General features: G+C 43.7%; 4 protein-coding genes across 7 annotated transcripts in view; 1 reads left to right on the top strand and 3 right to left on the bottom strand.

The window, feature by feature from the left end:
* Positions 1 to 20,809: 20,809 nt before the first annotated feature.
* Positions 20,810 to 47,612, bottom strand: RTF2 (replication termination factor 2). Of its 2 annotated transcripts, XM_051803347.1 has the most exons (9): positions 47,470 to 47,611; positions 45,939 to 46,033; positions 45,691 to 45,784; positions 45,371 to 45,510; positions 44,088 to 44,166; positions 27,740 to 27,853; positions 24,578 to 24,632; positions 24,389 to 24,481; positions 20,810 to 22,563 (listed from the first exon to the last, which is right to left on the bottom strand). In XM_051803347.1, exons 1-9 carry the CDS (start codon positions 47,536 to 47,538, stop codon positions 22,379 to 22,381), a joined length of 924 nt encoding a protein of 307 aa, XP_051659307.1. In that variant the 5' UTR covers positions 47,539 to 47,611; the 3' UTR covers positions 20,810 to 22,378. The 2 variants fall into 2 exon arrangements, with proteins under 2 accessions (XP_051659307.1, XP_051659308.1); XM_051803348.1 differs by lacking the exon at positions 24,578 to 24,632 and having other exon boundaries at positions 47,470 to 47,612.
* LOC127478110 (beta-1,3-galactosyl-O-glycosyl-glycoprotein beta-1,6-N-acetylglucosaminyltransferase 7-like) lies at positions 31,084 to 38,279 on the top strand. 2 transcript variants are annotated; one of them, XM_051803341.1, is made up of 5 exons: positions 31,084 to 31,562; positions 33,885 to 34,010; positions 35,337 to 36,368; positions 36,811 to 36,906; positions 37,695 to 38,279. In XM_051803341.1, the coding sequence occupies exons 3-5, from the start codon at positions 35,393 to 35,395 to the stop codon at positions 37,919 to 37,921; spliced, it is 1,299 nt and encodes a 432-aa protein (XP_051659301.1). In that variant the 5' UTR covers positions 31,084 to 31,562; positions 33,885 to 34,010; positions 35,337 to 35,392; the 3' UTR covers positions 37,922 to 38,279. The 2 variants fall into 2 exon arrangements, with proteins under 2 accessions (XP_051659301.1, XP_051659302.1); XM_051803342.1 differs by lacking the exons at positions 31,084 to 31,562; positions 33,885 to 34,010 and adding an exon at positions 34,516 to 34,620.
* Positions 47,613 to 48,229: 617 nt separating the features above from the next.
* Positions 48,230 to 68,602, bottom strand: CASS4 (Cas scaffold protein family member 4). The gene is made up of 7 exons (XM_051803353.1): positions 67,949 to 68,602; positions 57,897 to 58,319; positions 54,939 to 55,043; positions 53,794 to 53,943; positions 51,160 to 52,497; positions 50,301 to 50,360; positions 48,230 to 49,663 (listed from the first exon to the last, which is right to left on the bottom strand). The coding sequence occupies exons 1-7, from the start codon at positions 67,991 to 67,993 to the stop codon at positions 49,250 to 49,252; spliced, it is 2,535 nt and encodes an 844-aa protein (XP_051659313.1). The 5' UTR covers positions 67,994 to 68,602; the 3' UTR covers positions 48,230 to 49,249.
* A 1,594-nt stretch (positions 68,603 to 70,196) lies between these two features.
* The window catches only part of CSTF1 (cleavage stimulation factor subunit 1), a 9,332-nt gene continuing 9,026 nt past the window's right edge, over positions 70,197 to 70,502 (bottom strand). For both annotated transcript variants that reach the window (XM_051803334.1, XM_051803333.1), the window contains one exon: positions 70,197 to 70,502. This exon is cut by the window's right edge and continues 1,210 nt beyond it. The gene's annotated coding sequence lies outside the window, so the exon portion shown is untranslated.

The raw sequence follows: 70,502 nt of genomic DNA, 5'->3' as shown, positions 1-70,502 counted from the left end.
CCGCCTCCGCGCCGGGGCCGCGCACACCTGGGCGCGGTGCGCAGCGCCTGCGCTCCGCATCCCCCCGCCTGCCCTCCCCCTGCCCAAACCTGCCCACCCCGCGCCCCGGGAGGGCACCGAGAGGCGGCCCCGCCGCCGGGGGGGCGCGGGGGTCCCGCTGCCGCGCACGGCCGTGCCCCGCTGCTGGGCCGATCCCGCCGGCCGCGGCAGAGCCGGGACATTTTAAAGAGTTTTTTTCCCGCTGATCCGTCGTTTCTCCTCCCTTTAAGGAGCCCCGGGGGACGGGGGTGTGTGCCTATGCGTGTGTTTCCCCGTGGCTGCTGGCACCGGGAGCATCCCTGAAATCTCTAACTGGCGGCAGCCCTCAGTTGTGCCCCTCCGGGAGGGCAGCGGCCGCTTGGGAGCCGCTGGTTCATCCGCACAGCCCCGGGCTGCCCCCACTCCCCCGAGGCTCCCGCAGCCCGGGGCTGGCAGCGCCCAGCGGGGCTCGGGGCACCCGCACCGCTGTTACGGTGTTCAGGGCCACGCTGGGGCTTGGAGCGACCTGGTCTAGTGGGAGGTGTCCCTAAGCATGGCAGGGGCGTTGGAACGAGACGATCTTTAAGGTCCGTTCCAACACAAACCATTCTATGGTTCTACAGCGGTATTAGGGACCGGCCTCCGTCGGGGCTGTGACACTGACTGCCTTCCCAGCTCCCTGCCTCAGCTTCCAGCCCCTGCTTCTGCAGGAAGCGAGAAGAAAGCATGTCCACACTAAGGCTAGTTTTTTCCCAACCTATTAATTTGCTTAATAAACAAGATTCCAGCTATGTTTTCTGCTGCTCCTTCCCGCTGGAGCTGGAGGAGCTGAGTCCCCTGGCCATAGCGTGCCGTGAGCCCGCAGCAGAGAGGATGTTTAGCAATTCCCGGGCAGAAGTGACAGGCTTTGGCACCAGGAGCTCACAGGCCCTGGGTCAGATGCTCCATGGCATGTGGCAGAGGTTCAGCAGGGATGTGCAGCTGCCTCGGGCTCCAGCAAAGGAGTTTCCCTGGCTTTCGTACACAAGAAGTTTTGCCGAGCTGGATGGTTTGCGGCAGGAGACAGATACCTGGGAGAGAGAGTTCACACGAGCCTGCCTGCAGCCACAGCATGGGACAGGGGAGAGGCAGATCCAGATTCCCAGCCTGTCCCTGTCCTTGAGGCAGGGGATGACCACAAATATGACAGCAGCTGCATTTACCTCAGTCTCCTCATTCATAAAACAAGAATTATAGATCCAATGCTGTTGAGGGCTGGATTCTAATCTGCTGGAACCAAGAGAGAGGTGGGAGCCACGATCCCCAAGCTCCTTCCATCCTTGCCCAGTGATCCTGAGGTACCTTCTCAGGGCTCTGACATTTTGCCTGCAGTGGTGTGATCATTCCATTCTAGAGAGATGCCCCGATTTTTTTTGTTCCCTCCTTTTTAAATCCAACTGGAACAGCAGTGCCATAACCTTCATTGCTGTTAGTCAGAGTGTTGCTCCAAAGGCTGCCATTGCTGGACTGTGTGTAACCAAGCTCAGTTCTCTATTGCAGGAAACAGGCTTCACTTAAAAAAAACCCAAACCAAACAAAAACAAGATCAAAAAAAACCAAAACCAGTCAAAACACCACAATGCTAAACGTAAAATCAGTGTTCATAGATTTACTTAGGCTTTTTCTGAAAGCAAAAAGATAAACAGGTTCTTGGCACAATAGGCATAATTCATACTTTAAAAAATAAAGGTTGGTGGATCATACATTCCTACAGCTAATTGCTAATACTACAATAAGAAAAAAACCCCAACAGTACAAAAAAAAAAAAAAGAATCTCATAGCTTTAACCAGCTAAAAAGCATTTCAAACACACAGAAATGAGCTGAAAAAACATTGCTCAGCACAATTCAGGCTGTAGTTAACACAGGTCCTTCAATATGAGTTTCCCATTCCTTCTCCCCTTCTAGAAAAAGGAGTGAATGCTGTCACTGAGCTACACTTGCACTGTAAAAACATCTGCCATGAGAGGCTTCTTCATCCTTCCCTCTGCTCCCAGGGTACATGAAGCCTACACAATACCTTAAATGATGCACCATCTTTTAGGAAAAAAAGTGCTGAGGCACAATGGTGATGGCTTGGGGAAGGATCCTCCATGGACAGAGATGGGCATCAGGTACAAAGGGTCTTTTCCACCCCCAGCTTTGAGGGATCCTGCAGCCTTTGCACCTTCAGGGAATCAATCAAGTGTGTTAAGTGTGTTTTTTAAAATATCCACTTCTCCACGTACATACATAGACATACACAGACGTGCCAAGTTTAAAATCCTAATAGATAAATAATCTAAATGCTTTCCAAGAGTATTTTGAGCACAATACAAAGCAGAGATGCAGACAATACCTGTGCAGTAGGGAAAGAATTTACAGAGAATTCAGTTGCCTTATTTCTAGTTACCTTTCACTCTTCAGTCATCTTAAAGGAGTGATGAAATCAGTAAGCTGACCTTGATGTCAGGGAAATGGGTCATGTCAGTTGAAGCTCAGGATTTTCCCTGTAGGCAATTTAAATAAGTAAAGAAAACAAATTCAGTTACTCTTATACTTCCACAGTCCAGTTCCTTGAAAACTCCTAATCCCTCTAAACAGCAACGTGGCACCACGTTCCCTCCTTTGTGGTGTTCTCCATTGCTGGTACCCTGGTGAGCTGCCAACTCCATTGCATGGCAAGATGGAGCAGAGCTGTGTGGGGAAAACAAAATGAACTGCTGGTAAAAATTACATCAGTCAGAACTCTGCACCTAATGCACTCTGCCCATGACAATCACGTTAATAAGGTACCATGGCAGGGCTGTCAGCATTATAAAATGCTGTCAGGTGCCAGCAAACACCTCCAAATTCTTCCAAACCTGCTCCAAGCTGCGTTCTCAAGGACTTGATTTTGGTTTCTATAGTAAACATATGCAGGTGCTAGGTGTTTTCTTAATAGATCTGGTTTTTTTCCAGGCAAAATTACTTGCAAAACTTCATGCAGCACTACTGCTGCAAAGGCACAAAGTAGATATTCTGTGGTGAAAGAATTCACACTACTTAGAAACCTCTTATTCATGTTTGCCTAATTATGTGCAGGTGTGAGTGCAAAAGGACACAGACTTGGGATGTCCAGCTGATTTTTCTTGTGTTAAACCCCTTCAGTTCAAACCTGAATTCAGGCAGCACTTCAGCCATCTTCATTCCTGGGCTTCCAACCTTTTCTCTGTCATCCCTTTCCCCCTCTGCCTGCACACAGGCACCCATGCTCCAAGATCTCCCATCACTGCTGCTGTTTACAGAGTTTTGTGCAGGAGCACCACTGTGACTGGGCAGCTCTGGCTCTCCACACCTGCTCCCCAGGTCTTTCTTTCCCCATGCTACATTTCTAGTAGACTAGTGAGAAGTGCCCGGTCCAGTCCAGAGAAATTTAAGTGCTGTAACAAAGGTATTTGCTGGACTTCCAACCTCTGACATAGTTGTTTCACAAAAGAGCCAAGAGTTCCCATGGAATGGGATTTAGGAGCCACAGTCCAGACACTACCAGATAACACAGTGCAAGCTACTTTAAATCTCCTCCTCCTCCTCTAAAAATCCACCACTGGAAAGCACTAAGTCAATATAAATTCACTCTATCAATGCAAATGTATTAAAAATAAAGCTGACTTCAACTTGCAGCAGTTTTACACTGCATAAGGTGTCTTCTGCCCACACCATTGCAGCCTGACCTGGTCCATTATCCTGTCACCAATACCATTTCACAAAAACTCCAAAGCTGACTCTAACCATGTGTTTTGACTGACTCAACAGAAAGGCAGCCCCAGGTTCACAGCTGATCCAGATTGAATTTGTACTGTTAGATGACTTGGGTGTCCACAGAGCTGGGATTGATGATGAGCCAGCAGCTGAGGAAAGCCTTGGAGGGGATGTGAGAGGAGCTGCTCTCTCCCTCTGGGGCACAGGGAAGCTTTGCTTTGGGGACCCATGGGACAAGGGTCTGTCAAGGAACAAGAGGGAACTCGAAAGGCAGGCAGGGCAGATTTTACAAGTGAGAGTTGAATCAGTGCAAGACGGATGGTGCCTTTGAAAGCCAGCCCTGATGCTGAGAGGAGAGGAACGAGGTCACCACTTCCTTGTGCCGGGCTGCATTAGAATTGAAAACAATCACAAGAGCGAAACAAAACCAGCTCAGCTGAACAGATGCAAATCCAGCGGCAGACACGGGCTCAAACCAGGTCAAGCTGCACCCATGCAAATGATGGGTTAGCCCAGAGCACGGCGAGGTGTCCACGCCGAGGGTGTGTGTGCTGGTGAGCTGCCAGAGTGACCTGAACCCAGCCCGGGTCCCGGCTGTCGGGCACTGCTTGCCCGGGGACAGCCTGGCAAAGTGCCCGGTGCAGGCTCCAAGTCCCCTCGCCGGATGCATCTCTCCTCTCCTCGGATTCTCTGCCCATACAGCTCCACAGCAAGGCTGCAGAGACTCAGTAGCCCGAGGGGAGATTTGCCAGCAGAGCCAGCCCGATAAAGCACTCCCCTTGTGTAAACAGAGAATACACCAGCTAAAGTGCTCTTCTGTCAGCATAGCTTATCCCGGCAGAGTTTTGCCAAAGGAACCCTTGCTCGCGTTTCAGTGAGGCTGTAAATCTGCTGTAGCTGTGGTTGGGAGCTGCTCAGAGCAACATCACTGCAAACAGCACAAAGCCCTTCAGCAGTTCAAGTCTATTCCCAGTTTCCAAGTCATGGTGTTGTTCCCTGGTGGGGCAGTGTCACCTGCTCTTTCCCAGCCAGCACAAAAAGCCACCACGGTGGCCAGCAAACTAAGGCCTTTAAGTTAGGGTGCTCCAGAACCCCCAGTGCCCCAGGAACGCCCAGGCTCCTTGTCCATGCCCAAGGCACCAGTTGCCACTTGCACCTGTGGCTTGTTCCAGCAAAGCAAGCCAAACCTCATGAAGCCCACAGTGCCTTCTGGAACCCAAACCTGGCCCTGCTTAATAACAGAGGTGTGTGGATAGTCAGAGAGAGGCTTCCCAATGAATGGGAGGGAGGGATGAGTTCACACTTCTGCTGCCACAGCTGTTGCCCAGTGGTGGTTTCCTGGGACAGTGGGTGGAAGAGTCCCACTTTGTCCACATAAAACTCTGCACTAACTGCGGAGGGGAAGGCTCTGAGCACTCACTTTTTTAAATCCTGAGCTCTCCCTCCCTAAAAGTCATTCCTCAGCTTCTCAGGAGAACGTGCTGTGCCCATGAGTCTGGTCAGCAGTGAGGATTGTGTCTGCACACAAGCACGGGGGAATTTACATCTCCAGCAGTCCCAGACTGAACATCTGCCACGCTCTGCTTGCCTTCACACTACCTACACATGTAGGCAACACGCCATCTTCCTGTCCCAAAAGTTTGGGGATGCGGCATTTCCTTGTTTATAGTGGGGAAGCAGGAAACACGGAAATGTAAAGCATATCTACAAGCTACAAACACCTCCAGCTCGCCCTGCCCCTGCCCCGAGCTGGCCAGATGTGATCTGGGAGCTGCAGGAGCCCTTGCAGTGCCCGAGACACCGATTCCCTCCTGGAGCAGGAAGAGCCATGGCTGGCAGCCTCCCAGCCCTGCTGACACATGGAGCCGGTTCAGAGCAGGCACAGGGAAAGCTCTGGAATCTGCAGACATGCCCAAAGGGTCCTGCTCAGCGCAGGAAGGCTGTGATGGCAAAGAGGTGATGCTGACTCTGCCGAGACTTGGGCTGCAACCACGGACTCATCTCGTTCCCTATGGAAAATCCCTGGGTGGAGGCTGAGGGCTGTGTCGCCCTGCTGGAGCTCTGCAAGTGGGTTATGGCACAGGGCTCCCCACGCACACACCTCGCTGGCTCCAGTCTCAGGACAGTCTCCCCGAACCATGCAATTGATGCTCCTTGTAATTTTACCCGAGCTGGTGCCATTGCAAATGCCATTCTTATCTCCCTAAGTACAGATCCTCTCTTGAGTTGTTAACAATGTCATACAGCAATTTGTTACATAAGCTCATTAAGTTTTTTAATGTACCTATGTTAATAGGCACATAAATATGGAAATCTTAATTTCAAACCTGTTTCTGAAAGCATTAGCTGGGAAGCTAGTCTGATAAAAAGCAACCATGGCCCAGAAATACCCAGGTTTTAGGTATCACTGCTGAATAGAGCAGGAGTGGGGCTGTCAGGAGTTATGCTCCTCACTGATCATCATCTTCGACCCTTTAAAAGCACAGTCTCAACAGAGAACCTTCAGTTAATTTATTCTGCTCTTCCTACCCTCAGCTAGGCTACAGTGATAGGCTACTGATTGTTTCTATTATTTTTTTTCTCTAACTGCAGGTGGATGGTTTCCACAAATAAAAGGATTGGTTCTCCAAAGGAACTATCAGCACTGACTGCATCCCAAACATCTCCAGTGAACAACTGTAAATAGCGAAGTGCATTTTAAAAGGATTCAGCTGTGTTTCATCTTATTCATTTGCAGCATCATTTGTAATAGTAAATACTTTTCCTATTGAATTTTCTATATTTTTTTTAATATATATTTTTCTAGACTTTTTCAGGTGTTTGGCTTGACCCCTTCAATTTGCTGGTGTAACATGGGAGAACACTTACACACTTCGTCATCATTCCCTGAAGTGATCCTGAAAAGAAAGGAGCTCTCAATCCAGATTCCTCTGTTCTGGTCCCTCCACTGTGGCTTCACCAGGAGCATCTGTACATGCTGCATTCATTCTCCAGGCACGTGAGGTACATTTGTACTGCTGTCGATAAACCACCACAACACCCGGTGCCTGCAGATAGAAGGTCACATGAAATTACAGTGCTGTGAAGTTTGCGGCTCCATATTAATCCTCTCTGCAAGGCTGGGCTGCCAGAAGATGCCAGATCCAGTGTGAAGGCATCTGGGTGCCAGATGAGCAATTGCATGCCTGCATTGAAGCAAATTGGTTCAGTTTTATGATATTTTTCCAGGGGTGAATTGGCTGGGGTAGTGGCGAAGGGCAGGCTGGAGGACAGAGCATGGTGCTGGTGGACATGTCTCACCGTGTGCCCCATCTCAGCAGGATATGGATGTGTCCTTGTGCTCCTGATGCTCACCAGCTGCTGCATGCTGCAGCAGTGTCCAGATCCACTTGCAGAGCACGTGGCCTCAGGCTGCTCTTTTGTGGGTGTCTGCACCAACACAGCTCACCTGTGCCAGAAAGTGTGTGTTGGGGGGGGGAGGCAGTTTTTCTCTTCCTTCTTGTTTTGAGAGCCCAGCAGCAGGATCCAGCTCCTGGCACTTACTGGATACCTCCATGCATTGCTTCTGTTGTGTGAATTTTCTGCTGGATTAGTGGGTTAAAGTGGCCCCCAGAGGACTCCCATGGACTCCATGCCAGCAGGGATCTCCAACCTTTGAGCCTCCTTACTCCACAGCGGTTTCTGAGCTGCTTTTCCATGTAAGCCAGCCAGGACATTGAAATGCACTTCCTTCTCCCATCACCTTCCTTGTCAGGTAGAGGGAGAGACCATTCCTAGGAAATGTACTTGTGAAAAACCTTCCTCTTGGCATAACTGGGACTGGAGGCAGCACTCCTGAGCCTGGAGCCCAGCAGCCTGGGCATGTCCTCAGCCTCTGCACCTCTGCATCCCACTGCCCAGCCTTCCCAGGAAAGATGCTAAGTGCTCTGCAGCCCCCACCCCTGCAAATGGCATCTTGTGTCATTGACACTGATTGTGAAATATTGCAAGTCGTTAATTAGACAATAATGACCGATGGGAAGGGCATTTCCTGGCTGTTAACTGGAGACTCCTGACCTTGAGGTCACTGTCAGTCACCCAGGAATTATTAAAGCGTGGAAGAGGAAGAGAGAAACAGACCAAGAAGAGCAAAACCCTCACCTTTTTAAGGTGATGGGTGCTCCTCCATTGCCCTGCCCAGCAGGGATGGCAGGTATCTGTGCCTCAACCCTGGCTAAGGGCTGCCCAGTGGTGCTCTGGTCTCTGCCCCTCTCTTCCAGTTATTCCTATTTCCCAATTAACCTCTGTGGTCATGATGAAATAGGACATTAAATATTCAAGGATTATCTTTTTTTTATATATAGCTAAAAGGTGAAGCTGCAATTAGCAATGAGCTGGGCTCCCGGTGGGCCTGTGAGTACTGATCCCTCCCCACTTCTAAAGAGAAGGTTTACACCTACTCCTCTGCTTTAAAATGGGGACCTTTCTCCCATTTAACCCCGGTGCTGGCTCTGCTCTCCCTTACAGGTGGCTGCATTTCAGTACAGTGGCTTTTCAGGGTTAATTAAACTGCTGTGAATTACTGCATTTCCTAAGGGGTGGCCATGTGAAACACCGTGTTTGTGTTTCCACAGAGAAGCACCTCTGGTTAGAGAGGACCAGCAGCACAGGAACCTCTGCAGCCTGGCCCTGGGCCAGGACTCGTGGGCCATGTCTGAAGGACAAGTAGCAACAAAAATTATCATCCCCATGCCCTACTTCTCCACAGAGAATTTGGCAAAACGAACACCGCTCTGAGTATAAGCGAAGAGGAGCCAGAAGGGAGCAAAGAACCAGTCAAACAGACGTGGGGTGGGACCCCCTCCTTTCCTTGTGGTGCTGCCTGGGTGGTGGCCCAGGCATTTGGATTTATACCTGAGTCACCAGCTCATACAACAGCAAAGGGCCAGAAGCCTGACACTGCAGCTGACTCTCCCTCCCTCCTCTAAAGCAAGGATTTATAGGATGGTTTGGGTTGGAAGGGACCTTAAAATTCATCTTGTTCCACCCCTTGCTATGTGAAGGGACACCTTCCACTAGACCAGGTTGCTCAGTGCCCCAGCCAACCTGGCCTTGAACACTTCCAGGGGTATATATGTATATAAATCCTGCATATTTCTTTTCTAGAAAAACTCTTTATATTTGTACCTTGGTAAATGCCAAGAGTAAAAATGAAAGAAATAAGGAAATTTGCTAAGAAGTTGTGTCATTGTTAAAGGCAGAGCTGCTGCAGCTTTTGCTCACCTATTTGTCCAGAAACATTCACCAGTTCCTGAGGACCTGCAAGGGTGATGGCTCTGAGATATCTTCAGACTAGTAGGAGTAAGTGGTCACACACAGGCTATTAAGTACTAGATAGGATGCTTTAAATTCACATTCTTAACCCAAAATACCTTTCATGGTCAAGATTAGCTTTTGGCTAAAGAAACAGTAGCAAAATTATAATACAGAGGAAATTGTCAGGTGCAGAGCTTTGAACATTCAGACTTTTTGGGAAAAAAAATTTAGCTAAAAGCTCAGCCCAAAGTTTGTAGCCTGTTTTTGTTGCCTTATCCTTGGCATATCTGCAGATAGATAAGGATTGCTCTACCTTGCTGGAAGCTACAGGTAGAGCTGGGCAGCATAGAAACTCCATCCTCAGCAGCTTTGGTGAGAGGATGACAGTAGCCAAAAATAATACTGAAAAATTAACCCATTCAAGCAAACAGATTTTTTTTAAATGGTATTTCCTATTCCTTTCGGCCTGAGGGATGCTCTGAACATCCCTGTTTAATACTCTTCATATCCAAATGATCTGTCAGCTCATCTCACCTGGATGCAGGTGTGAGTCAGGGTGTTCCTCTCCTTTCCTGTCCACCTTTGTCTCCCATTCCCAGAAAAAGCAGGTAAGTCCTGTTATCCTGTCTGCTGAACCCTGATTATTTCCTGTGAATGTTCAAGCTAATCATGATATGTTGGCCCCAGAAGTACTAGAATATGAGTGGCTTTTCTGGAACACTTCTTGGGGATCAAAATTCACTCAACTTATTTTTTTTCCCCAGGTGATATCATTCCCTTGGGTGGGTGTGCTAAACCAGCAGCACCAGAGGGAGAATGAAAGGACCTGTTATACTCCAGTGCAAGGAGGTTTTCCCACTCTTCATGAGGAGCATAATGCCCTTGAAACTTATTAGGAATCATACAAAACAGGATTTATATGCAGCCTAGATTGATGAGCTGTGTTATGCTACCTTTTAAAAATATCACAAAGCGATCCACACCCAGCACAAATCAGGGGAATAAAGGCTTTTAACAGACAGTTGCTGCCCGTGAATTCTTTAAAAAATATTCCATCCTGTCTCTACAAAAGGTTGGTGAGGAATTTACAAACGTCCTAATCCCCCTCTAATCCTTTAAAATGCCGAGTTGTGATCACACATGCTGTTTGGTGATTTTGTTTCTTCAAGGGCTTGTTTAGATACTTATTTAAGAGATACCAACTCACTTTTGTCATAGAAAGCCCAAACAGCTTGATATGTTTTCATTGCACATTCTTCTGAAAAGAAACACCAGTCCTGATGGGAAAGGCAAGCCATCCCCATCCTGTGCCACTGCCAGAGCTTTTGGAGACAACCAGGAGCTCTTCCCCATGGAGGAGGTCATGTAGTTCAAGTTTGTAGAATGCTCCTCTCCTTCCTCTCTGCCTCAGCTTCTTCTCCTTTGCGTGTGGGGAGAGCAAGGGCTCATTTCATTTTTTAAAACATTTTAGGACCTACATAGTAAAAGCTCTAGAAAAGGCTTGTTATTATATTGGTGGTGCCTTTAGCAAGCACTTAATGGAGACTATGGCAGTTTTAAGTTGTGTGTGATATTTCTATGTGCACAGATAACCAGGGCAGAGCCACCTTTGCTCATATGTGTTTAATTAGAGCTGCATTTTTAATCCTTTTAATTTGTATCTCTTTCTTAATAACCTCAGCTTGGCAAAGGTTGAAAAGGAGTAAGATTCATTTGAATATTGGGTAAAACTTGGTAACAGCTGAGCAGATTGTTTAGCAAAAAGGTTACAGCATGTTCTTTAAAGACCATGGGTAACAGTTGTCTAACAGCTAAGCCTAGGTTTGCATCCTTTGAAAATTATTTCAGAGAAGCTTAATAAAAATATTCTGGAGCTCAGTAGGTCATCCAAGGTATGGGAAGTTTAACTATATCAAATGGGGTGTTACTTGCTTGTAATCTCAAGGCAAGGAAGAGCACAGCAACATCGATTAGTTTCTGCAGCACAGTTCTGAAATCTTAATGCAATTGTGTTATAAATTCATACTTAACTTCTGCCCAAAAGGAGAAAAAGTCATTGCAGACTATTGCAATACCTGCTGATGAAAGGAAACATGCTCAGAGGTTAAAGATCCTACAGGAATGCTCCAAGCTGAATTAGAGAAAACAGTTTCAATAATCTCTAAATCTTGAACCCAGATCTAGTAGGGAGGAATGAACCCATTTCACAAGTACTGGCTGCTTTGTTTCAGATAAATCTGAAATTTCATTTCAGAGAAAAAGAGCTGTCATTAAACACAGGACAACTTGAAAAGAAGAACAGATAAAATCAGCAACTTTCACTTGTAAATACTATCATGGATTTTACCCAACACAGACCAGATTCCTCAGCCAGGTGACTTCTGGTTTAGAAGAAACAAAGCAAAGAAATAATGTAAAAACACAGGGACTTTCAAAGTGACATTTCAGATGTATTGTGTGACAATCTCCTTCTTGACAGCTTTTCTGTGCCATCAAAATCCAACATTTTGGCATGAAAATGACCACACTGGGAAAATGCCTGTACCCTTCAGACAAATACACACATAGGGATCTGCTGGGTTTGGTGTATCTGACTAATTACTAATAGGGGCCAGCTCTCAGCATGTTCAATTTTGGTGATCCCCAGACACTTTCAAGTGGAGGTTAGAGACCGCCACATAGTGAATGAAAGTTTGTTTTTCTTTGTTATCATGCACAGGTCGTTTGGAAATGGCCCGTGAACCCCTGAGCTGCTGTAGCTGGCTGGGGAGCAGCAGAGTAGATTAAAAAAAGGCCAAGTGTAAAAGCAAGGGCTTAATTTGTGCCCTGGCAAAACACAGCATCCTTATCCTCAGGACAACTATCACACAGGCAGCAGCAACACAAGCTCACAAACAACCTAATTTTTCATTTCTGAGGAGGTAAGGAAATAGCCCAGGTCACAAACAATCCTCAGCCCAAGTGGCGGCACCAAAACTGCTCACCTCTCCTTCACTTTTGATCTGACTCAACAGGAATTCTCCTTGCAGATGCAGAGGGCTCACTGCTCCTTTCAGACAGCATTCCTTCCCCTATGAGAGCCCATGCCTACATTTTAATTCAATATAAAGACATGTCTCCGCATGAAACTTGTTGCAGCTGTTGCATATCTGCATGAAGTGATCTTCAACAGTCGTGTGAGCAGCATGTCTGCACTGCTTTGATTCTCTCTGACTACTCCAATTTTGCCTCGGATTGTTGTGGCCACACAGCACTAGAATGTTTTGAAATCAATAATCGTTGCTCTGGTCAAACTTCTTGCTCAACATTGCTCCACGTCTGTGCTGTCCGTGTTTGATGGGATGTTTCATGCTGGGTATTATATGATACTTCCCAGAAGGCATCAGAGTTCTCAGACAAAATTATATAGTTTTCATAATTCCTTTTGTTCATCCCATCACTCAGTTGTTTTCATATGGACCATTTTCTGACATTGCTGGAAAACAACAATAATCCCTGTGATCTTGACACGCCACCATCTCAGCTAAGCACGCAGAGCTCCCCACAGCAGTGAGGGCTGCAAGGTCTGAGGGCAGAGGGATTTAGGGCTGTTGGTACTTGCAAACACTCTGCTTCCACTCTGCCAGGAAAAAGCTCATTAATGTGGTCCTGGGAGTTCAGCTGTCCAGGAGAACCTTCTGTCAAAGAGGTTGATTTTCACGTAAGACATTTTGCTACAACACAGGTAGGGACTGGGCTAAGGAATATACTTCCTCAGGAGGCAGCAGGTAGTATGATGTCCTGTGTTGGGATACAAAGTAATGTCTGACAGACACAACACCTTCAAAATGACACTACTGCCATGTGCAGGGGGCTCAGAGGTGTATCCTTCCTTTCTAAGTACAGGTGGTAAGAGTGTGTTTGATCCTTCTGGAGTGAAACAGCAAATGATTTCATTACTCTGGTTGGTTGGCAGGGGAGCAGTTGTCCTCTCCAGCACAGCTGTGCTGAAAAGTCTATTCCAAGGAGAAGTATCCAGAGCAGAGGAGAACTGACAGCAGCACAGGCTGCCCCCCATTACCCCAGCATTTGCTACTCAGGACCTGCCTATGTCCCTTCTGCTCTTCACCTTTGCCACTGCACATCCAAAATGTCACAACTATCCACTCTTGTAAGGGACACAAATTCTTTGAACACCTCCCTGCCTTGGATTACTTTTCTAGCAATACTATTTAGACTGGCAGTCAAGCCAACATCATCAACTACACCTCAGTCAGGGCGTGATGGCAGTTGTGGGGAAAGAAGCAGGAGAGGATGACATCTATTAACTCATCCAGCCTGCAGTGCTAAAACACTGCCTTTTCTTGTTGTTTTTTTTTTTTTCATTAATTTTTTAAAAGTAAGTCAATGCTGAGTGCTGAAATCTCTCACAAACACAGCAGAACTTCTCCAGGTAACAGCAAATTCTGTGCAGCACCCCTGCCAGAGCGGAGCCACTGGCACTGCAGAGCAGGGGCTGGCACTCGGCTCCAGTGAGCAAAGCAGGGAAGGGATCTGTGAGTGCTCCTCATCTCCAAAAGTTACACACACTCCTGCTGTACTAATAAATCCTCAAAAGAAGACTGAGAACACTGAAATACTTGGGCTCACATCAAGCATAGCTTCCAGAGGCAACATCTTTAGTCTGAGTGAACAGTAAACAACCCATGAGGATGGGAATGGAAGCAAATCACCACTGACTGGGAGAGCTATGGGCAGTCCCAGCAAACCCACAACCTGCTCACAGAGGGGCATGACTTCCCCCAGGACGGTGCCACCTCTCAGCAAAGGGCTGTTTGCTCACACCTCGAACACCAAGAGAAGATTGAAGCAAAATTTACCAGCCTGTTGTACCACACGTGGGCAACACGGAGCAACAGGACAGAAGCAGAGCAAGTGCCTCCCTCATTCCCCACTGCCTGAAATGGTCTGAAACCCTGCTCTGATGCCAAGAGCTTTAGTAGGATGCCAACCCAACAAGCACGTCAGATCATTGTGCCATCTCCTCCAAAAATCCTCCTCTGCCTTTGATATGTTAATCCTGTGTAAGGCAAATTCTCCCATTAGAATATAGTCCATTCTGGTCTCCGTGCAATCTGCATTATCCAGTTCAAAGTTAAATTAAAAATCCCAACCTGTGTGAATGTTGCAATCGCATTATGAAATCTGTAAATCTATTTTTAATGTCTTAATGCTGCTCTAGTTGAACAAGGCAAAGAGGCTGCATGGCATTTGCTTTACACTTTTTGAGATTCTCATGCACTAGTTAAATATTCACTCTGCAGCGTTTGCATTTCCAGTACTGCAGGACCCTAAAATAGAAGACAAGTTTTTCTTTCCCTCTTTTGTTTTTAAAATTCCAACTACAGGTAACTTGACTCAGGGATCTCTCCAAAACCGCTGTGGAGCACTAAATATTTCAAGGAGAAAATGTTTCAGTGTAATACAGATGCCAGAAAACAGGATTTAAGTGCCAAACATGCAGCTATTTGCAGTGTTTTTATGGGGTGAAAGAACGAAATATTTGATTTCATTTCAAATTTAAGATATATTAAATGTTAATTCTCTGAGTAGCTTGTTTTTATTAAGAAAATATTTGAACATTGCTGGAACAACTCAAGCAACGGATCCAACTCAGCTATCCCAAATCAACCTCTTACAGAACATTACTTGGGGGAGTAGCTTGTGCTTTTCATTCTGATCTGGGATGGAAACAAGCTCCAAAGGACTGGAATTTTCTGCATAACGAAACCTCTATTTTCTGACCAACTCGCTTTGAAAAATCAGTGTATTAAGCAGTCAAATAAATCCTGCTGTTTTCACTTAAGAATCATCCTATGAGAAGTCGGGCACTTGCTCTCTCTGCAGTCCAGCTCTTTATCACTATTAGTATTTCCCTACTCGTAATTGCGATGCATTCCCGGTATTAAGTGCATACAAACAACCTATGTATGCAAACAACTGAGAAATAAGGAAAGGACAACAGGGACAATAGAAGTATGCTGAGATCCCAGATTTTTCGGGGCAGACACCCCAGCAAACCTCTGTCTCAGCTCCCGCTGCTCCCCGGACCCCGCATGGTGCTGCAGCACCATCTCCTTGTCACTTGGGCTCGCAGGGAATCAGGGCACATTCCTGTAGGTGCCAGCAGGGAAAGCTTTAGCAGAGCTGTTAACAGCCGAGACATCGATCACGCCTGAAAAACGGAGATGACTCACAGCACGGTTGGGGAGTTTCGGGAAACTTTGGGCACCAAAGCGAACAAGGACTTTTAGGAGGGCAAAATTTGGGTTGGCAGGGGGTCTTGACGGACCCTGCTCGTCCTGTCCAACCCCTGTTTCCCCTCTTTCCTCCTCCTGTCCCCTGCTATCCCTCCCCATTCCTCCCAATCCCCCTCTGTCCCCTCCCTGTCCCCCCGTCCCGGCGGTGCCCCGTGCCCGGGCCGCTGCCGCCACCTCCCGGCCACCGCCTGGAAGTGCAGCCCGGCCTCGGGACGCGGGGGCAGTTTGGTTCAAAATTCCTAAAATAAAATTAAAATAAAAGAAAAAGCCTCAAAAGACTAAACCCAGCCAAGCGCCCCGCCCTGCGGCAACTCCAGCTCAGCCATTCCCTTCGGGATCCATACATTTCACAGCCCCCAGGATGCTCGGGATGCCTCTGTTCACTCCCTGCTGGGGATGTCGCATTCCCCAGGATGAATTCCCGGGTGAATCCTCATTCATTTACAGGTGCTTGTTCTCAGGGTAGTTGAGGTAGCTGGGGAAGTTGAATCTTCCCCCATTCAGTCAAATTCCAACTCTTTTTACGGAAAACACAAGAATGCCAGGCTGGCTGTGCCCAGCCTCCCTGCTGCAGCCAGTCGGGAGGGATGGAGAGTGTTCAATGATTCCTAAAAGAATGGGGACATGCAAACCAAATGAGGTTGGAGTAGCTTAAATCTCAGTGGGAAAGTAAATGGCTCCAGCTTAAGAGATCCAACCAGCCCAGCATGCCCGCTGCTGACCACAATTCAAATGCAAGCAGATTCTGTTTCACTGAATTAAACAAGAGTGCTTGTTCAAATATTAGGAAAGACAAGAAAAAACAGTCTTGGAGAAACAAATCCTGCTGTGCTGGATGAGCTCCATGGACTAACTAATCCGGGATTCTGTCCTAGGGGTCACCAACACCAAATATCTGAGAAAGGTGCAAGGTACAGACACCTCTTCTCACCTGGGACTGCAGGGATGTGAACAATTAAGGTAAACACAATAAATATATAAGAACTGGGTAGCCTTAAGTAAAAGATTAGAGCTCAACTCCATCAGCTTGAACAGACAATGCAGTTATAATGACCGAGTTTTCAATTTTGTTAATGTAATTTATTGGTCCCAGTCAGATCCCAGCAGGGATGAGGAGACCAACTTCAAAGGACAGTTCTGGGCTCACTAAAAATACATGTTAATCACATTAGGAATACCGTGTTCTCACAAGTAACATGTACTGCAAAGCCTGACTGGCAGCTGGAGCAGACAGGGTGGGAGCAGGGACGGGCACTGGCTGTGAAAGGGAATCGATGGGGGTGAGAACAGCACACTGGCCTGGCCAGTGCTAATAATAATTTCCATTCATAAGCATAAAAGAGTCAAGTATTTCCACTCTCCTCTCCTCCCCCATTTAAAAAGTATCTGACCTAATTATTACTATCCCTGTTGTGTAAATTCAGCACTTTGTCAGTCTGAATAAATGTACATTAGCCTTAACGTGTGAGACAAGTTTAAACAATGAAGGCAGTTTTGTAAAGCTCCCTTGCTTTTTAACTTATTTGACACCACACTAAAGAGCCCATTTAGACTAAAGAGTTCAGCACATTTTGGGACCCATTAAATACCCAGGTTGAGACTAGATACTCTCTTTTTCTTTTTTTAATTTGTCCTACCTAGTTGCTAAAGTCAGCATAATTGAGCAATAAGCTGCTTTGCATTTATTTAGCTTTGTAGGCAAGTTGCAGAAAGCTACACCCATCCTGTCCAGCACAGCCCTTCCAAGGCAGGGCAAACCCCACTTATCACTGGGACTAAGTCATTCCTCGGAATTACTTTTAATTAAAAAATTTACTTTTAATTAAAAAAGAGAGGTAACTCATGGCATAAAAATGTGACATTCATGACTGCTAGGGAAACACTCAAATTGTTTCTATTTTAGGCTAACACCATAGTTATTTCCAGAGCCAAGTCAGCCTTTCACGGAATCATTAAGGCTGGAAAATACATCCCAGAGCTCTGAGTGCCACATCCAGTTTTTCCTTGGACACCTCCAGGCATGGGGACTCCACCACCTCCCTCGGCAATGCCTGACCACCCTTTCTGTGAAGAAATTCTTCCTGATCAAGAAATTACAAGCTCCAGGCCTATCCTGACTCAAACTGCCCTCAAACTCAGTAGCCTGGAAGATGGAGGAAGTTCAGCTGGGTGAGGTGGCCTGTCCTTGGCTGCACGAGAAAAGCAGATCAGTCCCAAAAGAGCAAAGTGGGCTGAAAAACCAGACCATCATTACCCTGATCATTCCCTATTCCCTGCCCTCCTCCATCAGCGAGCAAAGCATAGTCTGATTTCTGTAGGCAGCAGAAAGGAGGCAAACAAGAGGGAAGAAGGGGAAAACTGGGTGGAAAAAGTAGTAGTGCAATCAGAGATGAACACTACTGCAAAGGGAAGGGGTTGTTCTTCACCAATGCATCCATAATTCTTAAGAAAACCTCTTAGAGCTTTCCCAAAGGTTGAGTTCTGCTAAATGTGTAGCAAAGACTTGGTAGGGAAACATTTTAAATAGAGCATTCCATTTTACTCAATGCCACAATGAAACCGGTTCTTCCCCAAATGAGATCTGTGGTCAATCTGTAAATTGAATTCTGTCACTGACCTGTAAGAGATACTTTAAGCCACATGAAGTTAAATGCTTGACAAAACCACAGCTCTGACATTGTCAGCAGTACCTCCACAGGAACTGGGCACTTGGATGGATATTTAGTTTTAAATCCTGGTTTATAGGCAGAACTGCAGACTGATTAGGATTCCATCCCTCTTACTCATTTTGAAGGTTGGTAAAGTTTGAAACACAGAAAAAAATCCCCCAACTCAATTATAATTTCTAGCTGTCAGGAAGGAATTCTATCAGCTCCATCCTCCAGAAGGAAATCCACACTGTCTAGCAGTAATCAGTTCCATTTGTGATCCTCCCAACAAAACACTTTTTGTCTGTGATTTGTATTCATCTTAGGACACACTGACTTCAGACCCTCTGTGGATTGTAATGTCTAAACAGCCTTTTTATTTTTAAATGCAACTAAGAAACTATTTGGCAGGGTCACCACAGCTCTGAATCTGGAGTAAAATATACCAACTGCAACTGGTGTCTGGGCTGCAAAGCAAGGCAGGGCACTCACAGACAACTGTGTTCCTTCAGTTGTCAAGAATAGGACATTAATAAGAAATATTTTAATCTAACAAGCATCATGTTTTAAAGGGAACTTTCAGCTTTTTTTCTGTCAATTTGACTGGCATGTGATGATCTCATAGTGTGGAAGCTGGAGACCAAAGCAGACTGCCTTAGCAAACCACGTGCATTTTCCCACTGCACAACTCCCAAACTTCAGTCCTCGTATGGAGGAGGTAGTTCTACATTTACTCCTAAAAAATAAATAATGGAAAATAAACATTAACATATTACAGAATGAAGTCTGACCCTTGAAGCTAAATTTTATCAGCAGAATGTCACTAATTCCAGTCTTTCCAGAACAGATACTACATATTCCTCCTCAGCTCTGCCTCCCCAATGGCTGCTGGGGGCACTGCTTTTTCTCTGAAGGGTTTTAGTCTTATTTTCCAGAGATTCATGGCTGCTACACCCTCCCCTGTGCCAGCAACATTATAAAACATGGTTTAATTTCAACTAAGATTCACAGATATAAAACTCTTTGAACACAAGCCATTTTCAGAAGTCTTCTGGAAAAAGACGGTTGGAGAGGCAGGAATCCACCCTAAAACCCACCTCTGTCAGCTCCAGGATAGGAGCAAGGATCAAGGTGTGCAAGGTTCACTGTTCTCCATGGAGCCAAAATGCCAAGTTCTCAGCACCTCTGGTTCCCTTCATGGATCCTCATGTGGCACAGGTGAGCACAGGGAGGTGTCTGTCACCTGCAGCAGGACACCACAGCTGCTCCACAGAGTCTGAGGCTGTGGATGCTGTTATGGATTATCTGGGACAAGGGGAAAAGGTAGTTTTTGGAAATCCCACGAAACAGCAGGAAATATCCCACCTGATTTGGTGTGAGCAGGGAATGGAGCTGCAGTTCTGAACATCCATCGCCGGCTCTGAATGTGGGAACACCCTCAGATTTTTCACTTCAGAGGCACCATTATTGGAAGGAGTGAACCTCTGCAAGTGTGCAGCCAGCCAGCCACATCCCAGGATTGTGGCTCAGGATATACAGCTTTCCAGCCCCCTTCCACTCATGCACATCTGGGCCAGGTTTCACGACCAGCGTTTGATCTTTGGGCTGAATTTCAGTCCAGTTCCCAGTGGGCAGGTTCCACATCACAAAAACATCCCCCTATTATGCAACTGACACTAATTGGATCCTTTTTTATGCTCTTCAGAAGAGAGGCCAAGGCTTGAACATCATGGAAACAAAAGTAACTGTTCTGTGAATTCCCTGGAACAGACACATGGATGCAATGCTGCGGGACACTTATGTGGCATCTCAAAAAAATATAGGTTTCAGATTCTAAGACTTCTGCAGTTTTCAACTTTCATCAGCATTCAAATTCACCTACATTAAAAGAAAATTAAATTGCCCTCCCCAACAAAAAGCAAACCACAACAAAGCAAACATCCTCCAGCAAACTATTCACTTGAATCCATTAAAACTTGCCAAGTCAACGTTCCAGTCCACGCCGCCGATCCCGGCCAAGAGCACAAGTGTCAGTTTGGGCTCCTCTGTTTTACACTAACAACAGTCAATTGTGGCCAGGAATTGCATCACATGCCAGCAATATATCACATTCCTTCACTGCTGGTTTTCTGAAAAGGGAAGGAAAAGCCCTCAGCACTCACTGCCAACACTTCTACAAACCATAAACTTTTTAAGAACTTCCATTCACCATGTCAGGATGGTGGAATATTGAACACAATCCTCCCAGAGTGACACAGCACAATCTAATAAATCCAAAGGGACAGGAAGAACCTGTACACTAATTAAATCATGCCAATCATGAAATTATTTTAATAGCTGAGCAGATCAAACTGAAAAAAGAAGTCACTATAATGGCCCAATGGGCAGGAAAGTCTGTTACCAGAAGCTGGACTCTGCCTGAATATTAGTAAGAAATAGTTTTAAATATTTTGCTACTTCTTTAGCAAAGTAATAGCTAAATGAAAAGCATTAATTTAATTCTCCTTAGGAATTATAACTAGAAGAAAAGTGCACTCGTGTATTGTCAAACAATTACACTGCAAATAAAGGACCTGATGTGGTACACCTGTTAGTGCAGTAATTTCATTATCTGTAAGCAACAAGTAATAAAGGATAATAATGAAAAGAATATAGAACAGGGAGAACAAAGCTGATTCCTAGACATGCATACAAAATGTGGCTTCCTGGGAGCTCCAGTAAACCTCAAAGTGTTTGATGTGATGGATATGTGCATTCACAGCTTTGGAAAACAAAAATTCTTACCACCATATAAATTCTACAACAAGCCAATTTTTAATTATACCTGTCAAAATAATAATAAAATCCCAGCAGTTTCATTCACCTTGCTTGAATCACAGAGACCACCTATGCAAATATCAACACAGCATTTGAATCTTCAGTTAACTATTGCCCAATTATAAATGGGGACACTTTTAAAAATGAATTATGAGGATAATTAATAATTTTCACACACAAAGGTAACATGATGCAGGGGTTTTAAAAGCCTCCCAGTTTCTGCATTTCTATTCTGGTTAGTTGGTGCCAAGGTTAAAAAACACATTTCAATTTTAAAAGAGGGAGAAAGGAAGGTGAAAAACTTCCATCCCTCCCTCTGGTCATTTCATGTAGATATTACTGGATTCAAATATTCAGCCACTAAATTATAGCAATGGAACATGAACATTTTAAAAGGATTCCTGCATTTGGGGAAACAGCTAAGACTAAAATGGCTAAAGGAAAGCCATAAAAAGTTGCTCTGTTCCAAGTGACAAAAAAAGGACTTACATACCTGTTCAACTGAACGTGAATGTTATGGTCATATGACAAGAGCAAGTTTTATTTAAATCAATGTCAAAGGGATAAATATGAAAGCAGAACTGGGTGACACACTGTGCTGAGCATCTTTCTGTAACAATTAACAGTCAAACAGTTGTTTGCTGTTCAGAATTTTAGGTCAGAAAATAAAACAATGTGCAAATTCAGAATGGCAAATTGCTCCTCTGAGATGGCCACAGAACCTCACTGTTCCAGCAGAAAAGTAAAGAATCCCATACTTTTGTTCCACTGTACCCTGATCCTCTGACAAAAGGAAGCAAACTCCCACCTGATACTTCCAATTTCAAACCACACACCCAAAGAAGAAACCCCAAAACCTTGCTGGGAAAACAACAGCCTTCTTACAGGCTCCTCTTTAAAGATAAGATTTATAAGCGAATATTCTGCTACTAAGAACAGGCTACAACAATATGTATAAGAAAAATGCTGCACAAACATTTTCATGATTGTGCTCTCATATATTCTGTCAAAAGGTAAATGATTTGAAAACACCTACAGAACCTTTTAGGATCACACACTAGTTCTACCAAGGGCCCAGTTAGCTTCAAGGAAAAACAGCATTATTGCTCTTTTTGCTGTCAGAGAGTTGCAGGAAGTTTGAATTCTGTACTAATACTTTGAAAACTCTAATTACAGGTGTGGCACGAATCAACAGAGGAGAAGAGCAGGCAGAAACTTCTCCCCTTCCTCCTCCTGAGGACACAGCCTGTGTGAATAAGGATGACAACACCCAACTGGAACGAGAAAAGAAAAATTTCCGTGCAAAAAATTCAACATTTTAGAATGAGGTCTGCTGCTACAACGTGGATTCTGGTGATCTATTTCTTCTTCAACAGAAGTTGCAACTAACACAAGTTCATTAGTTATTAGCAAGTTTATAAACAACTTACAAACCGAGTAATTCCAGATAATATCAGATTACGACGAAAGTATCAGAGTTGTACAGAAAAAGCCTTGGGGAAGGAAAGCAGCAGTGGATGTTCCAATCAGGCTGCTCATTGTTTCAGAAATAGTAAGCTGTGTGAGTAACCCAATTGGAACACTCCTCCTTTGAACGTTTTGCTGAGCTGTGTGTTGTAAAAATAGATTTGTACGCCTCAGACTTCTCCTCGCTGTCTGCAATGGGTCTCTTCGTAGTAGCAGAAGGAGCCTTATTGGCTTTTGCTGAGACAGATGAATTTCCATTTTCTGGGAGAGAAAAAGGAACAGAGTGAAGCATGAATAACAGCTTAAAATTGATAAAAGGACCTCAATAAAGATGAAAAAGAGTATTTTAAAAATAATGTACAGAGATGAAATACATACACTTCTGAGTTCTATCATAAATATCTCAAATTGTACTCAACACCTGTCAGAATTCACACTCAAATTCACTTAGAAATCTTGAAAGAAGAATTCTTTCCTATTTGTGTAAATCCCTTGCACTGCAATTCAGTACTGACAATATTTATTCCTCTAAGTGAAAAATGGCTCTGAGCCCTAGTCTTCAGAAACATGAAAGCATCCCACCACCCTGCAGTATTGTTCAGAAATTAGCTATCAAATGCCAAAAGCTAAACTTGTCACATACCCTCCCCAGAGAATCTCTCTCCTCCCTTTATTCTTTGCAAAGTCATTTATGAACAGTAACAATGGCCTGCACCATTTTATATTTGTAGTAGGAAAATGCCCATCCCTCTGTTTCTGATACCACTTCTCTCAGTGGATTATATTACTGCTACAAAAAAATCCCTCTCTTTCTTAACAGCTATTGAATCTTCTCCCAATTTGCAGGGTGGTATTTGAAAAAGCACATGCCAAGTCTCTGGTGCAAAGAAATGAACAGAGAAGTTTGCAGAAACTCAACATCCTTAGTTTAATTTAGGCACAACAACTTGTAAATAGCTGTGGGGAGCCTGTCTGAAAATGCACTGAGCTGCCTTCTGCTCACAGGAATTGTATGTGCAATCCTAAATCCTCACAGATGAAACCCTTTTATATTTGGAGAATGTTACTTGTAATGCCACCAATAGTTGTCTGGAAAGCATTACCCAGCACTGGATTTGAAAGAATGACTGTGCTGCAAGTCCAGAACCCTCAGGGTGCCGTGTTCACAAATTCATTTCTGTGCCACTGGCATTCCCCATGGATCTTCCTTTATTTTCCCTCTCTCCTCTTACCTCTTGTTCAATATAACTGCTGTCAGAAACAGAAACCAATGACCTGACATTTCAGAAAGTATATTTTTTTCTTTTACACTGTCAGAAAATAAAAGCTCATTAAACATTATTAGAATTCCAAGGCTGCTAAACATCCAAGAGCAATCATAATTATGTAGAATGAAATATTTTTAAAAGCCTATCCTGTATAAAAGCAGACACTAGAGGGCAGGTCAGGCATTGCAGATGGAATTTCTCCCACAGTTTATCATTGAAACACTTTCAGATTCTTCCGATTATTCTGACCTTTTTCCGTGGCTGTAATGGACATGATTTAATACTTTACAAAGGAAACTCAGACTGACCTTAAAGATGTACCCATTCTTATAGTTTGGTAAGAAAACATCAGTATGAACTGCAGACATTGAATAACAGGATATATATTAAATAAAGAGAGGGCACCATCCTTTGGACTAAAGGGCTGCCAAGTTTACTCATGGTTGCAAGGCTGCTGTAGATACATCAGTGCATCCTGAATTATACTCCACTACTCCCAGGGACACAGAGCAAATTAGCAGCTAAAAAGGAGGACTACAAGTCAGGTAACCAGGAATATTTCACACACTTCACCAAAATAAACTGCCAGAATGTATTTCTTGACCACTTGTACCTCAAGAAACTACTAATTTTCCTCCACTACCCTCCTAGACAGTAAGACAGACACACCAAACCCTTGACTGCATCACTGTGTGAATAAGAATCTCTGATTTCAATCATTCAGGATGGTTCCCACCAACTTAAAGCAATATTAGAATGACATAGACAAGCAAACCTGTTCAAATTTTTCACATTAAGATTAAAGAATTAACACCAACCTGAGCTTTTGGTGAAGATAATCTGTCTCTTTTCCCCAGAGCTGGAATTGATAAAATCCTTTCCATTCGTAGCTTTTGAGGGACCTGGAGAATCTAAAAAAAAAAAAAAAGGGAAGAACAAAAAAAATGAAATCATGAATCTGCTTCATGACTCAGAAGGTGACACAGAATTTGGAGCTGGGACATTACCTTCAGTGGTCTCTTGCTGAGAAGCTGATCCTGCTGACTTGCATTTCTTTGATTTCTGAAACAACACAAGCAGAGTCCTGGTAACATCCTGAAAGGATGTACAATTCCCAACTTTTATTCCATAGACACACAGCTTCACTTAGTACATTTTTATGTCTTACACAGTGGAACTCTTCCTTCCACATTTTTTGTATTATTTCTATGTGGAAAAAAAGAATAATCTTGGGAACCCTGGAGTTACATTAAAGAAAACTGTGTAGGTCCAAACTAGATTTGCCTGGATTCAGTATTTTGGTTTTCATACTTCGCAGGGGTGTGTGTTATTATCATTAAGGTTATCTGATACTCTGAACCCACACAGCAGGACAGTAAATTGCAAAACATTAAACAGGACAGTTAACTGTAATCAATATATTTTCTATAAAAATTCCAGAAGAATCCTGCATCTCATATCCACTTAATTTTATTTAGCTGATAAAAAATCCCTCCTGGCTAATCTTCAGTAACATGGTCCTTTCTTGCATGATTGCTTGGGAAGAAGAGATGCAAATAGTTGATCTAAATCTTTTAAAAGCATCTGTGCAGCAGATTTTCCAAATTAATTTATGTTTTTCCAGATTAAAAACCATAGAAAAACCCAAACTACAGCAATAAGAATCCCACTACTGGCTTTGATTACATAAATGCTAAGCTGAAAAAGAAAGATGTATTAAAACAGTCCTTAGCATTGTTTTCACAAAAGATGGCTGGATACATTCAGAATGGTGTACATGTTTCAAGACATCTGCACAAACTCCAAGGAAATAAATCTATTTAATTCTGTTATAAAAACTAGGAGAACCCACGCTGTGAAGCAAAGGATTAATGCTTGAGGGAAAAAATGCCACTGCAAATGTTGCTGCAAAGCTGAGCCAGGAGGTGGTGGCAGAGGGTTATGGCTCTGAAAGCAAACTTGGCTCTCCTGGTGTCACAGAATCATGGAATGGTTTGGGCTGGAAAAGGACCTTAAAGCTCATCTCGTTCCACCCTCTGCCATGGGCAGGGACACCTTCCACTAGCCCAGGTTGCTCCAAGACCCAGCCAACCTGGCCTTCAGGGTGTCTGAAAAACCCCTGTGCAGGTGTTTCCACCTTTTTGTTATGGGTGGATTGACAAAGAAAAGTTACCTCCCAGGGTCTGGCATCTGAACCACGAGATGTTTGTAAATGTATGGATGCATACATTCTTTATGCATAATACAGAGTACAGATGCATTTCATTATGGGCACACATGACACAGTCGAGCTTGAATAATTTTTTTATGCTAGTGCTGGTGCATCTTCCTGATGTTTTGTCTGATGGAGACAAAGAAAAGGAGTTTGTGCTTCCTGCTCCAAATACAGGGGGTCCACTTAGCTTGCTCTGCAGAAACTGAGGAAGAAATCTGTGCCAACAAACTGGAAGTTGTCCTCTCATACTGGGACTGGAGCTCCCAGGTCTCAGATCAGAGTGAATGGTGCCAGTGACACAGAGACTGGTTTGAGCTGCACAGACCAGCTGGGACAGCAACATCAGAACTTGAGGATTAAATGCTGAGAGATTGGCAAATCCTGTTCCCTGCCTGTAATATAAGTCTCCACAGATCAAACAAATAGCATTTGCATATTCACCCAAGGCATAGAGAGCCCAAGGACCAAGGCATGGTGTCCTTTTGGCTGTCACCACAGTGACTGTGCTGGCACTGTAAGAGCCAGGACTGCTCAACACCCTCAGGTACCTCTTTGCTGTGTAAAAGTTGGGGACAGCACCAGCCTTCAGACTATTCCAAATTATCTGACCCAAAGCTAGAGGTGCTTTGTTAGGACCATCCTCTTAAAGAAAATCAAGTGCAAGCAATCACTGCTTTTGGGGCTGAGCACTCATCTGCTGAAATCTGCAATAGTCTATCATCAAATTATCTGTACTTTTTTTTAAACATTTAAGTACTAAGTACTGAGAGAAAAAAAAATAAGAAAAAACATCTGAAGATACATCATGAGGTTTTTGCTCTTATGCCAGGAGCTGTAGGACATGACATGTAGAGGCTATGAAAGAGTGGAAACAGCACAGCAGGATTTCTATGGATAACCATCCTTTTGATGTATTGCCCAGGCCCACTGATGCTGTCCTGGCACAGATGAATAAAGATCTTATGATGAGAAGGAATCATATGCTCACTGGCAAGTAAACAAGTATTTGTTTTAAAACAAACCAGGAAAATATTTGCATGCCACGTAATCTACAGCAGACAAAATCTAGAGCAGTAACAGGGGTGAGATGATCAACCTCCATCTAAAGTCTCAGTTGCTGGAAGTGTCAGACAATGATTCATGCTCTTGAGATTCAGCAAAGTCTGTCTGCACCTGGCCTGAGTCAGCACTGAAGGTTTTGTTTGCTTTGTCATCCTCCAGAACAGCAATGGCAGGTCAGGAAAAAACAGCAAGGCTGAAAAAATTCCCATATGAAGAACTGTCATCTGACTGCTCAGTGCCACAGAACTACTAATACTCCACAGAGGAGTAGTTACACAGCAGAGAGGACACAGAGCTGCAATGACTTTATTTCCATTGTATTTCGCCTGGTCAGATAAAAAATGCAAAGATCTCAACAGTATGGAGGGAATGAGCACTGCAGTAATTGCTGAGGATTGTGAGAACCACAAAACATGACAAAATTTCCATACTGTGGTCTTACAGCATCACACCAGGAATGTACAGATCCCAATATCGTGTTTCTGTGGCCAATAGAAAAGACCTGGAGATTAAAACACCAATAACCTGTCACCAGGAACTACCACGTGAAATACTGGGACGATGTAGATCATTATTAGAATGAATGAATGTCAAGAAAACCCTGAAGTATGGCTGGCACATTGTCCATGTTACCCACAGCACGGAATTCAGTGATTTCCAGAGCACTGGGCACTGCCTGCTGGTCAGCAGAAACTTTCAGTACATACAACTTCAATATGTCATTGGCAGAACACACACACAACCCTACTACTTTTAAAAGTAGTGCTTAAATACAACACAGCTCACTGACTAAAGTCTTTAATCTGCATAAAGATTAGCAAATTTAAGAGCATATTGCACTGCAGATAAGAATTCTTTCAATTTTGTATTAAATAACATACGAAACGATTACCTTTTCTAATTTACTTTTAAGTCTTCTGTCCTCCATCCTTTTCTTCAATACTTCCACATCTTCCTTGTTACCATTAAGGATAATCACATCTTCCTCTTGGAAGGGAACACCACACTTTGTGGAAAAAAAAAACAAAAACAAAACCAGAACAAAATTAGTATTATTTTCCAGATTTTTATGCTGGTGAACCTTTGTTAAAATTAATACTGTGTTCTTTCTCTTTTAATACAGTCTAATACAGCTTCTTACTTCAAATGGCAATGGAAATTGTGTATTTATTTCTCTGTCTCTTATAAACAACACCCTGAACTAATTATTTTTTTTTTCATTAAAAAGAGTCCCATAGGGTATTTTCTGTTCATGGGTTGTTTTGTTGGCATAAATGTACTTAAACAAAGTAGTTCTAAGTAGAATCTACTCTAGTTTCTGAACCCCACAGCTAAAACTCAGAAGCACTTTCTGATTTTTAGTTATGAAAGCATTTGATTAAGATCTAACCAATTCTGCTCTAGAATTTGTCTTTCAACTCAGTGATACGAGAAACAACAACTGACAGGAGCAGTTCCTTTACACTGAGTAAGGACAACACCAAAAGTGTTATTCCTCTACATGTAGAACTGACAGCACCAGGGAACTTGGAGGCCTTCTTTTAAATAAATAAATAAACAATAACAACAACAGCAACAACAAAACAACAACAATATTATTAGTATATTACTATAGGGATAAAAAGAGGTCATAAAAGCAGAATAAATCATTCACCTTGCCTTGCTGTCTCACTGTCCTTCATCTGAATCATCAAACACTCCCAAGTTTCAAAGTATTTTCAGAAATTAATCTGGATAATGGATGCAACGTGCTTCGTGTGATTCCATATTTGTTCCATGGTTGAAAACACAGATGTTTCACTGTGCACATTTTCAATCATTTGGTGCACCAGTACATTTGACTATGAGGTTTTCTAAGATCTCAATTTCCTTTTATTTTTTTTGCTGGCTTTTTTGTTTGGTAGGTTGTTTTGGGATGGGTTTTTTTGTTATTTTGTTAAATCCAGAAGCTTTCTGTTAATCTGCAAGATTAGTTTATAATCCTGCCTCTGTCATTACTCTTCTGTTTTCTGAACAAAGGTTTAGAAAGGTTACTCATGTATTTGCAGTAGGAATTAAACAAATGAAAGGACATATGGGCAGTACTTTGTCCACAGTGTGCTCACGTGCTGAGCACAGTTTAAAAACTGAACCTGTACACAAGTGGTCAGAGATTATGAAGGAGAAACAAGGGTTAGAGAGAGGCAGAGTAAGTAAATCAGGCAGAATAATAAGTCAAACACAAGAAATGGGTGAGTAGCCCAAATTTTTCCATTCCTACTCAATGAGCCAGTGTTAGAAACACCAGCCTTGAATGATCTCAGACACTTGAGAGGGAGATGTCTACAAAATCAAGACAGTCTTCATATTGAGGCAGGAGCAACTGGTAGCTGATTTGATTCTAAAGAAGCCCCACATTCATTTTTTGTGGGGTGTTTCCTCATACAGCATTTAAAAAGCACATTCTGTCACTAGGACTCTACTTTCAATAAATGCAGCATTTTGAAAGAGCAAGTGAATCCAGGTTCCCATCTGGAAAACACAGGTGGAATTGTTCAAAAATGAAAAGTATTTACAAGAAACAGGGAAATATAGACAGTGTGTTCTTTCCATTCCCTGAAACAGGTATTTTTTGCCATGACAACAGCTGGATTATATCACAGAGACCATCCCCTTCCAAACATACTTGAAGTACAGCAAGTTATAGGCACAGAACCATCTTCACCTCTCTGGATTTCACTATCTCCTGTAGGGACTATTTGCTGTTGCATCATACAGGGCATCAAATGTCAGTTCTGCTGGGTGCAAAGCTTTAATTCTGATTTTGTAAAAAGCTCACTATCTCTTCATGCAAAAAAAGGAAAGATTTTTTTGACATTTTGATAATGAGACAAAAAGCAGAAAGAAATTTCAGTTTTGCAAATCCAGAAGGACTGTTCCTTCACATTAATTAAGGTCTTTTGGGGTAGAGCTTTGTTTTATAATATCACAGGTTCTTCCTTGCTGTACCTTGTTTATCTTGGCACTTTAAACACCTACGAAAGTACTTGCTGTAGTTCTTAGCACCTTGAATAGAAGACATTCCTTAATGAGACTGAACTTCTAAACTGTTCTGCAATGGACAAAGCATTAGAGGAGCAGTTTGCAGATCCAAATCCAAGATTTAATCTGTAATTGAAGAGTGGGATGTCAAGGAGGAGGGAGAAGTTGCACAAGCAGCGTGATTTTGGTCCAAAAGCCCTCGTGGGGTTCAATTATAGAAGCATGTTCAAAACTTTTTATATCTAAATGGCTTAACACCATTGCATCAAGGAATTATTTAAAGAGGTGAAGATATGATCAGTCTTCAAAGTCTGATACTCAGAAATTTATGCACCCTATATGTGCATGTGTACATAGCCCACGTGTACATACAGACATATATACACACAAATCAACTCCTCAAAAAACCAAACCAAATCCATCCCCCAAAATTTGAAATAATTAGAACAATAAAGGTATTATGAGCTGTAACAGGTATATTAGCTTTGGTATAAATATAATCTGTTTAACTAGAAAAAGAAATAGCGAAATTACTCATTAAACAGGGCAGGTATTGAGGACTGAACAAACACAGAGACTGAACATCCACAGAACATATCACTGTTCATCTCCCAGCCACACAAACTGACGTATTAAAGATTATTGTCTCTTATCACAGTTAACTAAAACATGTTCTGAGAGAGTTTGCCAGAGGTTTATCCATTAAAAGATCAGTAGTGTAAGATTTGTTGAACATAACTTTCGACACTGCTGTCCCACCCAGACAAACAACAGGTCAGAGGGTAAAGGACAACTTGGGACAAGTGGAAAGTCTCCTACAAACTAATTCACAGAATGGGAACTTTCACTCAGGAGTTGCAGCATCTACCACAAAAACAGTTCAAGCCAAAGCCTCTATTTAAAAAGTTTCTGTGGAAGTCAATGATTATTTTGTACCTGCCATACCTGCAGCTGTGACTTAATTTACTTTGAGGTTTCCTATTTATTTCTGACCAACACGCTATTTTTATCAAAACGTGTCCAAAACACACCATCCTTCTCACTTGTCTCTAGAACCCCAAAGCTTCCTAATTCCAGTAAATCCAAGCCACTAACTCGCCACTTATTTAAACCTTTAAGAAGGTTTATTAAAACCTGTAAGAACCTTTATACGGGCAGTAAGGGCAAACATTCAGTTTGTGACGGAGACCTTTCATTTAAGCTTCCAGTTTAAACACCCAGAGGCAGCTCCCAGCTGTAGTTATTTGCTACAAACTGGAAAGTTTCAGCAGGCGAAGAGTTAAGGACTTGGGGGAGGCGGAGGAGGAGGAGGCTGGTTCCCAGTTCTCCATCCACACGCTCGGTGAGGTGCGGGGGTTAAAGGCTCTGGGGCAAAGCAATTCTTTGGAATCGTCAGCGATGTCCTGCCCAGCCCTGCACGGCTGATTCCAGCAGGGATGAGAAGTTTTCTCTCATTGCCGCGAAGCAAAGGACGGCTCTGAAGGCAGGGAGAGCTTTGCTGCAGGATAAATATGCTAAACATTGCGGGGAGTCGGAGGGAAGTTGAAATGAAAACAATCCCCGTTAATGTTTAACCCCCTCGCCGAGGGATCTCCACGAGCCGCAGGATGAGGGACACCGACTCCTGCTGAAGGACAAGGAGACCCGCGATTTATTTCTATTATGCTGCCGTCTCCTGGCTAATTTTGGACAAGGTAAGACTGCATCAGTTAGACTGCGGGATTCAACCTTTTGCCTTTCCTTTGCTAAAAACATGTTTTAATTTATGTAAAGTGACAAATGTTTTTCACTTCAAGACCATTTCACTCAAATCTGCAGTAGGGTTCATATATTTTTTTCTTCTTTACCTTGCCACAGATGCACAGTACGATAGAGGTCATTACTACTAGTTGTTTGTATTATAAAAATCACAATAATTATGCTCGCTCAAGCAACTTAATTTTTTTTTACAGCCCTGTAACTTAAGGGTTTAAATAGCTTTTATAGTATTTGTTTTACATTATTACAAGGTCAAACGCACAAGGAAAACTAAACAGGGATAATAGCAAAGATGAACACTAAAACTCTGTAAATCTGAATATGCTTCAGTAAATTCTAATATGCATTTTTAAAATAATGATTTAAAATTTTTAAGGCAATATTAACAGGGTTTGATGAAGAAATGCTCATGTCAGAACCTAAAGCAGACTCACATCCTGACCCAGGCTTAAACAAAACCAACAATGGAAAAAGCAGTTAAAACTGCTGATTTTAACATTAAGTTTTTAAAATATCCCCTGTTTATAAAATATCTACTCTAATGCCTACGTAAACAACTTTCAAACAAACATATAAAAGGATTTGAAAATAAAGAGTTAATGCTTTTTTACCATTTTGTTAGAAGATGAAGTATTCCCCCCCGTCATTTGTTTCACTAAATTACAAAGTCATATGAAGCAAATACAAAGAGTACAGAGAAAACAAAATATTTAGAGGTGCAGTGATGCAGTCCAAAATCCAATGGCAGGAAGAAACTCCAAATGCAAAACTAGTTTTTCCTATTAAATGCAGTCAAATATCTGCAATGGGGTCTTAATGAGCTGAGATGACACTTCACAGGCTTTTTCCAGGCATAATCATAATTCCTGTTTTCTCTAGAGTTTACCTTGTTAATTGTGATGGAGGAGCTCAGGCTTACAAAATTTTTCTGTTAAGTAATATCCATAAAAGCAGCCACAGGGGTGCTTGAAAACCCCTACAAAAATGGGGGTTTTGTTTTCTTTCTTTTTAAGAATGTCACACACTATTCTGTTTTCTAAAAATTAATACAACTTTATCCTAGTATTTAGAAAACCTAAGTGTTAAGGCTGTTCAAAGAGACATTCTGCTAACAAAAAATACCTATAATGGCACTCTTGCATAATGAGACTAAAGGGCAAGATAGTCACAAACTGGGTTATGCCTGGACAGAGGACATTCCCAACAGGATCTCTTGCTCCTCAAGGGCAGGAGGAAACCTGGGAACATAGTCCTTGCCTAGAGGATTCTGCTAAAGGACAAATTCCATACACAGTGGGACTAACAGCTGCAATCCCAGCTCTCAATCTGGTAAAACACTAACAGAAAGCCATGGCTTTCCTGCTGTAATATCCCCTGAGGCTGAAAGATGTCAAATTCTGTTCTTGTAGGCCAGGCTTCATCATTCAGTCATTCCCCATAAACATGTTAACGCTGGAGAGGAATTGCTGCTTCTTACCTGATAATGGGGTGTTTGTGTACTTTGCTGCTGCCATATAAAATAACAGTTTCTAGATGCCATGTAGTTCAATAGGAAAAAATCCATAGTAAACACTTAACAGCCCGAAACATCCCTGGAAGCTATTACTTGAAGGGTAATAAAAATTTAAGTGTATGAAAGAAGCAGGTTCCCAAGGGAACTACCCTTTGCAACCTGTCCAAAGAGGTATTTAAGGAAAAAAACCTGGCAAACACGGTCATTCTGTACAATGTTCTATATTTAAGCAGGTATAAAGTCCCAAATATTTCTACAGCTGCCCAGTGTCTTCAGTGTAATAGTTATGTCCAGAATGAACCTTCCCTGTGACATACCAGAGATCTCATGACATTCACTAATTCTGAGGAGTCTCAAAGCTCCTCCTGCAGTTATTTCCTCAGAATAGGCCAGTTTGTCTGAGTCCAGGTCCACAGAAACCAGTGCTATCCTAACAGACACTCCCCAGTTTCAGCCCCTGGGTACCTACTGGCCCTCATGCAAATCTCTGGCACAGGATGCATCCTGGGTGTAATTCACTTTTACTGCAAAAATCCTGGTTTTCACCTTCCAGTGGCATTCCTTTTCTCCTGCTTTCTGCACAGTATCAAAAGGTTGATTTGATTTGCTCATTTTTTTTTGTTGAAATGGATTAAAATACTTCTGTCAAGCTTGTTTACCCAGTAAATGTATCCCTGGGGAGCTCTGAGGCAAAAAGATTCTTCAGGGACCTGATTTTGTCATGTTTTTCTTGCATCCAACGCAGACAGAAGAGCTGCTGCCAGAACACCCAGGGAAAATGGATGAACCCTCCACCTAACACACAACTCCACTTTCTGGAATGCTCAGTGGAAAAGAGGCATTCTTCCAGCATGAAATCCAGTGCATACCAGTAAGGACCAAAAGATAAATACATTCTTTCCCAACAGCCTAATACAATCTTAAAAATGTGGTAATAGCCATTCTCTTGGGTCAATTTCTGTGTTCTTAATGCTTTTTAAATGGTATGTCTCATAGCTGCTTTAACTGCAATGCCCTCTTTATTTTCAGATTTTTAAGAGAGATATATGCAGAGTTTTGATTAAAAAAAGTATTGTCCACTTCTTTCTAATGAAAACCTGGAGCCTCCTAACTGTAACAGCATTCCTGTAATGAAACTACCTTTATAGAAATATGTTTGGTCTCTGCTGCTATAGAAAGCCAAATGCTTTGTGATGTTGACAGCTGCAAAGCATAAAATATTTCAAGGTGAAATGCAAATTTTGTTTTAAAAAAATCACTGAATAAAATGAGAAGAGAAAATTAATTGCCTTTAAAATAAAAATAAAAGCTTTTAAAATTAAACTTTTAAGCTTAATGGCAGTTGGTGGACCCTTCTCCCTGGTATTTTCTCTGGAATTTCAATACCAAATGCTTCAAGGATAAAGACTTCACATAATTGCTGTGGGATTCAAGACTGCTGCACTCTCATTCTTCTGACTCTTTAACAAGGTGGATGTAAGGTAAAAAACACAATGGAAAAACTCCTGTGCCAGTGACTGCAGTAAATTCCAGTTATCTCTGAATGCTAATATTGGCAGTGGTGTCCTTATCTCAGGGTGTGCACATATGCTAAAAATAAGGAAAGAGCGTTGTCTGTATGTTCTGTTTTCCAGAGCACTCTAATACAAAGATGTCTGAGGAAGAAAAAAAAAAGCCAACCTCTCTCAAATAGTCAGAAACATTTGCTGACTTTATAAGGATAAAACCCAGTGTATTTTGTGGATTACGTTTTAGTCTCTTCCTTCTGTTTATTTAATAAATTTTCTGTTGATTTAATTTACTGAATTCTGATCCTCTGGCAGATCTCAAGGTTTCCCAGGCCTTGAGGAAATCTCAGCAGCAGCTGTTCCTCAGCACACAGTGCTTCCATGTCTTTCCTGGGGCACTGTACTCACCTTCTGCCACACAAACTCCTATCTAATGGGCTGAGCTCCCCATGGGTCAAACAATGAAAATACAAAGCCATTTTGGGCTCTTATATATCATTTTAGGATAATTTTGTCCTGGAAAGGCTGCTTTGTGGCTCTGCAAGTCCCATTCCCAGTACACTGCAGCACAGGCACAGGGTTCCTCCTAGCAGGTATCCCAGCATTTATAAATGCATCACTAACATGTCATTTATTTTAAAAGAAATAAACAAAAAGGTTCTCTCCTCCTATCTCAATTTTCCTTTCAGATAATCTGAATGTTTAATTAAACTACGATGAGAAGACAGTATCTGGAAAACAAAAGATGAACCCACTACATGCAAAGAAATCGAGATTTTTAGTGTGCGTTGCTGTCTGTACGTTCATCTACACTTTCATCTACCTAAAGGTTCCTCTTTCTGAAGAGCCAAATGAACAGAAATTAAATGTTAGAAGAGCAGAATGTGGTTTTTACCCAGATGAACTTTGTTCAGCTCTTTTTGTGGGGAAACCTGCCGCCTTTAAAATTGGAAACTTCTGTCAGAACTCCTACCAACCCAAACCACTGAACTGCATTCAGACTTCGTGCAGCTGCTCCACAGTTCTGAAGACTCTGCATTTTATCACGAGCCCACTGTCAGATGAAGAAGGAAATTTCTCATTGGCTTACATTATTACAATTCACAAGGAGCTGGAAATGTTTGTAAAGCTGCTAAGAGCTATTTATATGCCTCAGAATATTTACTGCATACATATTGATGAGAAGTCACCAAGAGATTATAAAACTGCTGTACAGAACATCGTTAATTGCTTTGAAAATATTTTCATTTCCTCAAAAAGAGAACATGTTGTTTATGCAGGATTTTCAAGATTACAAGCTGATATTAATTGCATGAGAGACCTAGTTAATTCCAAAGTTCAGTGGAATTATGTTATTAATCTATGTGGTCAAGATTTTCCCCTTAAAACAAATAAAGAAATTATACAGTACATGAAAAGTAAGTGGAATGGTAAAAATATTACTCCTGGGATAGTCCAACCACTTCATATGAAACACAGAACACAGCTTAGTTACAGAGAATATGTTCATTCTGGAGTGCCATACTTGTATCCAGGAAAGACTATGAAAGCTAAGCCTCCACATAATATGACAATATATTTTGGCAGTGCCTATTATGTGCTCACTAAAGAATTTGTAGAGTTTACATTGACTGATGCACGTGCAAAAGATCTGCTTGAGTGGTCGAGAGACACGTACAGCCCGGATGAGCATTACTGGGTCACCCTGAACCGTTTACCTGGTAAGGATTCTGTTCCTTCTGCTGTGAATAACCCCTGGGCCCAGAGCAGTGGGAGGCCTCTGGCAGGGAGAGGTGTTGAGCTCCAGCTCAGAGCTTAACATCCCTTAATTGCATAAATATGGGCATTTCTTCGGCCTTGATGCTGCCCTTTCAAAAACTCACATCAAACAAAGCTTGATTCCAGAAAAGTACTACTTACAGTGCAGGCCATGAGCTACAGGGCTAGAAAAATGTTGTTTAAAAAGGATTTTTATGCTACATGAAAGCTCATGCTCTTAAGGAATTAAAAAAAAGCAGTAAAACTGAGAATGATGTCTGTTCTTGCTACGTAAATATGTACAAATAAATACTTAATGTGACTACAATTAAAAAGGTTTCAGCAGTGAAAATTTCCCCTCTATTAAGTAGGAAAGAATCTCATCAGAGCCTTATGTTTTTAAAGATGCTCCAGGAGCTACACCCAATGCAGGCTGGAAAGGAAACCTAAGAGCCATTAAGTGGAAAGATCAAGAAGGATCCTCACACAAAGGCTGCAAAGGTAACGAGAATGTTGATCATGAACTCACATTTGATTCACTGATGAGCATTAACTGGAGATTACATGTTATTTAAACTAGCTATTAAATGTGCCTCAGCGATTATATATATTTTGGTTTGGAAGTATCAAAACAAGGCACCCTAGTAAATTACTGTACTGTATCCAATATCAATATCTTTTGATACATATTTTTATATATTAATATATTTTTATATAATACAATATTATTGATATTTTATATATTTTGAGAACATCACAGTCTCCATACACTGACAACCCTTCTTTCAGCCCCCAGTTACCAAAGCACTAACTCAACTGACTGCTTTTTAGTGGAGGGGCTGACAGTAACATTTGTCAGATACTTCCATCAACACTGGGTTAAATCTCTTCAATTTGAACAATATCTAAAAGAATAGTGCTGACCACATAGAAAGCATGCAAAAATAATTAAAATATGTAACTGTGTAAGCTGAGCACAGTGAAGCACTGAATGACTGAACAGGTAATCCAGATAGATCAGAACAGATGCCCAGCTACGAGACACAACATTAAGCAGAGCAACATGTCAGTGAGGCAGCTGGAGGTAACAAGCATCCATTTGTGTAAAACAAACCCAAACCCTTGCCTTTATAATGCTCTTTATTATCCTTTAGCTAAATTTCCATGATGCTCAGTAAGAAATCAAAAGGTATTTTTTGTTGATGACAGTACAGAGTGAAACTGCTTTTTAAAATGCTTCAGAGCTCCTCTTTCTGCTGCTTCCAGATACCTTCAATTTGTCTTTGCAGGTCATTACATCAGAGACATTTGTATCTACGGACTAGGGGATTTGCAGTGGATTATTGAGTCACCTCATTTGTTTGCCAACAAATTCGAGCCTGCCAAGTACCCCCTGGCCATGGACTGCCTGGAGAGACGCCTGAGGCTGCGGATGCTGCGCCAGGCAGAGGTGCCCATCCAGGACCACTGGCGTTTCCAGGAGCACAGCTACTTCAACATGAGGCTGGATGTCTGAGCTTAGCTAACATCTAAACAAGTGTTCACAATACTGACAGAAACTATGAACATTTTTAGCCATAGACTTCACTGTGTGCATTACAGCATGAGGGTAAAGCACAGTCCTGTACTACCAATAAACGGGTTTTATTTATTACACTAACAGCTGCTGATGGGTTAATTCTCAAAGGAAACGACATGTCTAAATCTGTAACTTACTGAGGACAAGGGGGAAGTTCATAATCTATTAAGTGACTTATTTAGCTGGAAAAATCAATATTCCTTGTGTCCACAGCCAAAGAATGACTAACTGGTATGAAAATAATAAAACAGAAGCAATGACTGGACGAAAATAAAATATGGAGAACACAATTAAAGTCATGGTTACTGAGTGTCTTCTGAAATGGATTGTTTTGAATAATGAAGTTCATGATAAATTTGCAGAGCTTGTACATAAACAAGTGACAGCCAGTTTCAGACACAGTCCATGTCACCGTGGGTTTGGGGTTTGTTTGTTTTCCCCATGGCCAGCTGCCTCTCTAATTTCATTGTGTAGCATGGCAACATCACTGCTGCCCTTCCCAGGCTTTGCTCCTAATGAGCGGGGGGGTGTGTGTGTGTGTGTACCAGGAACAGTCACAGGGTGTGCACGTTTATCTCTTAAGTCCCTGTTTCTGAGTCTCTGCAGGAGTTTAGATTTGAGGCCAGGGAACACAGGAAAACTGAATGAAAGGCTGTCCTTCAATCCTGGTGTACCTGACTTCCCTGAACCTTGGGACAGCCTGTGGCAAGTGCAGATAACACCTGGCAGCAACCAGGACAAGCAACTCATTTCTCAAAACCTCTGCAGACCAAACTCAGCACTCACTGGTCCTGCAGCAAGAAAGAGGCTTTCAACACACAAGGGGTAAACCCAGGGAACAGTAGTTGATCAGGGATCCAGCCCTTTTCCAGGCAAGAGTTGCTCTTTCCTCCTCAGAACTCTTAAATTAATCCTTTCACTCGTGCAACAAACAGGGGAATATAAAGAAACAGAGGATATAGGTGGTCTTTCATACAACATAATAACTCTTCCATGGAATTAAAGATCTCACAAGGCTGTGTCTACACTCTGACCTCCAAAGGTCTGGAGGACTGGAAGAGACTATGAGAAACCTGAATTGTAAGAAGTCACTTAAAACCGTTCATCCTCCTTTACAAGTATTTTGGCAAGGATGCAGATCAAAGTTTCATTCCAGTAAATCCAAATTTGTATGAACTCTGATGCAAACTAATAAAATATATCTTGTTATTTATAAGCACACTTGATTAAAAACTACAAATTACATTTAAATGTTTAGGAGCAATCTGGATGAAAGCTTCAATATGCAGCCAAAACATCCCTCAGTTTTTACAAGAAAACTGATAACAGATTTTTTTTTTTCCCAAAATATTCAAATGAATGAAATGAGTCAACAATAGAACATGAAAGTTTCTTATTACAAACTTAGTCCCAGGTTCCTGGAATTGTCCTGCTCATTTTCCCACACGAGTTTCTCGGAAACATAATTTCTTTCAGATGAACTTTAACCTGAAGAAAGACCATCTGGTCCCTATTTATTTACAAACTCAACCCAAAGGCGTGTACTCAGTTTCATGTATAATCCAAGACTTATCTTGTGGCTAAATATTGCTGGAGATGCTTTTTTATGGAGGGAAATAACGAAGGAAAAAAAAAGGAAAATAAAAGCTCAGCTCGTTGAGAGTCCCTCTCAAAACCATTACTGAAGCTAATGGGTCTCTGGCACATATAAATCAGAGCAATATTCATAATTAATTTCTCTCCAGTCCACTGAAGGGCACTGCCAGCATTTATCCACTCCATGTTGTCTTTTAAAATGTGAATGGAACACTCCTCATTCCCATCATTACAGCAAGTCCAGTATCTTGCTTTTACCTTTGGCACCATCACACAGAACAATTGTTGTATATCACTTTGAATTGAATTAGAAGGAGAAATGCAATATCAAGGTACTATATAACAGGGGATCCTTTTGCAGAAATTGAACCAGCCAAACTCTGGTTTGCACAAAAAGCCCTCTTAAAGCACAATTTAGGTGTGACTTTACCCATGTCAATTTAGGAAAATCACTGCAGTATGACCCTCCTTCCTTAAAGGATTTTGTATTTTAAACAAAATTTTAGGAAAATCATAATTAAACCATTCTCAGTCGGTAAGAAATAGTGTTCAAGTCATTATTCTGATTACAACCACATTCTATTCTTGAAACACACACAAAAAGCCTTCATGAATTCTGTGTTACCATGTTATGAGTAGATGGATCACAACTTTTAGGCTTCAACAACCAATGTTTGCTAATCCTGGTGACTTGATCTAAGAGTAGATAATGCCAAAGTGACCCTGTTCCAGGAGCCACTGTGCTCTGTACCCTGCTGCACACATGAACTCTGTATGTCAAAGATAAATTCTGTTTCAAGAAGCTCTGTATCTAAGTTAAACATGTGATTAAGTGTTTTATATGGCACAGAGTTTAATAGCTAGGGTACTATTTCAAGTGTGTAGTTGACTGAAAACAATTCCAAAATAAACTTTAAAGTGGTACAAGAAAGTACATTTTAAAATGTAATCTGGTCCTTAACTTTCAAAGTGACTCCCAGAAGGACTTCCACCATTGCTTCAATAACCACTCTCCCATCTCCAAACCACTTCTAGGATACTGTCCCACCAATAGGAACTTCTGAGACAAGAGAGTCAACATCCAAAGTGATAATGCATAAAGCATAATTTTTGTCAAGTAGCAGACTTTCAATTTAGCAGCACCAAAACCTGCCCATGCAAGAACCTGGAAGCCAGTTAGAACAGGAGCTCCAAAACATTTGGAGAATTACAGACAAACATAAATCACCACAAAGTTACAATCTTCAACATCTCATCGAATAAAAAGCAGAGTGAGTAGAGACTTGTTTGTTCTTTTACATTTAGTAGTCTGTTGGAGAATTAAACACCTTACTCAAAAGGGCAAGTTTTAAACTGACAGATTCCATGTCACATGGAATTCCTGAAGAACAGGAAGGAGGAGGCAGCAGAAACCCCCAGATCTCCAGAGCTGCTGCTACAGAACATACATCACCAAACTCTGGAAGCAAAGTTGTTTTTCTCTTCCTGATGACTGAAATGTGATTAAGTCACATTTTAGCATGTGACTTAGTGTTGATAGTTTAAATTTTCCCTTACTCTACAAAAGCTCAAAACTATGCCTCAAACAAAAGACGCTTCTGTGTGAAAAGGTATTACAAGTTTTATCTGCATTCATAAGTTGCTCTGTTTCAGACAAAGCTCTTTTCCAACTCTTTCCAGTCTAAACAGAAGCTTCAAAATTTGTCTCAAGCACTTCATCTACCAATCTGAGTCTCCAACATAAGCCACCACTAAAAAATTCCCACTGCTCTTTCAAAAACCTTTGTCCAGGAAGTTTTATATTTTGTCAAGACAGTTCAAAGCATTCATCCTTCAGGCAACGAGAGACAACCTCTGTCTCTCTCTCTGCTCTGCTACAGTGGCTGTTTGTTTGCCTTAGAGCTTTCCTATTTTAATGTTATTTTTTAACTTGAATCCTTCACTGTAGTGGTACTTAGGATGAGAAGCAAGAAAGAACAGAGACTTACAAAAGGCCTCACACATTAATTACAGTTGCTTTACTAAGAGCCCCCCACCCACGACAGTTCCCTCTCCTATTCCAGTGCCTTTCCCTAGTTCCAATACAGTCTTTTTAACAATTCCAGTAAAAGCAGATAAATACATGTATTTTACATTGTCAGTTCTTCATGTCAAGTTTCTATTGAGGCAAAATGGTTTTTTTATGGAAGAGAACTCTGATAGAAAGACTGCTTCATCCTCCCTGTACCCAGACTCCATAAACCCCTCCAAATCCAGTACTACACAAATGCTGTCAAGATAAACCAAGGAATGCTGAATCCTTCCTCTTAGTATTTTCCATTACCTTGAATTAGACAAAATCTGCATATGCATTCTGCTTTTTCCTAAACACTTATTTGCATGTCACTGGGCAAATGGATCCCTCTGTTTCTTTTATGAGCTGCCCCAGCAAAAGGAGGAGCAAACTGAGCAGTGAGATATCTGCTGGATCTCTGTATTCCCTGGGGAATGTTTTCACTGCATCATAACAGCATTTGCTCGCCAGAGTCCTTTGGGAAACTTGCTGTTTACAATGGAGCAGCCTGGCAAGGCTGCTCTGAGGGCTCACAGGCACAGTGAACACCCAGGAAGAGCTTGTTTTGAAGGAGCTTTCCTGAATTCCACGTGTGTGGGGATGGGCACGGCCATGAAGTTCCAAAACTGACACTCCTCCAGTCCCCACCCACTACAAACCTCGGGGATGAAGTGAAAACACAGATCCTGCTGGCTGAGAGAGACTGAATACAGCACAACAGCAAATACAGGGGTATCCTTTTGCACTACCCTCATCTGGGCACAGAATTAAGAAAGAAGGTAGCCAGGAAACAAGAAAATTCTGTGGCTCATCTGGATCTCACAGGCTCGATTTTGGTTCAAAAAACATAGTGTAATTCTTAAAATACAGCATAAACATATATATGATAATCCACAACATTCAAATATTCTGTACATTAATTTTTTTTTTGCATTACAGACTATGTATCAGAAGAGAATTCATTAATAAAAAGTTTCTAATCTGAGCACATACAATACTTCATTTTTTCTTCTTTCTTAGTTCATTTCACTGCATGTCCCATTGCTGCCTAAAGATAGACTGTGCTGGGGGAATACTGCTAATTAGTGCTTTGGATATAAACAGTTAACTACCAGAAAGCACAGCAAGCAGTTCCCTGTGATCCTGTTCAGAAGAGGTCTCTAGTCCCCTTCTTGATTCTGGATGAGAACATTATCAGTTTACACCCAGAGATCTACCAAATCACTCTTTGACCTTAATTAAAGGGCTAAAATATGTTCTCTCAGCTGGTTACCACTGTCTTTGTGCATCAAAAACCAATAGTGATAAAGATGATAGACTAGATATTATATCCACTTCATTATTTCTAGAAGCATCCTTCTGAATATTGTGAGGAATTCACATGTTTGTGAAACCAGCTGCATGCAAATATGAGCCTATGCTAAATTCTCATTATTAAAAATATCCAGAAAACATGTGAAATTCATTTCATTTTTATAAGATTATCAGCCTGACCAAACCATGGACAAAACATCTCAATCCTGCATCTACTGATCTAGTTACATCCATCTATCAACCAAAATTTAGATGCAGACAAAAAACCTCATTAAAAATAAATTAGGATCTGCCAAGAGGAAACAAAGCCATCAGGACTAAAGCAATACTCTAGAAAACAAAATGAGCACTGAGAGCAGCAAAATTCCACATCTCCTGCAGCAGGTCTTGTTTAATACCAATACACTGTATGTTTTACCCAATACCAGGGTGCTCACTGAAAAATAGCTTTCTAAATGTGGCAACTATCACCACAAGTCTTGAGGATAATAAATGTAGTGATGGGAGAAAAAAAGTATTTGCAACTTTTAGCTACAAAGAAACCAATCTAATGAGATCAAAAGTGCAGTCAGTACTTTCTACAATAATTCATGTAACTGCTGAAAATTCTACAAAGAGTTGCCCCCAGTCCAAAAAACCCAAACAAAACAGCACCAGATGCTCTTTAAAAGTACAGGGATCAAAACATAACCTGAAAATACAAGCAGTTTAAGCGCACAGAGCAGACGCTGATAAAACACAAGCCACGTGCATTCAGGAAGAAAATATAACCAAACAAAAGCCCCAAAATCCCAAAGCAAAAGCAAACACCCTTTTAAAAAGTGAAATTATAACCAAATATTTGAAAAAAATGAGAATTCTAAGGTAGTTCTTGCAAAATCAAACTGCCTCTGAAAATAAAAATATTCCTTTTTACATCTACTTAGAAACACTTTTTTATTAAAAAAGGCCATGGAGAATTACTGCAGGCCACCACAGAACAGACCTTTTACAAGTCCCATTTCAATATGGATATTCAGATTAAAAACCCCACTTTACAGTATTGGATGTAAAGGCAATTGTATATATGGACCTGTATCTATAGATCTACCTGTGGAGGGCACATGTGAGCCCCCTGCTTGTAAAGCTGAAGAAACTCACCTTGTGACAAACTTCTGATTTAATTTCTTTGAGGGCACGTTCAGAGAACACACAGCCACAGTTTCTCAGGAAGCAAAACCTTCAAAGAAAAGACAAGACACAACATGATTTTAAGAAACCCTGTGCCCAAGAGAGACCTGTGCAGTGCTGGTTGAACACAGAAATAATACTGCAATGGGTTAGCAGGACACAACTAACTTTATTTACTAGTTCTTGCATCTAATATAACTATCAGCACCTTTAAAGGGGCAATTAATTTATTATTAGTTTGTACAATGTAAGACTAGAACAAAAAATATTGTGTACATTAAACCACAACATTTATTTTGTTATTTCATCCTCACAATCTCCTGGTTAATCACTGTCTGGAGGAAGAAATACTTAGCAACTGTCAAGCTGTGAACCACCATCATCTCACTCATCAGGGTGAACATGCACAGACAAAGAAACTGCCCAAAGCAGGATGTGAGGAAATGCTCTGCCCCAGCCCAATAAAACCCAGATTACTGCAGGATTAGGACACAGAAGCCACCTCCACTCTGGTCCTAACACAGGCAGAGGGAGAATGGAGCAGCTCTGCTGTGAGGAAAGGCTGAGAGAATTGGGATTGTTCAGCCTGGCTCTGAGGTGACCTAATTGTGGCCTTCAAGTGCCTGAAGAAACTACAGGAAAGATGGAGAGAGACTGTTTACAGGGGCCTGAAGTGACAGGACCAGAGGGAATGGCTTCACACTGACAGAGAGCAGGGTTAGACGGAATATTGGGGAGAAATTGTTCCCTGTGAGGGTGGGGAGGCCCTGGCACAGGTTGCCCAGAGAAGCTGTGGCTGCCCCATCCCTGGAAGTGTCCAAGGCTGGGTTGGATGGGGCTTGGAGCAACCTGGGATGGTGGAAGGTGTCCCTGCCCATGGCAGGCGTTGGAATGAGATGATCTTTAAGGTCCCTTCCAACCCAAACCATTTTGGGATTCTAAGTGCTCGATGTGACACAAAGGGAGGTCTCATCAATCTCCTGTGGTTTGGCCTCCAAACATTGCCCTCTACTCCTTTATTATACATCTAAATTCAGTTAGAAAAGGGTTAGCTTTTATCTTTCTTCTTGAACATGCAATGAAAGGACACTCAGTGGTCTCTTAAACTCCCTTCTGAAAGAGAGACAAACATTCCCCACAAAGGCCTGGGCAGGTACAAGATTTGCAGCATTATCCATTCAAATATCTGCTCTGTGTTCAGTTCAGCCCAGTGCTCACTTCTAAACCCAAAATGCAGACCCTCAAACACTGACCTGTGTCTCCCATTCATCTCCAGCCCCACGACAGGGCAGATAAATCGTGCAGACTGCAGGTCATCGTACTTGTCACCTTTTATACTCTCCTTATCCCCACTCCAGGCTGGATTATCCACAAGGTTCAGTTCTGTCACGTTCTGAAAAATAAAAATGCAGGCCTTGAGCTTTTAACCAATGATTTGGAGCCATGATAACATTCCTTAAGATATTTTTGTGTTGTGTTTTGGTACTTTTAACACTTTAATACAGGGTGAGAACACAAGCAGATGGAGGTCTTACAGCATGACTGAACTTTCCCTCATGATTTTAACTTTTACCTTGATGCTCTTGATGTGGGATGCAGATTCCATGGGGGTCTTATCAGGTGACTTGTCCAGCAAAAACTCAATGATGGCATCTTTGTTGTACAACCTGTAACATCGAAATTCCAGTGATCACATTTGATTGCCATGGCATTTGTATTTATAAATTTTATCTATAAATTATTTTTACAATATTTATATTATTTATAATAATGATCACATTTAATGATCATTATTTTTTCCCCCCGTGGAACCACCCCTACCTGCCCAGCTCACAGGCCACGATGGGTCGACGCAGCTTCTCCTGGCTCAGGGCACAGTAGAACCACCTGGCCACCAACTCAGCAACTTTGTCGACCTGAAGGAATGAAAAAAAAAAACCCTTCGTTATTTTAAAACAGCTTTTATATTTGCAAATTATTTAAGCATAAAATCAGGTAATACTCAAAGCACTAGTGAGATCCTCAGGTTTCTTACCAAACTTACCTTCTGCACTATAAATTAATTCATAAAATAACTTCAGCAAGGCTGTTTAGCAACGTTCATGATCAGGTTTGAGGCTCTGCCTCTGCCTACTGACCCCATTTCTGCATCATGGAACATGAGACCTCTCTGCCTAAATCTAACTCAGTTTTTATATTTTTGTCACTTTCACCAGTCCCCTCTTGATGCTTTTTTTACTCTTCACATGTTCTCCACCACCCTCTTCTCTCTGGTTCTACATCTCAGCCCTGTTTGGGTCAACTACCACTTCCACTCCCTGGAAGGAATGAGGTGAGGAAGAAATCCTTCCCTGTGAGGGTGGGGAGGCCCTGGCACAGGTGCCCAGAGAAGCTGTGGATGCCCCATCCCTTCAGGAGACCCTTGAACCCCTTGTATTCTGCAGATGGCAAATCCCAGAATTACTGAGGTTGGAAAAGCCCTCCCAGCCCATGGAGTCCCAGCTGTGCCCAATGCCCACCTTGGGACCCAGCCCAGAGCACTGAGTGCCACGTTCAGTCATTCCTTGGACCCTCCAGGGATGGGGACTCCACCAAGTCCCTGGGCAGCCTCTGCCAAGGCCTGAACACCCTTTCTGTGAAGAAATTCCTCCTGATGTCCAACCTGAACCTTTCCTGGCCCAGCTTAAGGCCATTCCCTCTCCTCCTGTCCCTTGTTCCCTGGGAGCAGAGCCCGATCCCCCTCGGCTCCCCCCTCCTGTCAGGGAGTTGGGGAGAGTGAGAAGGTCCCCCCTGAACCTCCTTTCCTCCAGGCTAAGCCCCCTCAGCTCCCTCAGCTGCTCCTGGTGCTCGAGACCCTTCCCCAGTTCTGTTCCCTTCCCTGGACACGCTCCAGCCCCTAAATGTCCTTCTTATTGTGAGGGGCTCAGACCTGGACACAGCACTGGAGGTGTGACCCCACCAGTGCCCAGCACAGAGGGACAATCCCTGCCCTGTGGCCACGCCGTTCATACAGCCCAGGTACTGCTGGCCTTCTTGCCCACCTGGGCTCACGTTCGGTTGTTGTCACCAGCACCCCCAGGGCCTTCTCCAGCTTTCCAGACGCTCCTCCCCCATCCCGGAGCGCTGCCTGGGGTCGTTGTGACCCCAGCGCAGGGCCCAGCACTCGAACCTCGTGTCTCAACCCCCCCAGGAGACAAAGGGCCTCCCCTGCAGACACATACACAGACACACAGTCACAGACAGAGACAGATACCCGCGAGCCGGCCCACGGCGCTCCCCTCCCCCTGCCAGCGCCGGGAGCGCCATGCCCGGCTCTCCCTCCCCCTGCCTCCCCCTCGGAGTCCCCTCGGACCTTCTCGACTTTTCGGGGCCCCTTGACCAGCTCGTGCCGCTTGGGGATGGTGCCGCCATCGCACCCCATCGCACTTCCGGGTTCTGCTCCCCCGCGCACTTCCGGCTCGCACAGATGACGTTCCTCTATTGCTTAGCAACCGGCCGGCTGGGGGCGTGGCCATGGGGGCACCCGGGTGGGCGAGTCCATCGCAGCAGGGCTGGGAGGGGTGCCGGACGTACCGACGGAGCGCGCGGGGAGGGGGGTCACAGCGCCCCCGCGCGGCCGCGGGAGGAGCTGCTGCGGGCGCCGCTCCCGCCCCTTCCCCATCCCGGTCCTTCCCCATCCCGGTCCTTCCCCACCCCGGCCCCGCGGGTTTATCCCTTGTTTTTGTGAGAGAAATCCCCACCCCGGCCACCCGTTTTGGGGGATTTAGGGCCAAACGAGGCTCTCCCGTGCCGGGCCGGGCTGGCTGCAGGATGAGGGGCCGCCGTCCCGCCCTCAGCCCCGGGGCGATGTCAGGGCACGGACACGGGTGGTGTGAGGGGCGAGTTTAATCCAACACGCACAAAGCCAGCGGAGGAGGGAAACACTGCGTTTAACTTTGCAAACAGGAGTATTTACACGTGTCGGCGTTAAATACCGGTGTAATTCCCGCGGCGGGTGCCGAGGGAAGCTCGAGGATGCTGAGGGGGGAGCTGGTTCCCAGCAGACTGCGGGTCAGCTCCGACTGCCCCCAAAATTCATTGTCCCACCAGTAAAAGACACCGATAAAACATCGCCAAGAAAGGCCAAGGAAGGCCAGACATTGAAATTACAGATACAAACATTAAAATAAATTAATCAGGGAAGCTACAAGTCACACGGGTGTACCCACGCTCTGCCTGCGCAATCGCAGCGTCTTTGTCGTTGGATTTCACACCCAGAAAATCTGGGGATAAAGTTAAAAAGCTGCACGGACCAAGGCAGCTGAACCCCTGGGCAGCTGTGCCAGCGCAAGGTGTATCTTGCTGGTATTCCAGTAAGGAATAACATCACCTTTGCAGTCTGTGGGAAGAGCTTCGGAACCCTCTGCACGTTTAGTGACTAAAATAAATTCTGTCTCAGTTGGAGAAATGCTCTGAACAGCTTCAGGCTGCGACAGAGGACGACTGAGGTGCTCCCTGTACATTTATCACTCCTCCAAGTCAGTTTTCCTCCGTGCTCAGGTGCCAGCCTGGAGCATTCCCCATTAATATCTAGGCTATGTATAGTACCAGATTTTGTACCATAATACATTTGTTGCATTTGTATGTTAAACCCAAAAATTAGCTTTGCAGCTGCTTGGGAAAAAATACGTAACTACAAATTCTGAGTAAAGTCCTCAGGAAACAATTGATCATAAGCTACAGAACATTGTGCAGCTAAATCTGGAGATAGACTTTACATGCCTGAATAGAAAAAAATACAAAAGGAAAAGACAGTTATCTGACCTATAGAGAGAATAAAAAATAAGAAATAAGTCAGATAATAAAACCATTTTGCTCTAATACACAGCAAACATTCCTGCCCAGCCACTCCGACGATGATATTTCCAGGCAGGATCTGAACAGTGGAGAAGAAAGAATAGATTTAATTCTACAAATCTTCTCCTACATCTGCTGGATTTTCACCTGCTAAAATTGCATCAGCACCCCGGGAACTCCCAGCAGGAACTTTGAGGTGACTGAAAATTGGTGTCACTGAGCTGGTTTTACTCCCCTTTGGCTGCCAAAGGGGCAACAGCAGTGGAGAACGTGTGAAAACAGTGACATTCCGTGTCTCATTCCATCATTGCTCTGAACTGCTGCGTGTACTTGGACAGCTCCTCGGTCCGATCCCGAAGTTCCCTCGTGGCGTCGGCGTTGGGATATTTTATGGCAGCGTTTTTGGTGGCCAGAGCCAGGTTCTTCAGGAGGCTGCAGAACCGGCTGCTGCTGTGGAGGACGTCGCTCCGGGCATCCCTTTCCTGAGTCTCCTGGCACAGAGAATCCACCAGCTTCTGTCCCACCATGATGATCAGTTTGCTGTGGGATATGAACACTTCGGGGGGCTGGTTGTTGCTCAGGCTGTTGGTGAACACCCCGATGGCCTTGTGCAGGGCAGCGAAACACAGCCTGCAGTGCTCGGGGAGAGGGATTTTCTTGGCACAGTCCTGCTTGCTTTGAGTTCCAGCCTTTTTTGCAGTTGGCAAAGCCTGGAGAAAGGTTTAAAAAAACATTCATCTCGGTGTCACACACTGATTGTTTCTTTAGTTGCTCCAGCCTAAATTCTTAGTTCATACTCTCCAAATTGCCCCAGCCCAGGAGCTTTTACAATAATTTCTCTTCCCATAAAGTATTGGAAATTCTCCCAATTGCCTTTTTGCCCCTAAATACGATTTTAATAATGGATAGCACACAAAGTGCTGCAGCCAAACACCAACCCTTTACACATTCTGGACTTGAAGCTTTCAGATAGTACAAAACATTGATCTTTAATGGGCTTAATCGGGGTTATGAATGATTAAAATGGACAAAACAAGAGTCAATTTTGTACCAGTGCATGACAAGATATTTTGAAATACTAGTCCTCACAGCCTTATCCCAAATGATGCACAAAGGCAAGAAAATAAATAGTATGATGTTGAACTGGAGGGGTTCATTATGTTTGAGGAAAATAAATGTTTTTCACAATTTTCAGCAGTAATTCTAAGATTGAGTTCTGGGAAATGAACAATGAAAAGCAAATAGATTATGGATAGAGATGTGTGTCTGAATGCTTTGAATTTTGGCAAGCACAGAAATCAGGGACTAGAAGTCCTCATAAATAATAGTTTTCAAAATCAGAAATACCTTCAGTTTTGAATCTGTGCTCTTCTTTGTTACTTCTTTACCTGAAATGATTTTCTGTGCCTGTTATAAATTAAAATGAAAGCAAAGTTGAAATGACTTACAAAAAGATTTAAATATAAATATGTTTTTCTCTTATTTCATGAGGAAACAACTACTTGCTCTGCAGCCTTCATGTTAGGGACAACAATGGTACATTTATTAGAAAAAACTGTAGTTTTTTTCCTACTAAAAATATAGTGTCTCCTCCTGCAAGATCTAAGACTGAAAGCAACATGAACAAAATAACCTTTCCTAAATCCTAAGGACACGCCAACATTTCTTTGTGAAACCAAGAGAGATGTTCTTGGTAGATATTTCAGTAGTTCTAAGGAGCATGGTTCTAACAAACATCCAGAATGATTCTAACAAATAAATTTGATAATTCACAGTAAGAGTTTGATTTGTTACAGCAAAATTTTCTATGAAAACATGCACCTCAAGTTAGAAAGTAACATTTCTTGTCCAGTCATGTCAGAGCCAAACACAATGAACTGGCAAGAAGAGAACTAAAAGGCAAAGGAGAAGACAGGATTTGCAAACCCCCAGCTAAAACCTGTCTCCCAAATGAATTTAAACAGATTATAAAGATGTTTTGTTGGTGCTGGCTGGATAAATTCTCAAACTCCAGTTCTCTTTATGGATTAAAATGATTCTCATTCCACATGTGCCACCCAGCACTGGAAAAAAATCCTGAGTTCAATCTGGAAAATGGGAAATTGTTCAAACTGAATCTGGCATTGATGCAAAGGTAAAATAGTGGTAATAGCTTAATATCTGCAAACAATGAAGAACACAGAAAGTAAAGCCCAGTTTTACTGACCTGCAACTGCACATAATCACAATCCTCAGTGGCATTTTCCTCCTGTTTCTCCAAAGGCACCCGACTCTGGCTGGGTTTGTCAGGAGCGTTTCTCTGGAGCGACTCTATTTCTATTCTTCTTGGCACTGGGATTTGTTTTGCCATTTTGCATTCTGGGCTCCCTTTTGGTTGCTTTATTTCTTGTTCCTTGTCATTCTTTCTGAAGAGCAGCTTCCCATTGGCGATGATGATGGACACAAACCTCTTGATGTCGTCGGGAACCGTGCGGGCCACCATGACGAAGCGGTCGAGGTCATCTGGGTTGTTCTGGGGGCTCCTGAGGACCAAGGCCTCGAGTGACCAGTTGCAGTTGTTTAGAGCTTCCCTTGTCTCTGTTAAAATTTGGAAGGAGTTCAGAAGGATCTCTAACTGCTTTTTAATCCTGGTCTGAAGGTTGCTATCAGTCAGGTGAGAGGCGTTTCCCTTTATGGCTTGGGCAAAGGCCAGGAATTCTCCCAGGGACACCTTGATGTGATCCACGGCTCTGTGGATTTCCTCAATGCTCTTCTCCAGGTGTTCCTGCAATCGCCACTTACTGCTCACAAAGATCATTAAACTTGCAACTGAGCTGGACACGCTGTGCTGCAGCCTGGTCAGGGTCTCTATGGCTACTTCAAGGCCCATTTTGATTTCTTTGCCAGGCTCTTCCGATGATGAGGACGTAGAAAACAACTCAGCAGATGAGCTGGAGGATGTGGAGAGTGTGCTGCTCCTGCTGTCCACACTAGAAACAGATGAGATGTCTCGTCCTAATTTGGCACCTCTGGGGAGCTTTGGAGAAGCACCGTGTGCTTGTTCTCCAGAGCTGTCACTGTTGTTTTCCATCTCTTTCTTGGACTGCCCAGGGGTGGGCAAACCTTTTGGAATATCATAAACATTCCCTTCAGAGATCTGACTCTCAGCCTTTGGAGCCAGGAGACTCGGGGGTACATCACAGCTACTGCTCTGTGGCAAAAGGAGCACATCCCGTGAGGATGGAACGTCATAAAGAGGGATATCTGGAAGTGTTAATTTCTGTTGTGTCGGTGGGATATTGTATAATTGTGGATTTACAACCTTGGCTTCAGCATTTGTTGTTGGCACCTTGTACCTGGCTGGTGGGATATCATACAGCACCTGGTTCTCCAAGGAGTGGCCAGAAGGGTGCTGTTTTAATCCTGATTTTTCAGGTGATACTGGAATATCATAAATCCATTCTGACTTCCGAGGATTTGGCAAAGTATTGTACTGGCCCCAGCACTTTTTTTGAGATTTGTTTTCTGAAGCATCAGTTTCTCTTTTGGGAGGGACGTCATACAACTGCAACAGAGCACAGAGGGCTTATCAACCACGAGCACAGAGGGTTTATAAACCACCCTTGTTTATAAAGCAAGAAGTAAGAAACAAAACTGAATTCTCAGAGCACATAAATGTGTACAACTCCACTGATGTCAGTGGAGCTACACCACGAAAGGGCTGGCCCGTGTTTTTTATTTTCTAAAATGCACAAGCTACACATGTAGAAGGTAAAATATTTTGAGCACAGGTGATTAGATCATACTGCAGTGTCCCCAGCCAGGGACATCTGTAGGCACTTGATTTTTTTCCCATTCATGTGCATACCCTGTCAAAAAATAAATAACCAGCAGACATCACTGACTCTTCTCAAATACTTTCAATTAATTTAAATTTTTGCTTGATACAGGTTTGCTAAGATGGGAACAGAGTTTATCCAGTGCCTTAAAAATATGTCTGTCTACAGCTGAAGTCCAATTTGGAAAAGGCAAATGCAGGAGTACTTCTTGTGTAATAAAATCCAGACTAACACTAACATTTAAGGAAAGATCCTACCTGCATGAAGCACATCCACGGGGGGAATGCAAGGAACTACAGGAATGTGCAGCAACGAGAAATAACTGAAAGTTGTTATATAATACAGATTTTAGGAAAAAACTAACCAGGTCAGGCTTCCCCATTTGTGGAAAATGTGCATGAGAAGGGGAGGCAAGGAATGACAAGGGTGTTTCAGGCCAACTCTAGAATTTTCCAAATTGCCTGTGAACAAAGAATTCTAAGAAAATTTGATTTTGGAAGCAATGATAAACCATGATCTCTGAAAGGAAATCTGGTCCCAGGCTGGTGCAGCTGGTTGGTACAATTCCTAACAGCCATGGAAATGTTGGGAATGCCAGCTTAGATGAGCAGTTGCTCATGTGCCAATTCCCCAGTCCTGGGTGGCACCACTCTGGCTGTCACTGCTGAACAGGCTCTGTGCAAGACTGGCTTCTGCAGCCCTGAACCTACAGCACTGCTCTTTAAACCCACAAAACCAGGGAGCCTCAGATTCCCTGTGCTGGAATGGTCCTGCTCCTCAGCCCTAGGCACTAAGGAGCCTGTCAAAATCCTCTTGGATCCTAAAGCCATTCAGGAAACCTGAAATACTTGGCACTCAACTAATAGAAAGTTTCCATTGAGGCGTTTTCTTAGTTGTGAAATTTCAGATCAGGATGGTGCTTGGCAAACACAGGGGGAGAGGTGGGAAATCTGCCCCTCTGCCCAAGGTGGGTGTCACGGCACTGACGGATTGTTCTCTTGGGTCCAACAAATCTTACTTACATTGCCTGCTGGTGAGTCTTTCTGGATCCCAGCTCCTGCCTTTTCTGGGCTGGATGGGATGTTGTAAAGCTGCTCCTGCTCTGCCTGGAAGTTCTCGGTGTGTCTGACTGGCACGGAGCCCTTCCGTGCAGTGGGTGGAGTGGCATCGCTCTGGGAACAGGGGAAAAAAAAAACCTGGTTGATTTTGATTCTTTTTAGATCTCATTGAATACTCTGGTGGAATCAAAGGCTTGTGGGAGTAGCTCCTGGTTTGGACAGCGTGGGTCACCCTCAGCCTGCAGGGGAGCTGCTGGAGCCTTCCCGCAGTGCTGGGTGGGAGGACGAGCCAGCCACCACTGGCACACCTGGCTTTGGGTCTGAGCAGGAATCACCCACTTACACAAGGAGCTAACTCCAGAAAATATGTGGATAACTTGATAACAATGGAGTGGGCTTCATCCTGCCCTGCCAGCTGCTGCCAAGATAAAGTGCGTGGGGAGGGTCCATGGATGTGCTCCAGTCCCACCCACACCTTGCATGGGAGGTGACAGGGCTGGGGCCTGGTGTTTGTCCCATCCCAGTGACCCGAGGGATTGAGGGAATGTGACATTCACTCTCCTCAGGGAAGCACAGCAGGACCAAGAGCAGGATGATGCAACAGGACACTTCAGTGGTGGATGTGATCCTCCTGATCACAAATCCATGGGATATTCTTCCCCAGGAGGTGGGTGGGGTGGGTGACATTGAGGTTTTTTTTTGAACACGCACTTGTGACTCTTCTGTAAACACCCTGAAATCATCCTGATCAAATGACACAGACACAAAGCACATTTCCTCATGGATTCCAAGCAGAGAGGGTGACCCTCTGATACTGAGAATTCTGTAGGACATCAGTAGTGTCAATCTCTCTGCCTTGTAATCCAGCAAGAAATGCCTTAATAATGGTAAAACTGAAAGTGTTCATTAGAAGCATACCAAATTTAGGACCAGTTTCTCTGAATTTCGAAGAAACTCGAGAGAACTGCTTTAGGTTTTGAGCTAAAAATGAATTATCTTCTTCCCAATTTTACAAAAAGCGAACAGGGAGGTACTGGAATTTGCCTCAACATCTACTCTGAGGTTCTACAGAGTCCCAGCTGCAGGGAGAGCACCACGGCAGGACCCACCTGTGTGAGCAGGGACTCCCGGCGCTGTGTAGAGGGAACGTCGTACACCTCACTCCTGATGTTTGGGGCTGAAGCCCGGCAGGCTCTCGGGAGAGTGAACAGGTGCTTGGAGGGGGAGAAAAACAATAATGAGAATGCTGCAGTGAGCAGGAAGCTCAGGACATCTTTGGAAACTCATTTAACTGGATAGGCCACTGTTGCAGTAATCACTCTTAAGTGATTAAAAACCTTCAGCTCTTCACTGAAGCCGAGGTGGGAACTGAGCTTAGAAGCAGGTGGCATTCTTCCCTCATAATTCTCCTTTGCCAGCATTTCTGCTGTATTTCAGGTGAGATAAGAACTGGCACATACAAATCAAAGACAATCTGCCTGAGTAACCATGGGAGGGAAAAGATTTGGAGGAAATCCAGCTTCGCTTATCACTTAAATCTTTAGACTAACCAAAAGCAGAACCACTGAAAAAGGAAGTGGGGAAATTTCTGCTTCTCCAGGCACACAGAGCCATGGGGTCAAGCCATATTTAGTGTAAGAGCAGCAAATAGGTGCGGGCTGAGCATTATTCTGTAGTTATGAAAGACTGACTCATTTGGAAGGACTAAACCTTGATGTCCTGTTCAGCTCCATAAACAGGGAAGTCTGATATGAGAATTACATTATTGATCTGTAGTCGAATTCTCCTGTTTGCTTAAAACATAATTTGAGAAGGCATGACCACATCTGTGGGATAATTAGTTAAGGTCCCAAAGTATGAATGTTGAGTAGGATTTTTTTTTTATAAAATCAGTTTTGTTCCCTCAGCCTGTCTTTAGCTTGGCTGTCCTCATCTAGGTTATAAATGGTCCTTTCCAAACCCTTGACCCACAAAAACATCACTGCAGATGAGATGTTACAATAATCATTTAAAATTGGAGGTAGCGATCTCCATCATGTGAGTGTTGTAGCAAAGTAATTTAGGGGAAATATGGTAGAGGAACTAGACTTCGCCCTTACAACTGCCTGTTTCAGCTTTGTGAAAGCTCTTAACTCTCATCTGAAGAAAGGGGAGGAGGAGTGAAGATAAATCCCCTTAGTGCTCTATGAAACAGAATCACAGAATCACTGAGTGGTTTGGGTTGGAAGGGACCTTAAAGGCTGTCCAGTTACACCTCCTGCCATAGCAGGGACACCTTCCACTATCCCAGGTTGCTCCAAGCCCCATCCAGCCTGGTCTTGGACACTTTCTGGGGTGGGGCAGCCACAGCTTCTCTGGGCAACCTGTGCCAGGACCTGGTGATCACCTTTACCTGCAAACAGAGGCGTAAAAGAGACTTCCCTGAGCAGAAAGGGTAAAAGACAAGAGGTATCAAGAAAGCCATCCTTAGCCCAGCTCTGTTTTCAGGTGGACAAATCTCACTATACAGCAAAAAGGAAACTCACTGGATATCACATCTTACTACTTTTTAAAGTCCTTTCAGTGACAGTAAAACACGAAGGTGCCCTGTGTGTCAGGCAGCAGCAACGAGGCTTCTCTGTGGGCTCTGAGGGATTTTGTTTTGTTTTATTGTTTTCAATCACAGTGGCTTTACCCAGCTGCTCAGAGGACAGCTGACTATGCCAGGAGCTTTGCCAGTTGTCCCACAGGCTCTGTGTGGGGCGGTCCGAGTGCTGCAGTTCATCCTGGCCTTTCACAGGCTGCTCTCCCTGAGCCTTCCCTGCATCTGGGCATGGGTTGTGACCACCACAGTGCAGTTGGTGTGGGAACAGCTGGGACACTGTGCAAGAGACAGCTCAGCTCTGAACTTCTAGATCATAAATGCAGGCTGGGACATTTCCTTTTCATTCTCGGTTAGAGTAGACAAAGCTTAGGTGTATAAACTCAGGAGATGAGAGGAAGAGCCAAGGAGCTCTTCTGTTGGGCCATCCATTCAGAAAATGAGTAGATGAACATTTTCCACCTGATTTGCTGGCACAACATGGAAAATTTGTCCCAATCTCGCATTCAGTTTGCAAATGGCTCCTTTAGGATCAGGAATGTGGAGAAATCAGATCACAGTAAGTGCAAAAAGGTCCTTTGCAGCTCTTAGCTTGAGCTAGCAGTTGTGGGAACTGCACACAAGGTCTGCACTGCAGCTGCAGTGCTGAAAATTAGGTTTCAGTCATCAGGGTTGCACCGAGTTTGTCTGTTTTCCAGCACCCATCTGCCACACAGCAGGAAGCAGCATCTTGGTTTCCATGACTTGCCTCCCAGCACAGTGGGAGGGAAGGTGGCCCCATAAATCAAATGATCATTAAATCAGCCTAAAAGACTGTATATCTCAGGGCTGAATTTCCTTCCTTTTCCTTTTTCAATTAGCATTTCTAACATGATTTTCCTACACAGAATAAAGAGCCACCCAGGGCTGAAGTGCTCATGGAACTGAACAAAAACTTGCACTTGAATTTTGTACTCACTTGCTCTATTTACCTTTCATTATAAAACAGTCCCCATTTATTTTTTCCTGAAGAAAGCACAAGTTTTTGATCTTAAGACACTTGATGCAGTATGTATATGTTCCATGTGCAGATGGATGTAAAGACCCCACATGTGCCCAGGGGACTCTGGATGGCCACATGCTGTGAACAATCAGAGGAGAAAGTTCTGTGTCTTGTTATTTTAACTTCGGGGAAGGTTTGTAAATAATTTCTAGATTCTCCCAAAGAAATGGTATATTCTTTGCTTCCTGCCCTATTTTACAGCTGCTTTAAACTGTCAAAAAAGTGAGGGACTACAGAATATAGAGACTCTCATATGTTGCCCAGAGCAGTGTTTCTCACATAATGCTATAAACTGCAGTAGAATTGATGGGAGTTTCCTAAACACCATCATTCTTTTGCTGCAAATTCCACTGAAAAGCTCAGGCTGACGGCCTTTGTTGTTTTCCCACTCCCAATGGTTGTTTCAATAATAACATCTGTTACTTTCAGGGATGTTTGCCTTACCTGGTGTGTGGAGCTTTTGGTCCTCTCACTGAGCAGCTGCGCAGCCAAGGCTGGCACCTGATATATGGCTTGGGCAGGCGTGGCAGAGAGCCTGCCTGGGGGTTTGACCCACCCCTCCATCTTCTCGTAGGTGGACGACACCACGGTGGGTTTGGGGCCGGAGGGAACCTGGTAGATGTTTTGTTGGCCCGCTGGCAGCTCCGTGGGGTCGCTCCGGGTGGAAGGAAGCAGCAGGATGGTGGGAGAGAGCAGCTGGAGGCGGTTGGCGGGGGCCAGGCCCTGCCTGCCATGCAGGGAGCACTTCCACCAGCCCTCGCTGCCGAGGACGTGCTGGTCCAGCACGGTCAGGATGTCTCCCTTGCGGAAGGCCAGCTCGTCCGAGCACTCGGCCTTGTTGTCGTAGAGCGCCTTGGCCAGGGTGTTCTGGGGACACAGAGAACACCAGCATTGCACTGTTACACCCACAGCAGTGGTCACTGGGTTCTGCTTTGGTGTTTATCCCCACCTCGATTTCGATTTAGTTCAAGCACAGCCGTTATCATATCAAACCACCTTCCTCAGAGCACTGGTCTCAGGAGTTAAACTTCTGCCTGTGCAAACTTTAGCCTGTGCCTGCTACGTTCAGTGCATAAAGAAATAGATAATAATAACTAAACAACAAGGTCATGGGTTCAATCTCCTGTTCAGTCCTCTGTTCAATCCCCTGTATGGGCCATTCACTTAAGAGTTGGACTCAATGATCCTTGTGGGTCCTTTCCAACTCAGAATGTTCTGTGATTCTGTGATAGTACTACAATATATTTCTTCAGCACCTTTTTCCCACAAAGCTCTTGAAGAGCGCTGCTAATGTTCATTATTTAGACTTATTATATTAGACATATATATATGAGACTTATAAGCTAAAACACAAGAAGTTCCACCTCAACATGAAGAAGAACTTCTTTCCGTGGAGGGTTTGGCAGAGCATTGGAACAGCTGCTTTGGGAGAGTGGAGAGTCTCCCTCTCTGGAGACATTCCAAACCCACCTGGATGTGTTCCTGTGTTGCCTGCTTCAGTTGACTCTGCCTGGGCAGGGGAATTGGAGTGGATCATCTCCAGAGGTCCCTTCCAACCCTAATGATTCTGTGATTCTATGATTACTGATGAACATTCCTATATGAAAAATAGATGTTTTTCCCGTTGTCATTCTGTGAATTCTCCATTCCACCCTCTGCCATGGGCAGTGACACCTGCCACTATTCCAGGTTGCTCCAAGCCCCATCCAACCTGACCTTGAACACTTGCAGGGATGGGGCAGCCACAGCTTCTCTGGGCAACCTGTTCCAGGGCCCCACCAGCCTCACAGGGAGCAAATCCTTCCTGATATCTAATCAAAAACCTCCTCTCTGTCAGTTTGAAGATGGCACTTAAAAAAAATGAGAAGTACTAACAGCAGGTGGCTTTAGTCACCTGAGGCGTTTGTGCAAAGGTTAGAGAAAGCTGTGGATGTAGTTGTTTTCAGTACAAGATAGAATTTGCTTTCAGCTCCAAAATGGGACTGTCTGCTTCCCAGGCAGAGGGACACTGGCTGTGTCTCAGTGTGAGTTTATCAGAAAGTGCAAGTAATGCCCAAAGAGATAGCACCCAAATAGGAAATGTGATGCCTTGTATTTTTGTCCAGAGCATTTGCTGTAAAGCAACAGCTGGCTCGAAGCTGCAGCAGAAGAACCCCAATTTGTCAGCTCAGCTGGTGAGAAGGGCCCGTTGTTGGCTGCACACGAGCCGTGGTCGGGGTGGCCACGAACAATGGCCTGTTTGTGAGCTGTGGGCTCGTCCCTCAGCAGCTGCCAGGGGTGGACAACAGCCCCTTTTACCTTGTGTCCCAGCCTGGTTTTAGCCTTGAACATGGGAGTCCCCCTTCTGCTTGGACAGTGCCAAATGTTGCAGTCAGGCCCCCAGGAATCCCACCACGAGCACAGCCTGGGCTTCACACGTCGTTGCAATTGTGGAAAAAAAAAAAAAGGAAAACATCCAACTTTTCCTATTATTCATCAACACTTTGAGATTCTTGTTGTTGGATGGTGTACAGACACAATAAAAAGCAGCCCCTGTTCTTCATCCCTGAGGAGGATGGGCAGAGGAACTCTCCCCCTTTTCCAACGTGAAGAGCCTTATCCAGGCACACGCAGGAAATGGGTGGCGGGGCAGGAAGCCTGAACTCGGGAGTGGAGCCTGGCACAAACAAGGCTGTCCTTCCTAATTGCACCAACACAAACAAGAGGAAGATTTGTTTCACTGCGTGGTTTTAAAAGGTATCTAAATGTTGACATTTCCCCAGCTAAGTCTTTCCCGTGGCAGTAGCACACTCAAAACATTGCTGGGCCTAATGCTTTAATCAAACAATGTATGAAACCACACATCTATTTTCAAATCTCATTTCTTTTAGAGCAACTGTGCATCCAGGCCAGAAGTACCAATTCACATCTAGTCTGCTAGTGGTAAGAAATAGAGTTACTTCTTAGTAACACAGGATGCCATCCCTGTTCCAGTTTGCCTTCCAAAGATACCTCATTTTTCAAGACAACTTCTCCCAGCCAATTGATTTTGTGATCACAACAACAGGAGGAGAAATTCTATAGACAACATTTCCAGGAGGTGAGTGCTTGATATGACTGCACAGATTGCTAAGGTCCACCAAGTCTGTCTCCAGTGGTGTGGAGTGAGGTTATCTGTACTCCAGGCTCTGGATCATCTAATGTGGGGCTGTTTGCCAGAAATCCAGCCCTATCTACACTCTCAGCTCTCTGGGACATGTGTGAGGGATCACTGTGGCAGCCCCTTCCTATCGTAAGCAGAAGCATCTCTGACCTGCCAGTGACTATAAACAAGAACTGAATTCCCAGGATCACAGAGACCTTTGGGGATGCTCAGCTCAGAGGAGGCCGTGCTTTGGGGGCAGTGAGATCTGCATTTTTTCCCTGTTAGCCAGAGGAAACTGTCTGTCCAACGTGTCACCCACAATGTACTAGCCAGGGCCAGCTGGGTGGAGCTCTGTGGTATTTTATGTGACCTTGTTAATGTGTCCTTACAATAACCAACGTGTAATAAGCACTAAAGCAACACAGATGAGATCAAAGTGTTTTTCCTCCTTTGACATTTGTTGTTTCATCCTCTTCAGCAGCGCTGAAAACACTCTCCTAAGACAAAGAACATCCTAAAAGGCAGTTCTTGCCCCATGAGAGACCACCTTGGCTGTGACTTTTCTCTCACTGAGCAGATTTTAATGAGATGATGACAGAGCACAGACCTAGAAAACAGAGGTTGTGTTCCCTGCAGCCCCTTCCCGAGGCTTTGTGCCCCCTCCAGAGCCATGACTGCCCAAGGGCAATGCAAATGTGTCACACACTGAAGGGATTTACTGTGCAGGTCCCTGGAAACAGCTTCAGTTAAAAAGTTTATGTGTAGCTGGAAGTGTGTCTCTTTTATTGGAGTGTGGATCAGATGTTAAAGAGACTAATTCCTCCTAAAAACTGGACTGTTCACACCTTTACTGTTTGCATACCCTTTTCCAGCCGTGCTCCCCTATAAAACCTAACAGCCCTTGAGAGTCATCGAAGTGAAAGCTGTTAACTCATGTTTATTAATGGAGAGAGGGGAAATTTAATTAAGAGGCAGTGAAGATGACCAGTGTGCAATTCTATAATATAAAATTCTATACCATCCAAATGGGAATGCTCACAGACTGACTCTATGTACACAACAGGAAAAAACACCTCAGTGCTACCAGGATCTCCTGATCCCTCTCCTATCCCAAGCCCAATCCTCAGCCTATAGTACTATGCAACAGAAAAAAAAAATCCTTATAAAACATATGCAAATGTTGCTAGAAAAATCCAAGTGATACCCAGTGATGTGTACCAAGTGATAATTTCAGCATCCTACCTGCAAGCCTGACACAATAATTTCTCTATTCCCTCTTCCCACTCAGTTTGTGTTTGGAAATGTCAATTTATCACCACAGATTATTTCACATGATACACAGGTAGGGCACTGCTTCACAGCATTTCAAATAAAACAATGTTTTTCATTTATTGTCTTAAATTTGCTTCTTGAAAAACCTACTGAAATAATGTAAATAAAGAGACAGCTTTAATCATGGGAGGTTTTGTGTGGATCAAGGTAATTATTTCTCAGCTGCATTTTGCACATAAATACATGTGTAAGCACTTTTACTGCAGGAAAACGGGACTTAAAATATTTGAGGGGGAAGAGACACAGCTAAAGGCGTCGGGTTGTGTTTGCTAAACAGTTCTGTTCGTGCATCAGTGACACCTCTGACATGTTTACAGAGCGGCTTCCAGTTAATCTCTTCATCTCCCAACAAAGCTGGAGGAATAAACATTCTCCATCGTCCATTAGCTGGGAACGGGCTTCCCAGAGAATTCCCTTTTAAACAGCAAGCGACTTCGAGTCAGTTCAGTTTTGTCCAGTTAATTGTAGAGAGTTCCCATCGTCAACCTCCCCAGGAAAAAGGAGAATTTACCTTAAGTGATCAGGTCTTTCTCTACATGCAGGTGCCTCCCTGTGGCCACGGGGCTGCACGTCCCTCTGATGTGCAGCGTTTCCTCTGACTTGCAGAAAGTCCTTCTGCTGCATTTTTTGGTTTGTTTATGTATTTTGGAAAATAAACGTTCAGGTCACACAGAAGTTTTGTGTGAGCTGCAATGAGGAACCGTTGTCAGGACTTGCTTTTATTGCCTACCCAACAGTTAATTGATTTTGGGAGGGTGGAACCAGGTGCGAACCAGCAGGTTTTAAATTCTCAAATGGTCAAATCGGTTCTTGATAAAATAAAGAGCCACTTTGAAAATTCAAGCAGGACCACTTAGAAATCCTGCAGCTTCCCCCAAGTCAGTGCTCCACGTACAGTGGCAAATACAAGCCGGTTCTGTTAATTTTCCCCAAACTCTTTTTTCTCCACAAATCTAGTTAATCAAATTCTGGCTGTGTTAAAATCAACAGAGCTGGCAAGTGCACACAGGATTTCACACCGTTCACAGCATTTTTGCATCTGTGGTCTTATGGCCAAGTTCAAGAGAAAATAAACTGCCATTTCCTGATGTTTCAAACCCTGACTCTGTGTGTAGTTCTGGGATTTGGGTCCTCCTACTATCCAAAGGTTTTTGCCCATATGCTCCCAATTACTTTGCTTTTTAAACCTTTATGTATCTTAATTACATTTTACCACAACATTTACTTCCAAACATGGATTTACAGACACAGAAAGTTCTGATGAGTACAAGTTTTCTCCTGTTCCTCAGAAATAGGTGCTTCACAGCCACTCCTTAGAGCAAGGTCCTTGCCCTCCTTCTTCCCCCTTGCTCAGGGAACACACAAAAAATTCTTGGGGCACGTTGCCAGGAGCAAACTGCATGTTTTTCATTGGCAGGGACTGCTGTGTGTTCCTCTCCTGGGTGCACAGATGTGACAGGATAGTGTCCTTGCATCCCATCTGACCCGTGGTGGAGTTTCTGCCCATTTCCTGGATGAGGCAGAAGGGACAGCAAGAGGAGAGGTGGGGGTGGGTGTTTTCTGATTCATAATGAATCAGCAGCAGCATCACAACTCCCAAATGCTGTGGCTTCCTGCATCTCTCTCGCTGCAGTTATCTGCCCCCCAAATCAGTTCTTTTTTTAACACTTTGGACAATGCTGCAATGGTAGTATCGCTGAATGAATTAACTAACTAAATCGAACAGATTAATAAACAAGTTATTTCCGAATAAATATTGCTGGCACGGCAGTATTTCTCTGGGAAAAGGAGCGGCTGGTTTTCCACCTGCCCTAATCACTGGTGTCCGTCGCCGCTCCCGGGTGGCAGCTGGACGTTCCCCTTTCCCTGTCATTAGCACGGGACACATGGTGACAGTGCAGACCCTTCCCGAGCCACAGCTGCCAGGGATCAGCTGTGACAGGGGGAGTCATTTAGTTGTGTGACAGCCAAAGCACAAAGCCAAGGCTGGGGGTCCCTGAGCCGTGGGGGAGTCTGGGCAAAAACACTGACATACAACTGCAAAATGGATTTGATCCATCCACCTATTCCCCCCTCCTCCCAGGGGACAACAGTATTTCCTAAAAATGAGCACTGCCACCACTCCTTTCCTCCTTTGAGCTTCACTTCTCGTTGCAAACAGCACTGCAGGACGTGGCCAGTCGTTATCCTAGAGAGCACAGGCTTTCCCAGGCTCACGTAGCTCCTATTGCAATTACTTGACGTTTTTCTTATCACAGCATGACTCAAATTGTTGAAACATTTCCATTACCTCTTTTCTAGGAATCAATGCTAAAAACATAATCTTTTTCTAGATAAAGTCCAGCTCAAGTGTTAGTCATTTAACCTCCTTGTTTCCAGGAAAATAGGGAAATGGCCAGTCAGGGTCATTCAGGATAACTTTGTAATAAGGCATATTATGCATGGTAGAAACCTTTACCCTCCTTAGCCATATTGTTCTTGATAAAGCATTTCTTTCTCAGTTTTACTTGGACAATATTTTAAAAATTAAGCCCACGTGCTCTGTTAGTGATGTGCAAATCAGATGAACACGATCACAAAGGGACCCTGCCAGATGCAGATTTTACACTACAAATGAAATCAGTAAAGTCATTAAATTAACTGCAACAGAAAGAAAATAATCCAGTACTTACATTGACCTTCATTTTGCTGCCTCTTATTTCTCTGCTAGTCCATCACCTGAGGAGGAGGAGGATGATCTCCCCCAGCCCGGCCAGTGGGTCAGGCAGCACTGGAGGGTCTGGCTGGAAGCCTGGAGGGGGAAGGCTCAGCCTCTGGCACCTCCTGCTCACTGGGAGCCCCAGGAAAGGGGCTCTGGGGGATGGAGGGAGCTCATTACGTAGCAGATTTATCTGCAGGGAGCCACTGGGCTGCAGCTGGTGACGGTGCAGGACACACAGACATCCTTCCTGCAGGCACCCCCGGGAAGTGCCTTCCCTGCTCTGAAGAGAAAACCCAGGGCAGCAAGGCTGGACCAGAAAAAAGTATTGGATTTGGAAGCATTTTTGCAGCAGTATTTTTTACTCCTGGGTTTTTTGTTTGAGTTTGTTGGTTTGGGTTTTGTTGTTGGTTTTTTTTTTTTTTTAAACTTCAGAGTGGTTTGAGATTTGATACACTTTGCAATTTTCCTGTTCAGGTCTCTAGAAAACTTAGCACATCCCTTTTGTGGTTAAGGAAAACCCTGCAAAGCAACCTCACCCTACAGAGGCAGAAAACCCCGGGAGGAAGGCTAAACATGACCTGCAGCTGAAGGGTTTTGTTTCTTTGATTATTTTAAAAAAATCCTTTAATATTATTAAACTATAATGCTATTTAAAATTATTCGTGGTTGCCGTTTGCTCAGCAGGAGTTCAGTCCAGGTCACACTTATGCAAATGCACAGGTTTTACCACTTTGGACTTGTGAATGTCTTGGGGTTTGCAAACTTTTACTGGTTTTTCTTTTGTGCATGCTGCCTTTTCTTTGACAAAAGCCTTTTCCTTCCTCTTTCCACAGTAGCTTCAAGATGAAATTAGACACTTACTCCCAAAGCCACAATCACTTCACTAGAAAAGACTTTTGCATCTTGGAGAGAAAATGCTGAATTGAAAATGCTTTCTCAACAAAATCTACACCTCTTGGCTGGGAGCAGGGCAGCAGCTGATGCAGCTGCCCAAAGGAGAAAAAATTCCTGGCATGAACCATCCCATTTGAATGTCTTTGGGGTTTTTCTTTTCTTTCCTTTTTTTTTTTTTTTTTTTTTAGTATTAAAACCAACAGTTTTTCTCCTTCAAACAGTCCACGCAGATGATAAAGAACCATTCAACCTCTCCAACCCTCCCAGGGAACAATTTCTTCCTAATATCCCAACTAACCCTACTCTCTGTCAGTTTGAAGCCATTTCCCCTTGTCCTGTCACTGCAGGCCCCTGTAAATAGTCTCTCTCCATCTTTCCTGAAGCTCTTTCAGGTCCTGGAAGGCCACAATTAGGTCACCCCAAAGCTTCTCCTCTCCAGGCTGAACAATCCCAACTCTCTCAGCCTTCCCTCCCAGCAGAGCTGCTCCATCCCTCTGATCATCTTGGTGCCTCCTCTGGACTTGCTCCAACAGCTCCATGTCCTTATTTTGGGGACCCCAGAGCTGGAGGCAGCTCTGCAGGTGGGGCCTCACCAGGGAAGAGCAGAGAGGCAGAGAATCCATGCCATTCCTCACACACGTGTTTGTGGATGAGATGGGAAGATGCAAAGTGGGCATTTTAAGAGAGACAAACCTCAGATCCACTTCATGTGTGTTTCAAACACTGTGTTTGTCCTCTGGCAGCAGCACAGCCAGTGCTGTCAAACAGCAGGAGCACTATTTCGTGAGCAGCCCGTGGTGCTCACAGTGCTTGAAACTGCAGCAAGGGGTGCAATGCTTCCTGTGCAGCCTTTGCCACATGTGGATGCATAACAACAAAACAAAAACAATGTTTTCTGCCTGCACTCACAGACTGAATCAATTTTTAGAAGGTGGAATAGCTGGGGCACAGGGATAATTGCAAAATGTTGCCATCGCAGTAACACTGCTGAGGGTTGGTGCTTCAAGGAGTCCAGATAATAGAAAAAAGAACCCTTAATGTTTTTGTATTAAGCATAATATTCAAATATTATAATAAACAGTACTGCCAGGGTAGTAGGAACCTTATAAACAGTTCAAAAATGCTGTAGCAGAAATAAGTTTGACTTTTTCAGTTATTACTCAGCTGAAGTTGACTGGGTGTGCTACAGCTGTGTCTAAAGAGCTCAGAACAGAACAGGGAATCATTGATTTACCATTGACAATCCATTTAAGAAAATTGGAAATATCAAACCTAGAAACAGAAAATTTCTCTGTATAGAGATAAAAAATGTCCTGCCTCACTTACTGTGACTCAATGTGAAAAACAGCCCCCTAATCTTTACACACCTCAATGGAAAATTGACTCATGGAGCTCATACTAAGCTTTTCCCCCACACAACATTTTGTATCAAATTTCCAGGAGGCAGCTTATTTACAGCAAACACTGAGATCATAATCCAGGATGAAAATCACAATTTCATTACACTGCTTATTAGACTTGTAGACAGTAGGACAATGAAGGCACTGACTTGGAATCAAGACCTCAGCATTCTCTAACCCTTACAGCTGTAGCAGGGCATTTTAGCTATGTATATATATAAAATTAAACTAGATGTAATATGAATACGCAAATGTAAAAACCCTATATAAATTAGTTCCAGTCTTTCAAAATAAAAATGAAATAGTGCTTCAAAATGTTTTCTGTTTTGCTCAGAACGTAGAGATGCAACTGGTCACTTGGACTGTCACTGAAAGCCTCTGACAATGTAACCATGTCTGCAATGTCACTACAGGATAGCAGTATGACAGGTGGAACCTTGAAATTATATATTTGTAATTTCACAAATGTGGTTATCTAGAGGTATGTGGTATTTAGGAATCCTGCTTTATTCAGAATCCTCTCCAAGAAGACCTTTCTTGCAGTCAATAATTCTGTCACAATGAAAAGCAGAGGGTGACATCAGGTACATGAGCATTCTAAGAGCCTTCTGTCCCCTTGAGATGAGAAATCCAAACACTTCACAGAGTCACAGAATCATTAAGGTCAGAAAAGCCCTCCCAGACCAACGAGTCCAACCTGTGCCCCATCCCCACCTTGCCCCCCAGCCCAGAGCACTGAGTGCCACGTCCACTCGTTCCTTGGACACCTCCAGGGATAGGGACTCCACCACCTCCCTGGGCAGCCCCTTCCCATGCCTGAACACCCTTTCCATGACTAATTCCTCCTGATGTCCAACCTAAACCTGCCCTGTCACAGCTTGAGGCCATTCCTAGGGCCCAGAACTGGACACAGCTCTTGAGGTGTGGCCTCACCGGTGCTACCTCCATCATCATCAAGCATCACACTGAATTCAAACATCAAACCCTTCCCTTGGGCCCCCGTTTCTTACTTGTTCCTGTGCAGAACTCAAAAAACCAGACGTACCGTTGCTGTTCTGTTGACCCCTGTATTTTTATCCATTGTTGTCATTCCCCAGCAGCACCACTTGAGCAATACAGAGAATTACAGCAGGGTGAAGAGACTTCAGCCTTGCACAGGCACCGTGTTCTGGAACTGCGCCTCAGGAGAGCCCATCTGACAGCTCTGCCCCTAACAGCACTTGGGAGCTCGGTGAAAAGATTCTTATGAAAGATAATTTCTGTGACAACAGAGAAGATAAAAAAAAAGGACAGAACGCAAACCAGAAAAACCCAACTGGTGACCAGAAGTGAGAAAAAAAGTCTGCCTGCAAGTGGAATTTTCCTTGGTCTATCTGTCACTACTAACTTGTCGCAATTAACCGCAGTGGGAAGTCTCACCCCTCTTTTGCTACGTGTTCCTGTGTTTCCTCTTTTAGCAATGCAATGAATACCAGGCAGTGGTACCACAGGGAGCTGCACAGGGCTTGATAACAACACGGCTGCCACAGTGGTGGAAATCCAGGATTTTGAGGCCAACAGTTTTCATGGCTTTCGAAGTAGTTTCTGCTTTCATGGCACCGACAGTTTTTTGCCATGAAGGGGCTTTGGGGAAGCTGGGTGTGTTCCCAGCCCCACCTGGGTGGATGCTGATCCTCCTGCCTGCACCACAGCTCCAACAGGCCTGGGAAATGCACTGCTCCCTCCCCAGTGACCTGCTCAGGGAGCAGAGCAGTTGTGCTGCAGCACATCTGAAGGGTCCCCTACGGCCACACCGAGAATTTCCCAGCCTGAACCACAATTACCTTCACTACTTTTACTTTGGTTTTTCCTGGGATTCAGTCTCACAGGGCAGCTCTGGTGGAAAAACAGCCTCTGTGTCCAGGAAGTGAGAAATGTTTATCCCAGAGCAGTACTTCCCCTTAAACAGAAAGTTTGATGCCTAACTCCAGAAGTGGTCTCTTAGGAAGGACTACCCCTTAGAGCCAGATGCCAGTTCCTGACTGCCAAATCAGCATCCCAAGGAATGCTAGTGGCTGAAAGCTACAAAAAGAAATGATTTGTCTCCAGAGTTTTTTTTGGCTTTCACATTGGCACAGCTCACATGTTATCTGTGGCATCACCTTGCCATATTTCCACAGGAGCTTATTCTGAGGAGAGGTGAAAATAGGTTACACATCAGATGGATACAGTGGACCTTTAGACAATGATGGAGACCTTCCTGACGTGGTAAATTCCAAGTGTGACAGTGCTTCTCTGAGCAGAGCAGCTGGGATGTCTTTACCAAGAGGTACAGACTGTGAAACTCATGAAAGGCAACTGGAACTGTAATTATCAAATACAGCTTTGAGGGGTGAAGCTCCTCTGACCGCAGGAGGGAGCAGGAGCCCATGAGGAATGGGCACTCAAGATACTTCCAGACTTCCACACTGGAAAGATCTTTTCAGCTTATGTTGGAAGGGACCTTAAAGCTCATCTCATTCCATCCCACTAGACCTGGTTGCTCCAAGTCCCATCCAACCTGAGCAAAGTTTCTCTTTATTCCTCAAACGGAAACCCACCAAACCTCTGGCCTCAGGAAGAGGACCAGGATATGAAAAGCCAGCAGGGCACCCACGGCAGGATGGGTTTGTGTTAACAGAGTAATTTCTACACTGCAAGTTCAAGACTGCAGAATTAAGGAAGCTTGAGGTGAGAGCTCATGTTAACACTGTTAACACCCACAGTAGTGCTTTAATACATGAACCACCACAGGAGTGTTCTGAAAGGTTGCAAACCCCAGTAACAAATGCATTAGTTATGGACAGCTGCTTTAACAGAATTTAAAAAAGGTGACACTCCAAATGAAAATGCCACTGCTGTCTGTGGCAGAGCTGCTGTCACCCAGCACACACCACTCATCAATGGCTGTGTCAGGACTTCCCTTTTCCCTCCCCCAAGCTCTGCTTCTCCTTGTTTCTCCACCAAAAAAGCCACCAGAACCACTATCTCCGGCCACCCATGTTTCTGAAGTTTCAGAAACTCAAAGGGAGGCAGAGGAGGAGCAAAGAGGATTCTTAAGCCCAGGAAATATTTTGCATAGCAGGAGCTTTTAAAAGAGAACATTGAATTCCATTCTCTCTTTTAAAACCACCATCCCACTTTGTTAAATCTGTGGCTGTACCTGGTTCAGGTGTAACACAATGAATTCATAAAGCTTTAACAAGTCCCTAAAGACCCAGCTTTCCATATTTGATCCATTTCTCCCTTGTTATACAGAAAACAAATACAATCCCTTCTTTATGTATCAAAGAACTTTTTAAAAGGCAATTTTTATTTAAATACAGACAAAACCTGTACCCTCATCAGCCCTTGACAATTCTTCAGTGTAATGGGAAGTTAATCCAGCAGCAAGAACAATCTTACATTTAAAAATCCTCATGAAGGCAAGTGCTGAGCTTGGACCAAAGGAACCTCCCAGATGTGACACTCAAGAGCCCTGCACAAAGAGGCCTGAAAAAACATGTTTACAACTCTGCTCAGGCTGTCCTCTGTGAAAATAAGTAGTGAATTTTCAAACTTACAGGAAGTTTTAAGCACAG

This window comes from Manacus candei, unplaced genomic scaffold, assembly GCF_025592945.1.
Source record: "Manacus candei isolate 608988 ecotype Guabito, Panama unplaced genomic scaffold, ASM2559294v1 h1tg000057l, whole genome shotgun sequence".
Taxonomy (NCBI): Eukaryota; Metazoa; Chordata; class Aves; order Passeriformes; family Pipridae; genus Manacus; species Manacus candei.
The sequence above is the reverse complement of the archived record's forward strand: the minus strand, read 5'-3'. Positions and strand labels throughout refer to the sequence as shown.

What these genes read in the sequence shown, in the direction of transcription:
- LOC127478110 (XM_051803341.1), top strand. Translation starts at nt 35,393, where the DNA reads ATGAACCCACTACATGCAAAGAAATCGAGATTTTTAGTGTGCGTTGCT. An exon ending in CACCCTGAACCGTTTACCTG is followed by an intron (nt 36,369 to 36,810) that starts GTAAGGATTCTG and finishes ATGTTTTTAAAG; the next exon opens with ATGCTCCAGGAGCTACACCC. An exon ending in CTCACACAAAGGCTGCAAAG is followed by an intron (nt 36,907 to 37,694) that starts GTAACGAGAATG and finishes TTGTCTTTGCAG; the next exon opens with GTCATTACATCAGAGACATT.
- RTF2 (XM_051803348.1), bottom strand. Translation starts at nt 47,538, where the DNA reads ATGGGGTGCGATGGCGGCACCATCCCCAAGCGGCACGAGCTGGTCAAG. An exon ending in GGCCCCGAAAAGTCGAGAAG is followed by an intron (nt 46,034 to 47,469) that starts GTCCGAGGGGAC and finishes TCATTCCTTCAG; the next exon opens with GTCGACAAAGTTGCTGAGTT. An exon ending in TTAAAAGTAAATTAGAAAAG is followed by an intron (nt 24,482 to 27,739) that starts GTAATCGTTTCG and finishes TTTTTTTTTTAG; the next exon opens with ATTCTCCAGGTCCCTCAAAA.
- CASS4 (XM_051803353.1), bottom strand. Translation starts at nt 67,993, where the DNA reads ATGACAACAATGGATAAAAATACAGGGGTCAACAGAACAGCAACG. An exon ending in GGGTCAACAGAACAGCAACG is followed by an intron (nt 58,320 to 67,948) that starts GTACGTCTGGTT and finishes CTGTGTCCCCAG; the next exon opens with AACACCCTGGCCAAGGCGCT. An exon ending in CCAAAAGCTCCACACACCAG is followed by an intron (nt 55,044 to 57,896) that starts GTAAGGCAAACA and finishes TCCCCCTCCAAG; the next exon opens with CACCTGTTCACTCTCCCGAG.